This window comes from Necator americanus, chromosome V (genome assembly GCF_031761385.1).
Source record: "Necator americanus strain Aroian chromosome V, whole genome shotgun sequence".
NCBI classification, from domain to species: domain Eukaryota; kingdom Metazoa; phylum Nematoda; class Chromadorea; order Rhabditida; family Ancylostomatidae; genus Necator; species Necator americanus.
Genome location: NC_087375.1, coordinates 10,963,405 through 11,035,493, shown reverse-complemented (window position 1 = coordinate 11,035,493; position 72,089 = coordinate 10,963,405). Strand labels below are relative to the sequence as shown.

At 38.7% G+C, this 72,089-nt stretch overlaps 4 protein-coding genes across 6 annotated transcripts; 2 read left to right on the top strand and 2 right to left on the bottom strand.

Moving 5' to 3' along the window:
* Positions 1-746: 746 nt before the first annotated feature.
* Positions 747-10,403, bottom strand: RB195_013525 (uncharacterized protein; the record flags this gene model as incomplete). Of its 3 annotated transcripts, XM_064203384.1 has the most annotated exons (4): positions 747-997; positions 4,044-4,155; positions 4,384-4,490; positions 9,190-9,322. In XM_064203384.1, the coding sequence occupies 4 exons, from the start codon at positions 9,320-9,322 to the stop codon at positions 747-749; spliced, it is 603 nt and encodes a 200-aa protein (XP_064059265.1). The 3 variants fall into 3 exon arrangements, with proteins under 3 accessions (XP_064059265.1, XP_013305174.2, XP_013305173.2); XM_013449720.2 differs by lacking the exons at positions 4,384-4,490; positions 9,190-9,322 and having other exon boundaries at positions 4,044-4,131; XM_013449719.2 differs by lacking the exons at positions 747-997; positions 4,044-4,155; positions 4,384-4,490 and adding an exon at positions 10,257-10,403 and having other exon boundaries at positions 9,140-9,307.
* A 7,537-nt stretch (positions 10,404-17,940) lies between these two features.
* RB195_013524 (uncharacterized protein) lies at positions 17,941-19,277 on the top strand (the record flags this gene model as incomplete). Its single annotated transcript, XM_064203383.1, has 4 exons — positions 17,941-18,066; positions 18,764-18,803; positions 19,090-19,162; positions 19,217-19,277. 4 exons carry the CDS (start codon positions 17,941-17,943, stop codon positions 19,275-19,277), a joined length of 300 nt encoding a protein of 99 aa, XP_064059264.1.
* An 8,934-nt stretch (positions 19,278-28,211) lies between these two features.
* Positions 28,212-71,670, bottom strand: RB195_013522 (uncharacterized protein; the record flags this gene model as incomplete). Its single annotated transcript, XM_064203381.1, has 34 exons — positions 28,212-28,374; positions 28,475-28,573; positions 29,098-29,192; positions 29,328-29,438; positions 29,506-29,612; positions 29,716-29,792; positions 31,065-31,165; positions 31,277-31,413; positions 31,542-31,646; positions 32,607-32,761; positions 32,840-32,988; positions 33,305-33,404; positions 33,488-33,674; positions 33,757-33,888; positions 33,960-34,089; positions 36,257-36,455; positions 47,205-47,461; positions 47,517-47,703; positions 47,767-47,847; positions 49,719-49,956; positions 50,125-50,234; positions 51,103-51,268; positions 51,768-51,836; positions 52,007-52,157; positions 52,255-52,333; positions 52,405-52,486; positions 61,715-61,806; positions 62,559-62,629; positions 62,706-62,825; positions 63,098-63,158; positions 64,450-64,580; positions 65,357-65,499; positions 68,819-68,913; positions 71,300-71,670. 34 exons carry the CDS (start codon positions 71,668-71,670, stop codon positions 28,212-28,214), a joined length of 4,551 nt encoding a protein of 1,516 aa, XP_064059262.1.
* RB195_013523 (uncharacterized protein) lies at positions 52,970-53,242 on the top strand (the record flags this gene model as incomplete). The annotated part of the gene is made up of 1 exon (XM_064203382.1): positions 52,970-53,242. One exon carries the CDS (start codon positions 52,970-52,972, stop codon positions 53,240-53,242), a length of 273 nt encoding a protein of 90 aa, XP_064059263.1.
* Positions 71,671-72,089: the final 419 nt, after the last annotated feature.

Genomic DNA, 72,089 nt, shown 5'->3' with positions numbered 1-72,089 from the left:
GACGACGTCAAGCACACACGTATGGCTTTTCTCATCTGGAATCGGTTGACCACCCGCAGCGCTGAACGCAATGTTGATTTCATCGCCAATTTAGTTTTTTTGTGCTCGCCTTCGTCTCCACACTCGAAACGTTCTCTTGTTGCTCAGCACACTGAAATATAGTCGTTTTTGTCGTCCATCTGTCGATATCTGGTCCCTCCCGTTTCGGGATGTTATTTCCCGTCCAACATCGCCTTTGTTTCCACGATTACTGTGTGTGTAACGAATGTGCACACTCGTTTGCAGTTATTTATTCGAATGGAATGGCTCATGGGAGATCATGAGTATCTGGGATGAAGTATCCGGGATTAGTGGCTCTTTTAGCGTATCTTTGAGATACAGTACTCAATGTCAGAGAGAACTCAAATGAAATGATGCGTATGAAAGGAAGAAAAACAAAGGAGACAAGAAGAAGAAGAAGGAAAAAAACGACGCATTAAATCAACACGATGACTTTCTAGCACCGGAAATAAAGGTAACAATCAATAAGCACAATTTCAATGTGTGTGCTTGCGTGAGAACATTAACACTCACACTGTCACTTTGGAATTGGACTAAAAATTCAGATGAAACATGAAGAAAAAAGAAAAGAAATGATAATATGAAAACAAAAAGCTCATAATGGCAACCAGCAATTGTAGTGACTCACACAAATATTACAAGGTATGTAAAATAGTTTAAATCCGTATCGATCGATCGCATACGTATCAATCCGGCTCCTGTCTAACCTCACCGAGTATCGGTGGCGGCGGTTGTTGACCAATGATAAATGGTGAGAGCGGATTCGGAAGCAATGTGTTCGGTGAATCTATGAGATTTTGTGAAATTGCCTTGTGTGGGCAGGCTTGTAGGACAGCAGACAAATTCACGAAAGTGTCGGAAACGTTTTGCGGATCTAGAATCGACATCAAATGTTGGTATCCGATCGCTTGTTGTGTGCATTTCAAGCAAATTTCTGCTGAAAAACGAATATAATCGCGGTTGATATGACTAGTTTCTCGAAATTTCCGAAAAAAAGAAGTATTTTCAGTATCTCGTCCACTTAACAATTATTTCGAAAAATTTCTTGAAGTCGCATAAAGAATCCATTCTGCAGGGAATCGATGAAACGACGAGAAAAGAAGAATGCGGCTAGTTCATTCTAATTTGTAAGGAAAAAATAAGAAAAAAAAAAGAAAGCAATAAAATACGCATGAGAAAAAATATTATAGAAAGAAGTTCACTTAGGAACTCCAAAAAATGCTGGACTATCAAAGAATAAAGATAAATAAAAAAAACCGAAAAGTAACTAGTTATTGGGATAAAAACCCTTGGCAACTAGTAGCGTCTTGATTTTTGATGTGGGAGCTCAGTGCGTGGGATCACTAGGACCAGAATCGTTTGTTAAGGGTATGGTAAGGATCCCGTGCAGCAAATGCTCAAGCAAAATGAGTAACGCTTTATGTCATTTGAGGGAATATAAATAATATAGAAAAGTCAAAGATTTTAAGTTTTTGAAAGTAGGATCACAGCTGGACAGATCCAACTTTAAATTACGAAACGCTATGATTTTTAGATGGTCGCCTTGATTGTCTCAGATGACACATGTCAGATGTTTCGAAGCTTTGAAACGTGCTATCGCCATTTTTTTGTGTAGATAAGACCAATTTCTGGTATACGGTACTATTGCTGACATATGGTTCTTTTTAGAAATTATCGTTTTTCCTCCTCGGTTCTTCTCCGGATAATTTTCTCCACGAAAAAAGAAGGCTTCGCATATTCCGTCTACATAACTTGTTAGAAATATTGTTAACATTAATAATATAGAAGAAATATTCTGGTATCACTACTCTTAAGGAAAAATGCATGACCTAGAGAAAGACGTGAACAGCTTTTTACATAAATTGCTAAGTGATCATGTCAGAGTCACCACAGACAACTATGGAGTAAATATAAAAAGTAAGCTTACGAAAAAAAAAATAGAACGAGAAAATTTTTACTTCATGTACTATGTAGTGCAGAACGTCACTGCTTAATTGTTACTCAAAACGGATACGGTAATTTGCACAACATGTAGGGCTAGCAACAACGCGATGCATGCTATCGTTCACGCGTTGCCCAGGTCTTCTCCTTTCCGAATCGTTGCAAATACGTACAATGACTCAAAATTGCTTTAAAATTTCGTTCAGAATAGATATATTCGTTGTGGGACTCTTCGGGCAAGAGTTACATGAGTGATTGACTAGTGATTCGGTCTGAAATATTATCCTTATTTCCATATATTCACGAAAATCTGCTCATATTTCTTTCTTTTTGTTTCTTGATTGGAATTCTTTCAAGAACAGATACTGTCAGTATATTGGACTCAATCCAAACTGTTCCTTTTTCTCGGATGAATTTCCATAAATCCCAAAAATTTGCGCTTTCACACTTTGGAAACAAAATGACTGCGTCTACACTAATCCTGTACCATGAGAGTTTTCTCATGAAACGGGTGACCATTTATGGAAAGTGGCAAAAATTAGAAAAAAAAATTCTCGGTCGAAAACACTACAAAATCGTCGTTGTTAGTAATGGTTTTGGGTACGTTAGCGACGTTGTGTGGTCCATGAAATAATCTTCTGGAAAATTTGATCATTATTGATGCAAAAAAAAATTTCTTCTGAAAATACATAGCACGACCAAATTCTTTTCTTTAAGGCTCTTTTTAAAAATAAAAACTCTGAAAACTCTGTAATCGTCACTGGTGCTGTGAAGATCATCAATCTCTGATCGATCTACAATACGTTCAAAAAATCAGTAGATGTGGTGGGCACGTATTCCAAGTTGGTGTTTGTTCAGTTGCTCGTTCAGTTACTTTCTTCCTTGGTTGTTTACTCATAAGTGTAATTAGATGTTTGTTTATTTAATCACTCACTTGCTTACTTCCTTATCTAGTATCTAAATGCTTACTTACTAACTTGTTTACTTACTTACTCATTTATTCACACATTTATCTAAACAATAACTTTGCTCTCTTTACTTAACTCTTTACTTGATCACTTGCTCTCTAAATACATGTATTACAGCAAGTAATTGTCTAACAAATAGAAATAAACAGAGCACACTGCTACCGAACTGACAGTCATGCCATCTCTTAGCGGATCGTTAAGATCAGACCTGGATCCGTCTGTGACATCAGTGATGTTTGTCATCGAGCTGGATATCCGCACAAAATCCACGCAGGTGTCTTATTATTACCATTATTACTATCACTGATTTTTATTGATTTTTTTGTGTGGATTACTATTACTATTAGTTAGATTTCGATTATTATTAGATTATTGCTATTAATATGGGGATAATAGTGGCTTAAAAACTGCTCGACTACCATTTGCCTTCATGAAAACTCAAAATTCATTTCACTTTCTTTTCGCTTTTTGGAGGTCCTCGTAAGCTCCTCCGCAAAAAGAGAAAAAAACCAATTTTTTTGTATTGAATTTCATTTTATTATTGTATTTTTATAATGAATTTTGTATTTTTGTATTACCTATTAAATGCTGGCTTTTCATGCATTGAAAAAAAAAAACAATTTTTCAATCTTTCAGGAGGGTTTCTTCTCTTCATATAAGCCTTATTCCTTTGTTCTGGTAATCAGTTTTCACAAAATGTTTTCAAATCTACAAATAACGCTGAACTTTCTTGGAAACATGAATAGCTGATAGATGAATAATGAATTATTCTTTAATTTCCTAATCGGTTTTACACATACCACAAGGATTACAAAAAAAATCCGGAGGATTCTGGCACTGGCGCTCTCTCAAAAATTTTTCAATAAGTTTAGTAGTGTTTTGTATAAGTGTTTTTTTTGCTTGAATGGATAGATCCTAGATAATTTCTTCGAAATTTCCACTTTCTTTCTGCATCTACTATGAAAACTTGTTAGAAAGTTTCTTCTAGTAAATCGGTAATTTTGAAAAAAATTGCGCTAAGCCTCCACATTGTCATACATTAGTCCGAATTTAATTATGCTTCCAGAAACGTACGTGTGTTGCCGACCGGTGTTCGTGTTCGTTCTACGGAGATATTTTTCTCACGTTTCTGTCTTCGTCGTAACTTGATCTGATCAGCCATCAATTTTTGACGTTCCACGACCACCTGCGATGAAAAACGACTACGGTAAGGACGTCTACATTTGTCGCATGTCAATGACAAATGATTTTGACGATCATAAATTATGCGTGCGTGAAAAAAAAGCGGCGACGGAACGCGGACCATGTGTATGTTCGTGCGTCAGCGACACCGCTGCGGTTTTAAATTAGGAGATTTGAGTGGTACAGTAGGATCCGATAAATACAGTAATTGGTTGAGGCTTGGTTACCGTACCTGACATTTTGGGCAGAAACATTCCTTGAAGGGACAGGCTCGTTTGTGACCTTTAAGCCGATTCACTACGTTGTGCTGAGCGCATCGTTGACAGTTTGGGCGCCGTTCTGGAATATTCTTTTAGCTGCTAACGTCAGACGCTCAAAATCAAAGAACATTCACCTGTAACTCATAGAAATATTTGATATTCATGCAAAAAACTGTTTTCTTCTGGTGCTTTTAAGTTCGGAACCTTTAAAAATTCAGCTAAAATTGGATCAATATGATTTTTTGTTTAGAGTTTGAGACATCCTGGAAATCTTTCTCATCTGTGATTTTGAAATATAGATCTATTAGAAAGTCCTGGAAGAAAATCTTGAAAAAAAAACATCCATATATCAATCTCTCAATGAGGGACGTTAAGTGTATCTCTTTGTGCACAGCTGAGCAGTTGGTCTACCCTGAGCTGTTACCGTAATAGCAATAAATTTGATAGGTTTTTAAAATTTTTTTTGAAGGAAAAATTTTACAATTGATAGTGCTATTAAGTCGCGGACCACAGACCACGTATATATCGCTTGCCAAGACGATAAGGATATTTTTATGCAAAGATTCATGAGAGATTGGGTTTTGAAAAGACAGATAGAAATTTCTAAAAAAATAAAAATTGCTCTGAAACCATTCTTAGTCTCGTTTTTTTTTTCGAATATCAGTTCAAATGTTTTAAGATTTTGAATTATTTTTACTTTGAAAAGGAAATCTATTTACGATCTAGTATTTATCTATATTTAAGTAGAATAAAAGTTCTTCTTTCCTTTTATTTCAACTGTATTACTGACACATTTTACGGATTTTTTCCCGGAGATCTTTTCCGACGCTGCTATTCAGATCAGTGCTGAGGCAAGAGAGCAGAAAACGATCAGTAGATTTTTTCAAAATAGTTATGTTGCGCACACTATAGCCTACCAAAATTTCCATAAAACAGGATTTTTCAAAGTTATCCTTCAGCTGCGTGGAAGGTGAAAAACGTCGTGGTCACTTCAACAGTTGTTTTTTGACAAAATCATTTTCTCGTTTCTCTTGAAAAGACTATATAATATAATATGGATATTTTTATGTAATGTTCCATTTGAAACAGAAGAATAAACCACTTCTCCTTCTTGAAAGCTAAGCCGGTGTAGACACATGTCGCATTTCTTAAGTGATACATAATTGGTTGCAGAAAAACCTATCCTTACATCAATTACTAATTATGTATTCGGTTTAGAAATCTTACAAAGCGTAAACTTATTGCAAACTTATAGCAAACAGCGGCAAACTCATAGCATTTTACCATCATCTTCTACCTCTATGTACATATTCAAGGTTGGAAAAAGAGGCAACTAGTCACTCCTCAGTTCAGTACATTGACCAAATCAATAGAAATGTTGTACGATGGAATCGAAATGATTATTGTTGGAGAGAAATTTGTAACTCTTCTATCTAGAAGCCGAAATAGGGAAAAATTTGCTAGAAAAGATTACATTAAAGTAGTGAAAATTGGCGCAAAAGACCATAGAAAAGGGAAATATTGCTATATCTCAATATTTAGTTCAACCGAATAGCTGTCTTGAACAGAACAGCTAGAAGCGGTCATTTCTACATGGGAATTGTTTTATAGGATTCATTTTTCTCTTCTTTCATTTTTTAAATCGTACTTTTCAAAATTTATTTTGGCTATTAGAAGCTGTTTTTAGCAAAAAGTACCTCGTATTTCACTTCCTACAGAATCGCAGCATCAACAAAAACGAAAATTTTAAAGGCATCACTCCACGAATCTGAATTGGTATGGGTTTCAGGTGGAGTATTCTTATAAGGGATAGTAGATTATGGAGAGGAGGGTGATTCCGTCCATTTCTCCCTAACTGCCGTAAAAATCTGCCCGGGAGATACGGCTTCAGGCGTTTTGGCGCACTATTTTCTACAGGGAGTTCGAGTGGAGCCCGCCAGCCTTGTGCGGCGCCGCATTTCCGGTCCGTTTTTACGGCAATAAGAAAAAAATGGAGGGAATAACCCACCTCTCCTTAATCCACGATCTCGTATGCGAATACTTCGCCTAAAATCCGTACCACCTCAGATTCCTGGGGTGATGCCTTTAACTAACGGCACAAGTACGCTACCGGAAAGGTAACCGAGAAACATTAATTGTTGGGGACGGGTGTAGCGCACTCAATAAGAGATTCCGCTATGTTTGTATGATTGATCAGAGGATCGGGTCCGCACTGGTGCCAACCATTCGCTTCATCCCTTCGAGGTCGACAAATTGGTACCAGATTTGTCGGAGAGGATAAAAACACTCGCTGAATGCATCAGCTGATCCCCGCAAGGCATCGTATAGGCCTGTCAGAGTTCGTGAACCTCAAACGATTTTGAATTGAAGTGAACGTGGTGGCGGATCCCGACTGCATTGATTAACGCTTGATACCTTATTCTTTCATCAGCTGGAGAACGGTTCAGATCCCCAGAAAATTCAGCTGATGAATTCCTCTGAATAAACGTCACCGTTGAAAATCGCATAATAGCTGTGAAATTAAAGCAGTGACAACGACGTCGAACCTCGACCGACTAGCGGCTGATGTGATGTCGAACGACGGCCGACACCTGTCAAACGCTTTTCGCGGTTCATTTTACAATGACAAGTGTTCGTATTAATCGTGTACGAAAGAAACTCGTAGGATCGTTTGTCGAAATGGACACAGCTGTTCCCGGTGCCAATTCACTTCTAACAGTTTTTTCCCACCTTCGGAGGTCCGCATGAATTTCTTTATCAAAGCGTTTGCCGGCACGACAAACAGCTGACACCGGCGAGCAACGACCAAATTGTCGCAGATAGATATGAGACTGAACAGTAGGATGCTGTTTCTTTCCTACGACATCCCAGTGTCCCAGAAACAATTATCCTAGATTTTTTTTGAATTTTCTAGAAGATTTTCTAGTCTCAACAGATTCAACCGACTGTTACTTCGAAATCAGTCTTTTCACCACTTAACCAACAGAGAATAGCTTTTCCTTCGCCAATAGACGGCGGAGTCGAAAAAAAACGGGATCGATAAAGCACCCCTAGATGGATTGACACAAGGAAAGAGAGAAATTCATAAGAATTTTGTTACTTATTCATCTCTAATCTTGCAAAGCTTTTCAAACCACATTTTTTCTTGAAAAAGAATTCTGATTCGAAAAAAAAAAATAAAATTCCAAAAAATGTGACTGGAATCCAGTAGTGGTTCTTTAAAAGACTCTTGTTTATGTATTCTAATTGGCTTAATGTTTGAAAAATGCTAAAAATGCTAAGGATAGAAGCATCCGGATATTTTTCTCTGTGGATTTGGGAAGACGCTGGATCTCTTGGTTTCAATTTGTTCTCTATTTATAAGAGGAATTTATTTTTGGTTTGTATATTAGAATGGAACTGTTGCATGATGAAATACATAAGTGGAAATTTCCGGAAAATTCCAATGGAAGGAAATTTTGGAGTCACCGTAACATCAGATGGTTGAAATACCTTGAAAAATTTCCTCTGAGACGAGTATCTGATTTACAAATGTCAGAAATATTTTTTTGATATTTTTATGTTATTTATTTATTTTTGCACTAAAATCCTGGGAGATTCTCAGGGAGTTTAAAAAACTTTTATGTAGTAATCTATCGTTCTACTATTTTAATACGGTGAACATTGCAGGAAAAAATGTATTTTCCCTCTCTGCAGGACTACTGTTCAAACAGTTCCTAAGCTTAGAAATATTTTTGGATGATTTTATTTGTATTAATAAATTAAATGCGCTTTAAATAGGGACATAAGAAGTATTAAGAAGTTAACTTTGAATTTTTTTTTTGTTGGCTCGAAAAATACCTACATCATAGTCATCTATTTTATGTCATTAGAAAAGCAGTGGGCTCAAAATAAGCGACGGACGGGGCTGTCACACTTATTTCCAATACAGCTGTAGTTCGGGAAGTGACTTCTAGGATTACAGTAAGAAAAAGCTAATGATAATCTCAAACAATTACTAAAAAGTTCCAGAGAAATCGAAATTTATCTCACTTTTCTTCCACAATGTGCTTTTCATTAAAAGTAAGAAATTTCCCAGCTTTATCTCTATGGATCCTTAATCTTTTTACCAGGAACTTTCATTTTTAATCGTGACTCCACAGAAGGTGTGACACATTTCTGGATGAAGAAAAAATAACTGAGAATTTCGAAATAGGAGAACAGCATCGGAAAATTTTCAGAATTTTCAGTAATGTGGCAATAGCCATGATTAAGTGCAGTATATCCTAATTTTCCATCAATTTTTGTTCATTGGAAAGTTCAGAGCGAGTGCCGACGAGGACAAGAAAGCAAACAGCTCTTGCTGGTAACATCTGCTTTTTCAGAGGTGATTAATATTTTATAGATTGCTTCTAATTTTTTCTTTGGAAATAGAATGAAAATATCCTATTTTCGCATTTTAGATTCGCGAAAACATCTGAAATATGGACTGAAGTCTCATCTTTATCGTACTTTTCTGCATTGATTGCACAGATTGAGCAATCAACCGTAATTCTTTTTTTTTCGATTTCGATTTCGATCAATTTTCCAATGAGCAAATGTTTAATTAGAAAAAAAGGAGCTTTTTGAAATTGTCAAATATGTATGTATAAAATAGAGATATAAAATGTAAAAAAAAATTCCATTCCCAACGTTGAATTAATTTGTTCCGAATTATTTCACATTCATGATGATGAAAGAAGCAAAATGTCAAGATTTTCCGAGAATTTCTCGGAGGGAAAATGTGATAGGAATGATACCTTTTGCCTTGCCTCCATTTTCCTCTGCGCTACATGTCGATTCGCCTGAATTCTGATTTCCCGGCTCGCCTTCAATTTGCACGAGGCGGCTGTTCAGCTCACGCCTTCGCTCCACCATCTTAATAGATGTCATACGGTAGATTGGAGAGGGCAAATGATACATACATTAAGCGTTACATGCCATGACAGAAATGAAATGTTCACTAAGAAATTTTTCCGCCTACATCAACTATATTTTTATATCAACTATATTCTTCCTAAATTTTCTTCTCTGGTCTTCAAAAGTAACTTTTTTTTTGAAAGCAACGGACATTTTTTCGAGTATTTCTAATAGCAACTTTCTAGTTCTTCTGTTAGTATAGAACATCTCAGAAATGCTCCACCAGGTATATTTTCTGGATCACTGCTCGGAAAATAGAATCGATTATAAGACACTTTGAAAAAAATAGTTAAGTGGGTCCTTTTGAAAAAAAACATCCCTTACTGTCTGGTGGATTATTTCTCTTTCTCTCTTCGTGGTCACTCTACATTTGTTTGAGAAATTCTCTCGGAACATTTCTGCTCAACAGTTCAAATAACTCAATTTTTTTTCCCTGTAGATGCCTAAATGAATAATTCGAACTATTCGATCCGAAAATCCGAACGCACGCACCCATTTGCCTCAGTCCATCCAAGAAATCAGCCATTTCTATTAAATCCCCCCTCTCACCTTCCAAATAATTAACGAAAAACCAAGCGCCCGAACTACTTGATTCTGATATGATTTGTAAATGTGCCAAGGTATATCGAAACTGGGAAATCCCACACCGTAACACATCGGAAAAAGAAGGCACATCGGAAATCGGAACTGCGAAACTGCACACCATGACATACCGGAAGAATCGGATCGAGACACCCTTTGTTCAATATACCTATAGGGAGAATGAAACTACAAATTTTTCATAATTCTCTGAAAATTCGCAAATTTTTAAGAGCAATATTTTTTGGCACTAGAAGGCAATAGAAGAAAGGTATAATATTATGTAACATGTATTCTCAACTATATTCAAAAATTTCCATTCACTTACTATGCAATCCGAGCATTGACAAGTGCTAAACGCACAGTTTTGTTTGTGATTTTTTCGTTTTTCACGAAGTCCATGATTTAGGCATCGCTGACAATAATACACCCGTTTTTCGCCGAATAATTCCGGCACAATATCTTCGATATTCATCTGAAATGTGCATTGGGAAGTGTGTTAGCGATGGAAAAAATCGAAGAGGAAACTTGCTGCGAGAATAAGAGTCGAGGAAAAACAAAAAAAAAAATGCCAGTGGAGATTGTTTCAGTCTAGAAAATTCTCAAGGCGAATAAAATTTTTTAATTACTTTTATCCTATACTATCGGATGTAAGAAAAGAAAGATATGTGGAGCTAAGGGTCTTTGTACGTAATCTTTGTATAGTTTCTTTTGTGAAATTTACTGGCGTGGTGCCGAAATGTAGCATCTACAATAACTGCGCTTGCAAATTGTGGAAGAAGTATTCTGGAAGTGAAAATTCAATGAGAAGCTGAGAAATCCGACGTTTGTTGCCAACAACAATAAGCGGCAAGAAATAACAATCGGTCCGAACAATTCTTGTCCGGCTATGAAACTACGGTAGCCCCGCCCCTTTCTGACTGCCTATTGGACAACGCGAGCGAAGAGTATAGAAATCGAAATATATTGGCCGAGCGCCGTGCCTCGAAAGCACCACAGCCTTCGAGTGAGGAGAAAAAAACGACTTGAGCGAGGCTTGCAAGCATTAGCGGTCAGTTGGGGAGCGCTGTATGATTTTTCCATGGATTTTTAGCGAAATTTTCAAGGGGAAAATATTGGTAAAATTTTCGAAAAATGCTACAGCAGACCTTTTTAATAGCATTTTTATTCTTTCTTCAATTCGACTCTCTGCAAAATTTTACTAAATATTCTGCTAAAAACAGCGATTTTATCCTGTTTATGAATCCTTAAAATGTTCTAAACTAAGTGTCGAAGGAAAAAAAACTCCGTTGTTTCCGAAAAAAACCCTAATTCTGAGGTCGAGAAAACCCTTACGTGTAGCAAAAATATTTAGGCTTATAAGTGGACTTTTTAAATTATGAATTTCTATGTTTTGAACGATTATTGATGCTTTGCATTTGATAAAATATGAAGCGAATAGTGTTATGGAAATTTTTAAAGGTTTCCTGTGAGCCTTTATTTAAGACTATTGTTTCCAGTTACATCTATGATCATATTTTTTTCGAAAAAAAAACATCAAAATAACCTTTAGCATTACATCATTTAATGTTTTTAAATATATGACATATGTTAGATGGAGTTCAACTAAATAGAAGGCTTTTAAAGAGCAAACTTCAAGATTCAAAAGTGGCTCTGTGAGCATATTGTTATTTTCAGGCTCATATTTGTATAGTTTTTATTTATTTATTTATTTTCTACGTAACAGAAATTCTTATAATTGCGTACAACGAATGGAATATAAAAAGATACATTGGTAGCTCACTTTAGTTGAATTTTCCGGTGATCATTTGACACACTAAATTTGCAAAATGCGTATATGTACATATGGCGGGGAATCGCAGGAAAGTAAAATTTTTATGCGTTCAACAGCATCTTTCATGAATTCTCTGATGTTATTCACTGAAATCTCTACATTAAAATGTTTTTTTAATGTTTCATTCTGGTATTTTTTTTCGATTCACCATTGATCAAGATTAAAAAACAATCCTGGAACATTTATGAAAACGAAGAAATTTAAAACATTGCACGATGACTATTTTCAAGCTATGCTCTATGTAGATTTTTAGTTCTTAACACCAAAACCCAATATTCTCTGACGGCAAATGTTTTGGCTTTTCCTTTTTGCTTCTCACTAACAGGAAAAAATGATTTGCTGAAAGTTTTGAGAAGCAGCGAGATGTTTCTGAACACAGCACTAATTTTTCTGAATAGTCTATATCCAAATTTAACTTCGAGAGAAATTGAAAAATTAGGGGTGTGGTGATTAAGATTAAAACTAAATTATAGAAGAATAAATGTGTCAGTTAAAGAATTAAATTTCCTTCATTTTCAAACTTCTTCAGAAATTTTTAAGTGCTTGAATAATGTCATTCAAAACGGTTTCTACGAACATTAAAAAAAGTGAAAAAAAAAAGAAAAACAAGCTCCACATAGAAATTAGTCCAATCCAAAAAAGTGCTGAACTTCGGAGATCATTGAATTAGGGATGTTGCTTGCACGAAATGTTGCAATCGTATGTGCACACCACACATACACTTCGTGGTAATTTGTTTCTCTGGTGCACTCCTAGAGCACCATACTATTTCGGTCGCTTTCGATTGTCTGAGGTTGTTTCAGACGTGGATTTGCGATGCGATCATTCGACGCAATATTTGTGTTGCAGTTACTATGTAGTATCAAGCGATAGACCAACAAAAGTGAAGTATAAACAGCGCGGACTAGTATAAACGTCCCTTTCTCACCGTAAGAACAAATTTCCAAATGTGTCAGTTTTTTCATGGAGGTTAATTAGTAGACGTTAAGTCATTGGAAATTATTTGTTGAAAGCGATAATTATTTATTAATTTTTTTTTAAAACTATGACACCATTTTTATTTGGTCGATATTCCACCGCTGTCAGAAATAGATATAATCTCATAAATAAGTAAATAATTGGATAACTAACGATACCAGGTAACAGGTACCAGGTACAGGTAACAGGTAACCTTGCGTAGTATATGGTGGCGATTTAGACAAGAATTAGCAAAGAACGACATTCCTTGTTCTCCTCAGTACTTGACGGGAGTTACGTCAATTGCGTGTCTGTTCCAGAAAACAGTAGGATTTTCCTGGTTCAGATTTCTGGGCGCATACATTTCTGGTTCAAAACAGTTTGGTCAGTCGCTTTAATAAGATATTCAGCTTCTTGTAGCATGCAACATTTGGAAAAATACTACATCTAACCGCTTCCGTATCGATCTGCAGCTAATGATGGAAAATTTCTGTTACATAAATAATGTTAGCTTCGTGAGAAGTTTGTTGTGATCGAAAATCTCTGATCTGAATGTAAATGTAATATAAATACTATAAATATAATAACTGAATATAATATAATCTGTAAATAAATAAATAACAGATGCAAATAAGTAAATAAAATCTGTAAATAAATATATAAACTGAGTATAATATAATCTGATCTCTCCTGTGAGCGGGCATTCCTCCAAATTTCTAAGAAGATCAAAAATGCTAGTGTCTTCTCCTCTCTAATTTCTCCGAATCCTAAAGAATGCAATAGTCCAGGGAGGATTTTCTTTTCCGGAAAATCCTCTTAACACCTGGATTTTTACTTCCTGCACTTGACCTGAATTTGTTTCCGTCAGTTAAGGGTCTGTACACAACTGGTGTGATTAGAGATTTGCTAAGAATTGAAACTGCCTCATCACTGTGACTAATTGAAGGATGGGAAACGTGGATCTTGGAAATTTTTCTAAAAGATCCTTCTATTGTTTATTGATAAAAAAATATTCGAAGATTGTTTGTATATAAATAATCGAACACCTTTACTGCAAAGCGACTTGTAAATTTTGAAACTTTCCAATGTGGCAAACCACCACCAAAGCACTGTAATTTTCGCAATCTCCACAGAAATTATTTGAGCAGGTCACAAACATCCTCATAGAATTTGAAATACGCGGATAAAATTTACTTCTTCTTTGTTCCTCAGCAACTTTTTAAATGGAAATCTAGCAAATCTCGAATTACAGTCTCGAAACGAATTAAAGAGAACTCCTGAAAAGAAACTGTCTCAATCTGTTTGCTAACTCATTTTTTGACCCCAGAAGATGAGTCTTCACCGTAAACGTGGAATCAACATCTGGCACTGTTAGGAATAAAATTACTCTTCACATACAGTTGCAGTAATGACAAAAAGTCAACACAACGTTTTTTTCCTACGTTTTTTTTACTTGTATTCGATTTCTACGCAGCGTTTATGTTTGATACGCAGTGTACGTTGTTGACAAAGGAAAAAGTTCCATAAACGATTTTTTTTTTGCAAAACACTGTAAACTCGTAAATCTTCGATTACGGTCAATGGATAGAAGTAGCTTTAGAATGGAACAAAAATGGGTAAGTAAAGTTAATTGGAAAAATTGGGGAAATTTTTCCAAAAATTTGAGTGATTCTCCTGTTTAACTTTTTCAAAACGAGACAGGAACTTCATATCCTCTCTAGCAATTTCTCTTTGTCCTATGGCTTTATTGGCGGAAAATTTCATCTGATGAACCAAATTTCAAAAAAAAAAAAAACAATGGGCGTTTTCTGTCAAGGAGATCAGACAGACAATTGATTTTTTTGCCAAAATTCAGGCTCCACTCTAGAAATTCACAAAGTATTTAGCATTAGCATAAAATCAATGCGTAAAAATCGTGAGAGGCTGAACCCTAAGGCATAAATTAAAAGTTTGCCGGAGTTATTCGCATTACTTAAGAAAAATAGAGGTGGTGGGTGGAAGTTCTTTTTTTTTGGTATTAAACCTTCAAACTGTTCCTATTTTAAAATGTAACTAGTACGTGTCAGAGTTTTTTTTCCTGGGAAATTGAGAGGAGATAAATGTAAGAACGGGCATCGTTCTGTTTTCTGGATCGATGCGTATGAAACTTTCCTGGAACGGGGAAAAAAAGAAAAGAAGAAAAGTTTCAATAATAGAGGAAAGACCACCCAGTCGCTATGACCTTGATGGTGGTGGTGCCGAGTAAAAGCATGTGTGTGTGTGTGCGTCTGTGTGAGGGGTGTCTTTGGGCGAACGCCTGTGCAATGCGCAATAAATGAATCGCGGAGAGTGCAAAAAACAAACGCAGAACGACCTCCCGGAGCCCCTGGACAGCCCTCAACATTTGCATACGATTAGCGAACCAAGTACACCGGCTCACGTTTGTCACGGACTCCTCGATCAACCTTAATTGAAACCACCGCGCTGCAGCGCAATGGTCGCGATGGTCGCGTCAAATCATGCATGGAGGGCGCCCTATTCTTAAAAATTTAAATGATTCCTCCGAATTATCCTGCCAGAGGTCCCCATCAACCTTAAAAGAATTGAAAGAAAAATTGCTTTGATACGGGGGAAAAATCCTATTAATGATGTTACAGATGATATACATTAAATGATTATCAGGAATTGATCCAGGAGAGTCTGGATAAACAAATACAAGTTTAAGTTTTCAAGTAAATTTAACTGTTTTGCCCGAAAACAATGATAGTATGATTTTTTAGAGAAATTACTTTTTATTTTCTATTTTTTTAAATTTTTTTCAATGATTTTGAATTTTTTAATGTTTTTGTTATCGTGAAGAATTCAGAAAAATGGCTGAGAATGATGTGATTTGGTGGGAAAAAATTAAGATTTCTCGAAGTTTGCTTTGATTCATTAGGGCTACAATCTACTTTATTTGATTCTTGTTATTCTTACTGAGGTGCTGATAATGATAGAAAACAAAAATTCTGTGGATCGCAACATTTGAAAGAGTTAAAAAGCGAGTTTTTAAGACTAAAAATCATATTCATAGATATTCTATATTTTATAAAGATATGTTTACTATTGTAGTGAGATGCAGATGATGAATTTAATCATTTTGTAATTTAGAATTCCATCTATTCCAACATATACTGCTTCTCCTTACTACGAACGCGTTAGTGTTTAGGAGTCTGAGGGATAGAGGTTCGAAAAAGACCAAAAAAAAAGGCGCGCACCTCCTCGCGAACGCGAACCATACGATTTCTTGAAGCCTCACTTTGGCTAATTTTATAGGGTTCATATTACTGCTAGCGAAAAAAAGCTTAAAAATAGATTACGAATAGAAAATGTTTTTTGAAGTAATGGGATATTTGAAAATTTGTCGTATACTCGTGAACTTCTATCCACACATGTATTTTCACCTGCATTTTTGTAAAATTTGTAATCTTGACTATTCCATAAAATTTTTGGCTCCCATAATAGAATTCACAAGGAGGTGGGCCAATTTTTGTCGTCAACTTCTTCACTGAGATTTTTTTGAGATATTCCTACAAACACCGATTTTATCTCCGGAGATAATGAGGTTTTCAGCTAACTTCGATTCTTAGCTGTATTCTTTACCAATTTGTAGATCACGTCTTCTACACCGAGCGTACCAACGTGAAAAAAGGAGATGAGACGAGGATTGTTTGGTGAGAAGCACTGAGAGCCAATTATTTCCCTCGAACACCTTCTAAATCATACGAACAATTGTTTCCTCGAGCAACGGGGAATGATAGATAAGCCATTGTCTAACGTAACTTCAAAAAATCGCTTTGAACCCGCATAAAAAGCAGTGCAATCACTTTCAAATATAAACGCACATGAGATAAAATCCATGCGATTCCGAACTCTAGCCTAATTTCTTCTTCTTCGCTTCATTCTTTTGGCATTCTTCTAGAACACACCCAGAGGAGCGGAAAAAACAAGCGCCATAAAAAGATAGGGAAGAAGATGTTGCAAAAAAAAACTTATGGCTTGAACCATACAGAAAATTTGAATTAGAAAATCAGATCAAATCAGGTCGCGCAATTTTGTAACCATAAATTTTGCCAGGAATATGAACATGATCCTGGAGGATACCATTTGATCTAGTCTACGTTCAAAACAGTATTTTGAAATGGGAAATCCGACGAGTGATTTATACTCCGTCTTCTTATTGTTGGTGAGCCAATCGATAGTTAGGAATGATCAGTGGGACTAAAACTCTACTTATTCTACATCTACTCCGAGTGGTTTTCGCTTCACTGTGCGTAGACGAGCGAATAACATACTGTAAAAAAAGTGCAGGTCCGCAAATTCAGGGAATTTCTCCCGGTTCTTGCATCACAGTTTTGTATTTTCCAAAAAAAAAGTGCTGTTAAAAAATACTTCTTCCCTAATTTTTGTGCAGTTTTCTTCTGAATAGGATCTAAATGCTTGTGAAAGCTCTCGTTCTCAAATGTTAGTAAACTAGTGAAGCGCTGAGGATCCATGGAACGGCTATTTGAAACGGTTATTATTTCAAAAAGAAATTCTTGAAATAAAACTTTTTGAAAAGTGATTCAAGGAGAACGGCAGAGAAACTTAGTTAGTAGGGGTTAGTGACTATTAACTCTTCTCAAAATCCAGCAAATTTTAGAGGTTCCTCTTCTTTTTTTTCCAGGATAATATCTGTTACTTTAACTAGTAATTTGCAATGCACGCGAATGTCCTTGATTGTAAGTCCCGCACAGGTGTGCAGCGCGCAGACCTTTTTCTATATGGTTTTTTCATCGGTTCAGATTACGAAAGGTGATAAAAGTGTCCGAATATGTTTGTGAAACATGAATTTGGCAAGGCCGATACATACATTTACGTCGACCTCAGCGACGTACTCGTAAACATCGTCCGTCCTTTCGCTCCGTTCGTACCGCGTCGCTTACAAAGTGCTGGGAAATGGCGAAATCTCGATGATGATTGCCATCGTTTAGGTGAATTACCTAATTAGGTGAAAAACTTGGAACGGATCAATGGCACACTTGGTCTCCGCCACTGCTTGAAGTCCACTTCGCCTTCCACGGAAAGAAATGGAACAAATCTACCGGCAGTGTTGTTTTCATATGGCACTCACTCTCACTATTTTACATTTATGCACTATTTTTACACTTGTACACGATTTATTTGTACACTTACAACCTCAATATTCCTAAGAGAAAAAAAGATGTACATCGAGGATTATTTCAAGGAGGGCAGGTGTAGCGCAGACGGTAACAGGTTCAGCTGTCTCTGCCCGATCGATCGATGGTTCGAAACCGCTCCAGTTCCAACTAACCCTCTGGCGCTGCAAGTAATTGTATAGTTACGTCTTCGTAAAGCCGAAATAATTCTAAATCGAAGTGAACGAGTTGGCGTATCCCAATCGTCGGATTGACTAACGCCAGACACTTTATCCTTTCACTTTATGTCCAGGAGCAAAGCGACACAAAAAAGTTACATCAGTAATTTCGGAGTAAAAATAAATCTCTTTCCTGTTTGTATTCAGCTGCTTAGAGAGCGTTCCGATGCGTTTAAAGAGGAAAAATAACCGAGATCTAATAACGTCTAATAATTAAAATGAGTAGATTTTTTCCAACGTTTTATCAGAAGACGGAGAAATTCTGCATTCCTGTACTTAAGAATACCTCGTTAACAAATCCATAGTGTATAGTTGCTTTTTCCTTGTAACTAAGAAACGAGTGAAGCAATTGATCCATTTATATTTTTTTAATCAAAATATATCGGAACGGACCGCAACGAAATAATTCAGAGAACTTTTCCATTTATACGAAGATTTTTTCTTTTTTTAATTTAAAAATTCTCGAAGGAGATTACTTGTAAACTTCCCTTTTTTGATCTAAGATTCCTTATTGAAGTTATTTGATTAAGAGCGTCGTTTTTTTAAATCATTCTTGCGCAATAAGATTTATTTTCCAGTAGAAAGATTTTTCCAAATGAGATGAGTTGTATGTTTTTTCACACATGAAACAGGAATGAAAAGTATTCAGGAAGCGCTGGAAAATTTGAATGGACACATTTGGAACCGAGGTTTGAATTCGCAGATCGGGGAAAGGATCCGTCGACTCGTGACATTCGTTCTTCGATTTCTGAAGAAAAAACAAGCAAGGGATAATTAAGGTTTCTTTAAAATTCGAAAATTTTGATTTCTTCTTGTACGTCATCACTCAGCAATCTTCTTAATCCCTTCTCCCACCCCATTGCATTGCAGGGAACCTTTTAGTTTTTAATTGGTTTCCTTGAGCTGTAGCCAAGGTTGGTGCTGATCGTCTTTATTAAACAACGGCTAACGTTTCGGCGTTATCGCCTTCGTCAGAGCCTGGAAAGTTCAAAGCCATTAGTGATTTATCCCCTCAAGCGCCTCATCACCCTAAGAAAGCACTCAAACGGTAAGCAAACTCAAACAGCAACACACTGGCTAGTACTTACCTCGAATCTTTCAGTATTTTTTCTTGCAAATTTCTGCGTAAATTTAACTTGCGAACGCATGTCGTATGGCAATGACCTGGGCATCCACGACGACAATACGACGACACAACGCCATATTTGTCCTTTGTAAACACGTACGGAAATGAATGGTTGGTTTCCTTGTTTTGGCTCGAGTATTTGTTTGTGGAGTGCCTAAAGGTATGTTTGAGAAGAAAAAAATAAGCTCCATGTTTATTTTTCAACGAACTTCGACTTGATGATGATTCAGTGTTTGTTTTTCTGAGTTAAACTGGACATCATCGCCATCTTCGGAGACTGAAAAGTTGAAACGTCTTATCTGACCAACAAAGAAAATCCTAAGTCTACTTTTGTATCTCATTGCTACAAGTGGAACTGTAGATCATATCTCAGGATCACGAAAAATAGATCTGACAAAAATGTTGGAATATTTTTCGATCCATTGCGATGAAAGTGGCGTCATCCTGAAGAAACAGTTTGCCTATAAACGCAGTAATCCGCAACCGATGGCCACTAATCATACCACTTGAAAGCTCAAACAACGAATATGTCGATTTGTCAACCTATACACCTGTCTGATTTATCCGCAGCCATTTGAAGAGAAAAGTCGAATCGGAAATGAGGCCCAGGGGAAAGAGGCCCGTTTCCTCCTTCTTCCCATTCAATTATAATCCAATCGTGAAATCTTAATGTCAGTGCTACGACGACGGATGTGAAATGCTGTGTATGTGTATCGCAAACATGACTGATGTTCACTGCATGCCCATAGAAAATTTATGGAACAAAAACATAGCATTCGGATTGGTGGGCAGGGAGAGGGATGGATGGAGGGAGTGAGCAGTCGGCGTTCACCCACTGTAACGTTGTAGATGGAGTGTGTAGGGCTCGTTGGTCTTTCCTAACATAAAGCAACAAATTCTGTTTTCTATCAAAATTATATAAGGACAACAGAGGCAATTTGAAAAAACGGAGTTCTACACTTTTTTTACAGCTACGACCGAAACGCTTGAAATGGTAGTGATTTATTCAAAATCTTCTGTGGAGCCGACTTAAACCTGCAAAGCAAATGACATTTAAACGTATCACTCCACGAATCTGAGTGGTACGGGTTTCAGGTGGAGTATTCGTATACGGGATCGTAGATTATGGAGAGAGGGGTGATTCCGTCCATTTCTTCCTAATTGCCGTAAAAAAAACGGCCCGGAAGATACGGCTTCGGGCGTTCTGGCGCACTATTTTCTACAAGGAGTTCGACTGGAGCGCGCCAGCCTTGTGGCGAGGTTTTCCCTCCTTTTCTGTTTCTGCCTGTTCACTATATGTTTACTAATTGTAGCCCGGGCTGTTTTTTTTAAGGCAATAGAAAACGGAAACCCCAAACCACCCGACCACCGAAACCGTACCTCACCTCTTCTCTCCTTTTCTGTTTCTGTCTGTTCACTATGTATGTACTGAACTAGTTTTATGTTGCCCTTTGTTTTGGTAGGCCATCAAGCGTACTGAATTAATAGATAATCAAGTAAAGAAGCTGCGGAAGTAGCCTACTGATATTGTGACCGATTCTCGCTTGAATGCCATTTGGCTCGGTTCCTTTGGGCGTTGTTTCTTTGCATTTGTTTTTAAGGCCTTTCTGGAAGTAGAGAATGGGGGGATTGTTATGCCCTAACATTGAGAGACGAACAGTACACTTGTTTATCATAACAAGTTTACTCTTTACAACGACATTTTGAGACGTAATTGTTCTTTTTTCTTTCTGAGACATTCTTGAATACGATACATTATTAAAACCTAGACAAAAAGTTGTCACAAAAGCTATTGGTTAGGGAAAAATCTTAAATCACAGTTTTTTTTAAGTTTTTTTTTTCCTTGCGTATTGCAAGAAGGAGGTACTTCACCTCTTTCTTGCAGTACGCAAGGGAAAAAACAATGTTGTTTTTTTCCAATATTTTTCCAAGTATTCCTTCTTTTTCAGAAGAAATATTTGGAAAGAAATTGTATTGTTTTGAAAGAAAACACTAAACAAATACCTTTCGTTTACGTTGATACAGGGAGAGATGAACGGAGTCACCCTCCTCCCCGCAACCTACGACCCCGTATAGGCATTGCCCACCTGAAACCCGTACCGCTCCAGATTTGTGAGGTGATGACTTTAAAATTAGCATACCACGAATCTGACGTGGTGAGAGAATCCACGACAAAAGCTAGAGATGGGATTTTAGATTGCGGGATCAGGCGTGGTTGCGCTCATCCCTCCCTAACTGTCCAAAGTGTCAACCTAATCATTAATTTCACTTGAATAGGCAGTCGAGGAGAACTCACTGCGCTGCGCAGTTGGATGCTGCGCGTGTACAAGTGAGCGGTGCAGCTGAAGTCGTCGTGAAAAACGGAGTCTTTCACGCCGTTTTTTTTTTACTACGATTGAGGAGAGATGAGCGGAACCGCCCCTAATCCTGGAATCTACGACCCCGTATAAAGTTTGTTCATCGGAAATCCATACCATGTCAGATTCATGGGGAGTAGGCTTTATGTTTCACCTGATGAGAACTTTTTCCATTGTTGAACTCAGAGCGGAAAGAAAGCAAAGATATTGAAATCTATATAAGGGGTGAGTGTGGCGGCCCTACAGAAATTGGCCCTGGCCCTACACAAATTTTGTTTCGATAACTGAAAGAAAGTATAAAAGTAGGCGTGAAACACAAGCGTGTTCATGAAGTATGGACGTATCCTATCGAGAGTGTAGCTACATCCATTAAGTCTCATAACATACAACATAAGCCACTAATTCTTTTTGTTGAACGCTGTCATGGCTTAGTGGTAGTGGGTCACGTTTGGGTCAAAACGACATGAAGCTTGATGCAGTTGCGTAAATGGCTGCGCTCGAGACGGAGAATTGAAGCTAGCGGTTGGGACCGAGGTGGGACCCTCGCTAGCATTGATCATCACTGCAGTTCGCGATGGATCTACCTGGACCCCAATCACTAGCACCGTCATGCTGCTCGAAGCGCAGCCGCTTACGCAACAACACCGAACTTCTGGTTTTGACTCGAAAACAGCAGAGTGGTAAGGCTGCCCGCAGAATTTGCAGCTGTGAGGACGTTTTTCTGGACTTCGTTCATGAAACCCATTATAGTTTGTAGTGTATATCTCTTATTTTGTTACCAACTCTTATTATAAATAATTTTATATTTTATTTTATTTTTATTGTGTTGGCGCAGTTATTTTATTATACTTTACTAGCATTTGCAGATACCCACTTGTGTTTCTTCGAATACAAATACGTTTCATGAAGTACAAGTGACTAATCCGCATTCTTTCAATTCCAGAAATTTTAGTAGGAGGAACTAGCGACTGCAAACTCTGCTTCCTGAGAAATGGAGTGTAGCTCATAGAGCTGAAAGCGTAATATGTCTGCGTCACAACCAGCTGATGATTATTGATCGAGCACTTCAGAATGGCAGCTTCTGACGCCGCATGCAGCAGAAAGACGAATTAGCTCTTGGTTAGTGATACGGTAACGAAGGACGGTGCGGCAGAAAGTTACGAGTAGAATGAAGTTCTTCTTATATCGTTGTTTTCTTAACTCTGCAGGCACCATAGGATTTGCACAGTTGGTGTCTGGAAACCAACCGAGGACCAAGCCTCTCATCTTTCACCGGTTGACAAACTATGGCTTGTTTGCTTGTCTCCACAAGTTATTGTATAGGTCGCACACGCTTTCATAGGTTATTCTGAATTGAACTCGAAGACGTTGGTGGGTCCCGAAAATATTGATTGGCACTGAGCACATAATCGTTCATTTCAACTGAACAATCCATACTGCTGATATTTATTTAAAGGCATCACCCACGAATCTGGAGTGGTGCGGATTTCAGGTGGATGATGCCTATATTGGATCGTAGATTATGGGGAGGATGGTGACTCCGTCCATTTTTTCCAAATTGCCGAAAAAAACGGCCCGGGAGATGTGGCGTGGGTGGCCGCAAGGCTGGCGTGCTCCAACACAACTCTTCGTAGAAAATAGCGCCGCGGAACGCTCGAAGCCGCATCTTTCGGGCCGTTTTTTACGACAATTAGGAAGAAGTGGACGAAATCACCCTAATCCCCATAATCTACGACCCCGTATAGGCATAACCCACCTGAAACCAGCACCACATCAGATTCGTGGCGTAATGCCTTTAAAGGCAGCATACCCAGTAATCTGCAACTGAATTCATGGTCGCATCGTCTTCCGCGCCGTTTTTTTTTTTCTCAACGACGATTTTAGTTGCAACGTGCCACCCCCGTGCACATCCAAGTGTGATGTCTTCTCACCAGCCTACTCAAGTGAAACCAATGAATAGGCTGCTTAGGGGACCCTAACGTGGTACACAGAGGAGCGTTGTAACGTACCTCGTAGGAACTAAAGCAAATTCCCACGCTATTTTTTCTACGGCGATCAGCGAGAGATGAGCGGAATCATCTCGGATCTCGCAATCTACAACCCCATCTCTAGTGTTTCCCGTGGATGCCCTCACCACATGAGATTTGTGATGTAGTGCTTTAAAGGATTCAAATCTTCAAATCTAATTTTCAGAGAACAAGATTTCTGGTTACAATAATGTGATGCTAAAAGAACACACCTACTGTTATATACTCGTCGGTGTCTCTTACAGCACAACAACAGATAAAACTCTGAAAAACAAAGTAGTCAGACATATGTAGTTAGTGCTTCACTGTGGAGAGAGACTGAGATGTGAAATTTATCTTCTCTTCTATTAAAGGAGTTCTCCATTATTTTCCTTTTTTCTATCCTTTTACTTCCTTTTTTCACTCTTTTAGCACTTCCACTCATCTCCACTACGTTCTTTCTTCCTTCTATTCATTTTTTTCTCACGAACCTACTGCTTCCCTAGAATCTCATGCTGCATATAAGTTACTTTCTTCATCATCTCTTAACGTGTTGTCTATTCTTAGAGGTTTTGTTTTTCTCTTTTTGTTCCTATCACCAGATTGGAGAAGGATCTTTAGAAGTGTGCAAATAATATGACATATTTAATTCTTTTATAACTTATCAGTCATCATCATTTTTAGCACGAAAAGCCGACGTTCTTCCACTTGATCCGGCTCAGGGAAGCTTATTAGCTTACCGTTTGAGGTACGCTGAGTTTCACAACGTTACTCAATCCACCTCACCAAGGCAATAATGTGCGAGGACTTGAACTATAGATTTTTCAGCGGTTCTAATCACAAATATCCATAACACGCGGAGGATTCCCTCCGAAAATGAGTGTGGTTAGGACAAAACGACGAAGCTAGGTCTGGTTGCGTACGTGGCTGAGCTAGAAGCGGCACGGCGTAACAACTGTGATCGAGGGCGGACCCTTGCTAAGGGCACTCATCGCTGCAGTCCGAGTGAAGCTAGCGATGCTCCCACCTCGATCCAGACCGTTACCTCAACCGCGCCGCATCCAACGCAGCCGCTTACGTGCATGCACCGAGCTTCAGGACATTTTGTTTTGAATAAACCTCAGAAAACGTCAGCTGTTTTTGAGTTCGATTTGCTCTTTACCTGTTTCTGGATTTAGCATCAGAACAGAATTAGGTCCTGGGGGAACTGAATGATACTGATCGAAGACAACCGTAGCCTATTGACGATGGACTTGGGCGACGGCTGACTTTATTGATTTTTTCGTAGCATTTTGCAGATCTACCACTCAGTTCGAAGAGTGCGACGGAATTTTGTCTTTTGCAGTAGTTTGAAGACATCACCCTCCTCCCCATAATCTACGCACCCCAGTCCCCCATGCCCCGGGACGCTCGAAGCCGTATCTTCCGGGCTGTTTTTACGGCAATTAACAGGAAATGGACGGAATCACTCTCCTCCCACAATCTATGAACCCGTATAGGCATAACTCATCTGAAACCCGCACCACCCCAGATTCGTGGGGTGATGCCTTTACGGCGCTGTGTGCGCTATGGACGATGCCCTTATAAACAGTTTTTATATACTATCATTTTTTAGTATTATTATTTAGTATTTTTAACCTAAAGCCTAAGTAGCAGAATGTTGCTGAAGCATCATCATTGTACAGGGTTCCATATGTTGCTGATCATTAGTAGCTCGCATGACGCTTTCGCCTCATCACTTCCCGAACTCTTCGACTCTGCTCAGCATTAGCTACCTCCGTTTCTGATCTGCTCGTTGCTGTTCCACCTCTTCGGTGATGTTCAGTCCATGATGAAGAAGATCTCGAAGATCACAATCAAGATCTTGTCTGATTAGATACTGTATCCATGATTTTGTCAGACAATTGTGGAACGGTAGTTAAAGGCAGCATACCACGAATCTGACCTGGTGATGGAATCCGCGAGAAAAGATAGAGGCGGAATGGTAGACTGCGGGATCAGGAGTAGCTCTGTTCATATCTTCCTGATCACCGTAAAAAGGGTGGGAACCACCGTTTTTTGGTTATTACGAGGTACGATAGAACGCTCCTCTATGCATACGTCACCGTCCCCTTAGCAGGTTATTCATTAGTTTTACTTGAATACGCTCGTGAGAAGACATAACTGATTTTCGATCGATCGCAACTTGGATGCGGTGCGTGCGCAAGGGTGGCTCGCTGAAACTGAAATCGTCTTAAAAACGTCGTCTTAACGCCGTTTCTTATGACGATCTGGGAGAGGTGAGCAGAAACACCCGGCAATCTACAATGCTAACTCTAGATTTTCCCCCGGATTCCTTCACCACGTGAAATTCATGGTATGCTTGCCTTTAAGGATCGAGCAACGTCCTACCACGAAACAAGCGAGCATGGTAGCGTGTGCCATTAACTCTTCCGTGTTAAAGGATAAGAAGGATAAAGTCCCCGGCGTTGATCAATCCGCTTGGGATGCGCCCCCACGTCCACTTCAATTCAGGTTCGTTTGAGGTTTACGAACGTGTAACTGGCCTATACAATGACTTGCGGTGGCTAGCCGATGCGTCAGGTCAGTGCTCTTATCCTTCCAGACAAGTCTGGTACACCAATCTATCGATACCGGATGGATGAAAGGCTTGGTGAGCACTAGGGCGGACTCGAACCTCCTATCGATCGTGCAGGAAGCGGAACCTCTATTTCCTACACTACACCGGCCCTTGTCCGTGTTAAAGTCCACTAATAACATTTTCTAGACGGATTAGTGGATAGGAATGAATGGATTTCGGATACAATTCCAGGGAATTTTTGATCTTTTCGATTAACTTGTGGAAGTGCTTTGTGAATCAATGGCTTAACCGACATCGTACATTGACCGTAGCGTACAAGTAATGTGGAGGATATCGATCGATTTTGATGACAGTAGTAGTTTCGTGTATTTTTGGACGTCTTCTTATGGAGCACATCTTCTCCTAGTTCCTGCACAGGTTTAATTGTCCGAGAGTAGAGTGCAGCTGTGGATTTAGATGAGATTTCAGATTAGGTGTCGAACAGATTAATAAATTGCTGCTCTACGTGCTAATATAACGTTCGAACAACCGATAACGGTTTATTATAAATATAATAAAAATCTACATTACTTCTTAAGTAACTCATAGGTTTCCATGAACTCAGATCAATAACGCAATTCACAGACATTTTAGAAACAATAATAAACCAGAAATAATGAATGCAATACGAAGGTCAATGAACAATTCAAATAGCAGATGCGTTGTCATTTGGACATCATGAAATAGTGAAAAACACGAGTTATTCAATGCGTAAATGTCTCAACATTGAGAAATGACACCCATATTTTCGCTGCGCAAATCAGAGAGCAATACTAGGTTACTTATTGCTTATATGTACACAACAAATACTTGTTTGCAAATAAATCTCCGTTAAAGAGGAAAGAACCAAGGAAAGCGAAGGTGGTAGAGGTTCTAAACATCTGATTCTTTTAATGCAAAAAAATGTTATTTCCTAGAGAACGCAGAGGAGTGGAGGAGATGCGTGCAGGAAGCGAAGCTGCCAGGACCTTAGATTTCTTGGAAGAACTATATGTACCTCCAATACGGATTCAAATTCGAGCACTTCGAATAGATGCAAAACTAAACTATTTTGGGAATGGATGAAGCCTATGCTTTACACAAAAACTGAACACAAAGATACTGTGATTATTTTTGTAACATGGATACCAAAGCACTTGAAGGTGCGTGAAAAGCACGGAAGCAAACACTCTGGTTGAGGGCGAGAACTGGTCCCCAGACTGTCTAACATTTCAGGTGTTCCAGAGCAAGGTTGCGCGAAAAATAAGTGGAAAGATCAAGACGCTACGTTCAAATAGAACTTCAGTGATCATTTTAGTGATGGAACTTCTTAAAAATAGAAATTTCAAGCATCTGCAGCATTTTCAACGAAGAAGTAGACCTAAAAAAAGATGCACGAAAAATTTAGTGAAATTATCATACTTAATGTTGACAGTAACTGTCGTTCATATGCAAAACTGTTTTCTCGTTTTAGATCGCAAATTTTGAGAATAGAATCTCTGCAGAAATTTTGAAAATAGATTCTTTGCAGCTCACCAGATTTCATCGGTTTTAACCAGTAAAAAAAAGTGAAAGCTTACAGTTGCTGGGACTAGTTCTCTGCTAGAAAATTCAGTAATTAGTCACAATATGCAGTAAATTGCCCCCTTTTTGGGAAGAAACATCGCTTGAATGGCTTGGTCCGCAACGTCATCTCCTACAAATAGAAAAGGAAGAAAATTAGTGATTCTGGAAAATTTGCCACTCATCATGGGTAGCATAGGAAAAAATGCTTTTTTTTTTCTTAAATTCATCAAACGGAAGCTCTCATGACTAATACTTGCGCTGGGCTCAACAATGTAATAATTTTGCACCGCAGCAATGAACAATATGATCTCAACAACAATATGCATGATTCATGACACTAAACACCTAAGTGAATATGTACATCAGATGTGACCCGTGAACGATGACTAACTACGACTAATATGCGGAGCTATGAGCGGAGTCGGCGTCCGTTCGACTCTCTGCTAACCCGGCGTCGACATCACCTGACGCGGCCAACCGATCTTTGCGTCATGGCGTTTGTAGGCGAACAGATGCGGTTTTCCGGTACTTCGAAGGTTATCACGGATTGCGTCCGGGCACTCATGTGGCAGCAAGCACGACTCGAAACCGTTCACAATCAAATACCTGAGCAAAAAATCATACAGAATCAGAATTAGATTGAAAAATATCAAACTGAACGAAAAATTCTTCCTGGAAAATGAAATGAAATACGTCAAGAACTTACAAGCCATGATCTTCAGGATTTGTGATGCCTTGCTGATGAGCAATTACTCGGCATAATTTTCCCGTAGTCATCTGTGGCACACCGGGGAACGTTGCGTATCTGGAAAAATCAGGTTCAAACTCGATCTTTTTGTTACTCTTTTCAAGGAAGACTGTAGATGAAGGTTCTATGTATAGCGAATATATACGAAAATAGTACGCAGCATTTTTCTTCACCGCAATCGCATTTCCATAGATTTACAGTGCATGCATATATTTAGATGAATAAACGTTCGCATATATCAAAATTCTCCGCCCACTTTTTCCGATTTTTTTCAAATTGAAGTTCTTAGTTGAATCGCGAAAAGTAAATTCATTACATATCCTCTTTTGATGCCGAGAACAATACTAACAAAAATCAAAGAAAACAGAGTTTTGAAGTCATTTTCGAAAGGAAAAACGATACATTCGGTAACGTCATGAAAAGAAGGTATTTCCATACACTAAGCTCCTTGCGAAAATATTAGGAGGATTTTTAAGTTTGACGTAACTTCCGAGATTGCAGAAGTACTTTAGCACCGAAATCCTTATACAATCGACATTACTGTAACAACAACAAATTCATCCTATTAAAAATAATATTACCTTATACAGCCAGCAATCTCATCTGGTATAGCCACCCTCACAAATGCATCCGATGCAGAGGAAGATGTTGGAGAACACATTTGCCGGGAGAGGTCCTAAAACATCGCAGTAAACGCTTGCGAAAATCAGAAACCATGAACTTTACGTAACTATAAAATTCAACCAGTTTTCGGTAGGTTTCCAAAAGTTACAGGGCGACCACTGCAGGAAAAAAGAGAAAAAAAGCCTACCACGCTATTCATCATATCTTCGTCCTTCTCGGCGAGTTTCTTGATTGCATCAATGCTCTTCAGAATATGTATAGCTGAGAACAACGCTGTCAGGTAATATGCTGCATCACCCTAAAGCAGATTGTTGAAGAGAAAAAGGATCAAACTAAATCCGCGAGGATACGGTAGCACCGCTCACCTTCGTAATCATCTGTTGTGGTAGCAGTTCCCACATGTACCAAGCCTCTACTTCACAGCCGACAGTCGATGTTCGAGCCAAAATGTACACAAGCCATCGAACTAGATCTAAATCAACCAGGTCTAACTCTATGAATGTTAAGGTTTTCTTTTCCAGATAACAGGACGAAAAAACAAAAAGAAAATTAAAAGTCATAATATAAAGACCAACCATCAGCTGCCATTGTTTTCTGGGATGACGGTTTATCATCGCCATTCGATTGCGCTGACATCACAATGTTGATGGCTCTGAAAACCATTTACATTGAATACATAACCTGCTATTTTATATATAGCTTCAATCAGAACATCTTCTTCACAATCCGTAACCTAGGTTGATATACCGAAAGTTTGGAGTACATCAAAAAAGGAAAATTCACGCATTTATTATTATTTTCTTATATCCATGTTCAACAATCAGCTTCATCTTTGCATAATTTTTTAGTAGCCGCTGAGTTTTTTTTTCCCACTGTCTACGCATTTTGTTCTGACTGTTTTCTTTGATATTCTCAAGAACCACTACGATTTTGCTATCCACACTGAAATTTTCATTATTCTCAGATTCTCTTGGCCTTTAACGGTTTTTCGTTTTCTTTCTACAATTTTTGTGACGTTCACTTCGAATTTGCGGTGTTTTTGTTTTCAACGACATTTATTTTGTAGGTCTATTTTTGCATAGGTTACTTATTCTGAGAAACTCCGACGTGCCTCTGTAGTTGTAGGCGTCATGTTCCTGTATAAACAAGCCTGACAGTTGCAACAGGAACCCTCCCTTAAAGGCGACTTATCACGAAATTGACGTGGCGCAAAAATCTGATGGAAAGCACAGAGCTTGTGGTGTACGTTACGAATATGGACGCGCAATTTCGTTCTATTTTCTTTCAATTCCCTTCTTTCCTATGACCGTCCTAAAAAAACGGCGTGCAGAAAGTCCTTTGTTCCCGCGAGGTACGTTGGAACGCTCCACCCTTCTACACGCTCCGGTTCCTTCAGAAGCCTATACATTGCTTTTACACGGATAGGGTGCTAAGAAAACTTCATTGATCTTCGACTGCTAGCTCGCGGATGCGGCGCGTGCAGAAAGGTGGCGCATTCCAACTTACCTCGCAGGAAGGAGCGCTGTTTACCAGGACGCCTTCCATAACGATTAAGGGAAATTGAGCGGAGCCACATTTATATTCGTAATCTAAACCCAAACCCTATGTTTTTCATCACGCTCCCACACTACGTCAATTTCGTGATACGTTGCCTTCAAGGAAATTTAAAGAGACTATTTTAAAGAGTTTTGCAAGGAGGGCTTTCTAAGAGTCACTAGTTAGAATTACACAATATAATTAAAAATCACTGATGTTTTCTTAGTAGAAAAGACAAATGTGAAAAATTTCGAGTGTGACTTCCAAACACAAAATTGTTAGTTCCCCAATAATCATAAAAGTTGTAAAACAAATTCTTTGGAAAAATGTAATTGCCAGATTGTTACACGTTTGCTCTAGTTCGTTAAGTAGGAAAAGATCATGATACCTGAGTAGATTTTCAAGTTTCTTCAAAGGAGAATAGTGATGTTGCATCTTCCGAAGGCAGATCTTGATTTGTTCCATTATGGAAGGAGATGGGTTGACCATCTGGATTTATTTTAAGTTAAAACTACATCAAAAACTATTAATACTAAAAAAATCAAACTTTTAAAGTGCATTAAAAAAAAAAAACAATAAGAATGTCTCGATGACACCAACCTGGTCAGCATTTGAGAAGCCCAAATCACTCAGAGACAATGTTCTAACATAGCTAATATTGGCTGACAAAGCTTGTAAGCCACCGACTCTCGAATTCTCCTTTACCATCACATGGTAAAGATGAGGTTTAACTCGCTCTGAATACAAACACAATAATAGGCGAGTAATCCATTTCATTATAATAGTGAAAAGGTCAAATCAACAAATATTTTAGAAATCATAACCACTGAAAAAAATCACACATTACAAGTAATCTCAAACTCACTTAAGAGCAACTTATGTAGCACAGCTTCCAGAATAGCATCAATGTTGAGGATCTGATTCGCGTTCAGGTGTGCACTCTCCTGATCGATCAGCGCGTGCAGATCACCTTAATTACATGTTTTTTTTTTCTTCAAAAATAGGACGAGCACCCATCACAAATTCTAAAAACTGCATTCTGGAATCAACTGAGACCATTGAAAAAGAATCCAAAATACTCTCGAAATCTGTGCTCGTGCTTCTCTAACAAGAATTGAGGTCATAATATTGAAACGTGAAAATTTTCCAGAACAAAAGAAGATGTACACGTTCCCACGTAAAAATGATGAAATCTACAAAATATTTCAAAACAGTACGAATTCGAGCAAACATTAGCAAGAAACCCGTTTAATTTCTCAGAATTTCTCCTTTTTTATTTGTTTTTTTTTAGAAAATTTTCAAAATAAGAAAGACTTCGTAAGTTTTCTTGCTCTATGATAACATGCTCGCTAAACAAATAATTCCTTCAAACCTTCTCTAAAGTCAAGCTGCTAGTAAACGGAACTACCAGCGGATCACCATCAATTCTAATAAATTGCATCAAATTTACTTAAATTATGAAATAGCAGTACTTCCTAAATTGTAATTAGGAGATACCAGTAATGTTCGTGGATGTTTGTTCGAGTTAAATAATTTTAGATTAGGATTTAACACTCTTAGGCTATATATATAGACTATAATAAGGATGGTACGGTAATGAAAAAGTAGCGCTATTTAATAACCAGTTGCGATAGCAGCAAATAATAGTACGAAAAAGACTTTTCCCCAGAAAATCATTACTGTAAAAAGCTTCTTTCTTCACTATGTTGCTCATCTTCCCTAACTACTTCCAGTTAGGGACAATTTTCATGTCAAAAGTGACATAGAATGCGATGAGAAGAAAACATGCGCACAGAAATGCGTACAAAAAGATACAAGAACTAAATCATTACACAAGAACTAAATCATTACGTAGAAAACAAAAAGAAAGCAGCAAAAGAGAAAAAAAACGAAACGGAACCAGTTCAAAGAAATGTTCACACACACAAACCTTCTCCATGTTTCACTAGGTAATTCTTGATGCCGTTGATGAATTGTCTCACATTTCGTACAACCACACTAGGATCTGCCTCCTCACTTTGTACGGTACATTCAATAAATCGTTTCAAGGTCGCACCAAATACGGTGCTTTCATCTTCGGCAAGTCTAAATGAGTTTCACTTTCCAAGAATTCTGGCAATCTCGTTAGGAACGAAATACAAAGAGGGAAAAAACAGGAGCAACCTTTCCACGTAGGATTGCAACGCTGTGCTGGATTCTGCTTGGCTCGACTTCCGCTCAGCGTTCAGATTTGGTGAAAGAGCAGGTAGAGAGAGTGGAAGATCATCCAAAGAACCAACTTGTTGCGAAAATCGTGAGATTGCTCGTGGAAGCTGTAAATAAGTCCCTTAGCACCTTGACGAAAATGTTCGAGGATGAGAGACAGAGAACATAAAAATACATTAAGAGCTATAGAATATTTAATGATATAATATCCCTTTTTCGGGGGACATTGTTCGAGAAAAGTGTAGTCCCACGCATACTTTTTTATGTGTACGAGGCAGACGTGTTAAAAACCCTTCATTTTTTTTTAAATAATAATTTGGATCAAGAGAACAATACGAATGACCGATGGATATAAAATAGTGAGATAAAAAAGTGAACAAACGAATAAATTTCTCCTAAAAGAACTTCTTTAAAAATTCTTACCGAATGCATTGAATGAGGTGGAGTTTGCGCTCGACGTTCCGTCTTTCGTAGAGTTCCAGAAAAAGAGTGATCGACAAGGCTGTCAAGAGTACCGTAGTTGCTGAAACATCAAAGGAAAATTGTTGCTGCATTTTCAATAATTTCTCAGACCTTCACCGACTCAGTCGAGTGAAAAGACCGTACCTGACAGTATCGTCATTCTCCCACGCTTTGCACGTAACTCTATCTGACGGCAAAGTTCTCCGCGCTGATGCTGTCATTGATGCCCACATCTCTTCGTCCAGTTCATCATCAGATTCATGCATTTGTGTTGATCCACCAGGAGTACGATCCGAATCAGAATCTTCCTCATGAATTGTTTCTGCGAGTTCTAAAAAAGAAAAGTAAGCGAAGAATATTCGATTTGTACTTAAAAAAGAAGTTTATACACTAAATACTTCAGTAGAACTCACGACGAGCGCTTGGTGATAAGCCTTCATCACCATGACTAGCCAAATCGAGCAGATTCTCCCAAACATTCGAATCCCACGGTTCGTTGAAAATCGTTCCAGCGACACTCACATTATCCTCGTCTCGTTTGAAATCTGACAAGAAAACAAATTAGTCGGTTTGCTTTGAAAATGTTTAGTATAATAGAATGATATGAATCCCGCACCTGGCTTCGGCACTTCCAGACTGCTAAAATCGCTCAATTGAGCATATTCGGAGTTTTTTGAGATTCCTCCATTAACTACATCGGCTGTCATTTTAGACGTGGCCACTCGAGTTTGGAGTGTTGGACGGACCTATAGAAGAAAATTAGAATTGAAACAAAAGTAAAAACAAAAGTAAAAGTAGAAAAAATAATAGATAAATCAAATAAGAGAAAATCAAATATTAGGACGGAATTCTTGTTGCAGCGCTTGCTAGACATCCCAAATTCACTTCTAGACAAAATGATAACGTATCATGTATGTACACATGTGCAGCATAAATTCATTAGGCACTAAAGCGGTAGGGCGATGGTTCGAAACCGCCCTAGAGCAAACTAAGCTTTTCGTTCCTCGTGGGTCGATAATAATAAGCACTATAGCACTTTGGAATATGCCAGAATGTACTGTTGTCATTGTCCATGACTGACAAAATAAAATACGAGCCATAAAAGATCCTAAAAAAGTTTCGCCGATTCAGTGATTGAACGGGAACGTCGAAATAACCAGATGGATAATTGAAATTCGTCCGAAAAGAAAACAAACGGTAAACCTTTTGTGCACTGCAAACTACGCGTACACAGAGAAGACTGTTCACATTTCATAGGTTGTATTCGGCTTTTCGGAACTGGAGCTAAGGCTTAACCTACAATTAGGAAACAGGTTAATTGCTTCGTTCAAACAGCGCTGTTAGCCACATGCTGATTCTGCATGAATTGACGAATGAATGAATGAATTGAATTCCATTATTTGCATTATATGGCGATGAGCTAACAACTGCTTGCTCAGAGCAGTGGAAAATTTTCTGCAGAGAGTGATAGTACATAGTCCAGTTCAAGTTTGAAAATAAATGTCATTCACATAAAAACAGTCGCAAAAACATATTTCAAAAGTATTTTCATTCTTTTGAAAATGTCCATTTCTTTGAGAATTCCTTTCTTAAAAACGAGAACAAAACTCCACGATTTGTGAAAGAAACAATAGTAAAAATAGGCTTTGTCGTCAATAACAGAATTCATTAATCATAAAAACAGAGGGAAAGGGACCATCAGAAGGGTCCTGGAGGAAACAAATCCAAAACAAGAATACAATAATTGTTTCTGCTGTAAATAAGGGAAAACTGTAGAAAGTGCAAGAATCGTTGAGAGGTGAAACATCCGAAAACCTCACTTTTTCGAACAGAAGAAAGTATTCAGAAGAATTCAAGCCAAAATTTCCATAACATTTTCTTTTTTACCTGAAATGGAAAGAAATACCAATCGAAGTTTTGAAAAAGAGGTTTGCGAACAATGCACTTTCTAGACTGAAAATTAATATTTTCAATTTTCAGTTTGGGTTCCAAGAATATTATTTCATGATTCCGATGACTTCTACCTTTATTCTTACTTGTTCAACAGCTCGAGAATATAGGAAATGCCATCCTAACGCTCGTGAGTGCCTGTTTTTTTTTGCGTGGAGAAGGAACAGTTCTATTTTTTTTTGCAATCTACATTGCATTATGCAAGCTTTTTGCCGCTTTTCTGTAGGTATTACCAAGCGTGAAAACAAAAACATTACACAGATTTTCTGTCATAACAACATTCCGCTGAGTACAAAAGCACAATCGAAAAGACCTGTTCCTATCAGCGAGAAACAGCATAACATTACCAGTTCTTTCATTCCGTAATGAAAAAGTATAATAATAGTATGGACACGAGGGAAGATGTTGTTATGAATGATTCAAGCACGGCAATAGAACTAGAATAATGCTGCTTGTTTGCTCCTATATTATGAGAATTACACCACTAGTAATGGCGGAATCTCTTCCACTGACTAATGAGACCCATTCTAATAAGTGCCGCAACCATACAATAGACGGAAGAAGTTAAATAAGAAAGTATTTGTGGATGGAACATCAAAAATTGAAGAAAAAATCCAGAAAAGTTGGAGTAATTGTCTAGGACATTATGGACTCGCCTAGCTTCTATTTTTCAAAAAAAGCAAATATTGTGCCAAAAATAGCAGCCGTTGTCTATACAACGTAGCGACCGTTGAAAGAAAAAAACAGTACACAATTAACAATTCAGGACCCCAAAAATGGGAACAAAAACGCTAAGCGCGAGATCTACATGGACAGAAAATATGGAAAAAGGAAACAGGAAATTTAGAATTTCAAGTAGGTAAAATGAAGAAATAATTTCTCGGTAAAAATAGCGACAGTTTCCCGCAAAAATTTAGGAAAAGAGACGAAAAAAAATGCGAGCCAGAGTGAACAGGAACTCACCTTGGCAATTTTTTGCTTATTCTTGAGCTCCGAATTGATAGCCGACCAGCTTGAGCTCGGCTGATTCGAGAAGAAGCACGAACCACGCTTCGACGCTGCTTCCGCCACAACTCCAGGTTTCTTCTCCGGGCTGTTATGATTTGCACGTCGCCAAGCAAGTTCGCTTTCACGTCCACTACGTACACGTTCACTGTTGAACCTAGAATATGTTTTGATGAGCTAATAAGATGTAGTTAACTGAGAAAATATGAGCTGCGTTTTCAACAAACTGTACTTTGAGGAATGTTTGAGGAAGTAAGACTGAAATAGTGACAAGATTCCTACTAACTTGAGGCCACGAACTTAGGATTGTATCGGATTGAAGGAGAGCTTTTAAAACATCCTTCAAGTCGATAAAGATATGAATTTGAAACTACCCAGTTAAGTTTGAAAATCATTGAAATAACAGCAAGATTCAAGACGAAAGGTAACAAATAAGCTGAAACGAAGCGTAACAAAAAACACTCATTTGGAAAATATTCTTTAACAAAAAATCTTAAGGAAGAGACGCAGATGTATAAAAAATAAAATTAATAGTGAATACTAGGGAAAATTTTGCGAAGAACTTCCGTTTTAAGATCTCGTCATAAATCAACTACAATATCCTAGATGAGACCTAGATGATGATCGTAACGCGACTGTAAAGAAAAGGTATACGTTTCGTGCATCTACTTTGAACGTCATAGTCATATCTAAAAATATGACTTTAAAAAACAGGGAGGAGAAAAATAGGAAATATTTGCCAAACAAACAACAATACTTTAAGCAACATTCAAGCATCCAGCCAGCGAAATCTGCCATTCATTTCTGCTTGAAAACAGATGTTGATTTGAAAGGAGAATCAATTCCGGGTGAAAACAGTTCCCGATTTCCGTCCGAATCTTACTGTAGGAACAGAAACAAACAACGACCCAAATGATATGCCCGGAACAGCCGGGAGCGGTGCCAGTGTAAGGTAGTCTCGTACGCGCATCGAATAACTGCCACAACACTGAACGACTCTTGCCGCACGGCCACACTCGATTCGCAAATAGGCGGCGTAGTGTACGAAGCGAAGAAAATCGCTGACCACCATCGGGTATGTGGTTTTGCGGTGGTCGCAGCGAATATTAGAAATACCACCTGTAATTACTTCAGCTCCTCATGACCAGATAATTGCACCATTTGTACTCAATAAATGCTGGAAAATTCCTGGAAAGACCCATAAGACGTATTATGGTGACACGTTCTAGGAGACACAACAGAACAGCACTTTCTCACGAGAAGAACACTGAGCACTTAATCGCCTCACTAATAATGTCGACGCGAGGACGTTCGTCTTTGCAAACAACCATCCATCCTTTGATTCGCACGAGGACGAAGGTCGATATGTATTATTCACGAAGACGCACGCAGAAAGTAAAAACGTGATATGACGAAGCATGCGCTAATCAAAACATCACCATCCGATCGATGTGGAACCGGGATCGACCACAGCTCGCAGAAGAGGCGAATAACGCCGGAACAGGGTCAATGGGAATGAAGACAAATTGCTGCAAGTGTCCCGTGTACGCTGACGAGGGTCGTGAGGGGCATTAGCGGAAGAAAGCACAATTTCTGCCCAGAAATCACCTAACATCCAAAAAAGAGGTAGTATTCTGCACTTCGCATAAAACATTAATAGTCGCTCGTAATTCTCTAATATTCTGTGAGAAAATCTTCAGCTGATGTTCGTAGCGCTTGAAAGAAGACAGATAAGAGTACCAGGGATCGTAAAAGATAAGAATATCCAGAATCGTAAACAATTCAACGACAGATGTCTGCAGGAGACTCACTAAAGAAGCTGTAACACAATACGACGATATTGGGCCTTGAGGGAGGTGGATAGATGGGTTGGCTAAGGCGTCGTGTTACCTCCAACGTCTCGACAAGAGTGTGAATAGCAAATAAACGTCTATTCCGTATGAATGACGACGTACACAACCACCATGGAGGTAGAGGACAAGTAAAGAGGTCGGATAACGTAATAAAAACAAGCGCAGTAGAGAGCCTGAATTCGCGAAAGCTACACGTCCGGCATCAGTGCACAATCCATAGTAATGCGTGATCTGTCAGCTTCCCCACCACTAAACGCATGGGTCGTAAACTTATAAGCGGCCGCTGCTACTCGTTAGCTAGCCGTCGACGGACGATAACCACGGATGAGCTGGAGAGCTCATTCGTAATGCGACACCAACGCGGCTGCGGACAATGCGCTTGGCGACGCATGAACGCTTCATTTGACGAAGCACCGAGGCACTAAGGGACATATGTTTCCACAACGATTATTTCGAATAATATGGCCACAAATGGTAATTGGAAGTCCAATATGCTGACCTATACAGTTCCAAGGAAAACATCCAAAAACTCGCGGCAAAACCAACGTGGAGTAGAAGAGCACGAAACAATTAATGGCCCGTAACTCATGTAGATGTGACAAGAATGAATGTGGTTTTACTCAGAATTTGATCGAAAATTTGGTATCTAGGGAGTGAATAGGAGCATTTAAGTGAGTAATTATAAGAAAAGCACGCAATTAACTAAATAAGTAAGCAAATAATAAATACGTCAAAGTCTAGAACTGGAAGCACGGACATGCCAGATTTTCTGGCTGATGAAGTCCTTACGTCTTAGAACTCCTGAGTAAGCGAGAAAGAGTGTCGACTTCTTAGGCTGACATAACAAGGAATTCTCAAGAGAACAACTGATATACGGAAACATTTAAGAGAATCTAGGAAGGAATCAGCAAATGTAAGAACTCTCATTTTCAATAAAATGAAATCATACAACTCAAAACTTTTGAATTCCCGAAAAGAGGAATAGATGTGGAAAGTCAGGAAATGAAAAGAAATAAGGAACTAAAAAAACTTCTAAGGATATTCATTCCATGGAGAACTCCAAGCTAGTCAGAAAACGGAAGCACAGCTACGAACAAGATGTAATTATAAATGTTTGCATTGCGGTTCGTAATATGCGGATGCGGCCCCGACTAAAGGACGACCTTGCGATAAATTACGGAAAGTGTGAGAGAGGCGTAAGAAGAAGGACGAACAGAGGGAAATTGCCAGTACGACCATGAAAGGCCAAGTTTCTCTCTATTCAAAAGAATGAAGCGTGAAATTAGATATGTCAGACCTCATTGTTTTCACGACACAATTAGTCGTAGAGTTCCAAGAACGAATATGAGGGAGAGGAGATTAATCCTGAGAAGAAATAAGGGAAGCTTAAAATAAACTTAAGTTAGAAGCCACAGATGACCGCTTCAGTCTTCAGAATTTTGAACCAATGCAACGGATTCATCGAGTCACTAACTTCAAGGAGATTATCGACTAGAATCGCAAACACAACGTTCTAATTAATGTCATATAATGAGGGTTGAAGGGTAGGCACCAGTGTTAATAGGTTTAGAAGCACTACCAACAATTAATGCACGCAATCAACCGTGAAATGCATGCAAAGCAGGCGCATGCCCCCTTCAAAATTCTTGTTTAAATCGGTTCCTAACCACTTCAAACATAATTGTTGCATCGCGTGTAAAATGAAGGCCGTGAATAATGTTCGCAGTTTCTCACATAAAGTTCAAGTGAACAATTCAACCTTAACAAGGTGAAATTTGCTGATCGTGAACACAAATGAACATTTTGGACCAGCATACGTATTGAAGATAGTACTGCAAATATAAAAGGGAGATAGACGTACAAATATGCATAAAAATCATCTCCCAGATAATCTTATCCGGTTTAACTTGCACTGTTGATATTTAAAATGTATTAGTAGTGTTATATCGACCTTACAACACTTGCTATCATTATTCATATCATTATTAATATTTATTTTATTGTTGATTCTTTCATTTTCCCTCTTACTATAATTAGAAAGTAAAAAGTACAAAAATTAATTAGGAAGAACAAAAAAGAAAGCTGATAACACCCTCAAGATCTGCCTACCTCAAAATGTCTGCTCATATTTCTCTTCTGCTTCTTATTCTTTTTCTTCCTCTTCTTGAAAACAAAATAAATCTGACACTGAGAAGTACTAATAGATAAGACAAAAAAGTTCGAGAATGAGAAAATATTGCTATGCAGCAGAACATGGAACGGATATTTTTGGGGCTCACAAAAAGAAAAATATCCACATTTTCTCATTCTTTGCAATATGTATAACAACACATGAGCAGGTTTTGTTGTTCCAGTACGATGAATGTCTGGGCAACAGGGAGGGAGGTGTGGAATATTTATAAACGATCTTCCATCTGTTCTTCGTACTTTTTCACAACACGAAGAAGGACAAAAAAGAAAAAAAAACACACTCGCAGATGGATAGCGTAGGCAGACATCGATCACTAAGATTTTTTGCTTAAACTAAGTTCCTAAACCGGAAGGGGCGACATTGGGTACCGTGTTCCCAATGTTCAACATCAGAAACGACCTGATTGGCTTTCTAATCGTATCGAAGCTCGATTACGAGAACAAGTTCCAATTGATTCAACCTTGATTGCGTATAGATTCATTTGAATATAAGCATACATCTACATATATACACATAAATTCATTTACATTGAAAAATATTTCAATTACCTATACGCAGGTTGTGCTGCTCACAGCGGTTAATGCGTTAGAGAGGGAAGGTGAGCAGAAAAGGTTACGCTGCACCAACCAGGTGGCACCAAAACAGATGTTTCTACGACAGATTGTCACAATTTGCAATGCAAAATGCCGTGAACAAATATAAGAACGAGCATGACGGGGTTATGCGAACAAACAACAGGTCCTCAGTCTCAAAACACTTCCAAGGAAAGAAAATTGTAGCACTGGTAAGGGCCACATACATTACATGCACATTTACTAAGCACTTAGGGCTGTAAATACATATAATAATTTAAAGGACTCGGAACGAAGGAAGTAACCTTGAGAGAATGTTAACATTTTCGCAAGGGTACTGAACCGTTAAACAAAAAATATTCAGGAAACTTTGACGGAATAGTGAAGTAAGGCAAAATACTCATAGAAGAGTTAGTAGACATTTTTTGGAAATTAATTTCTAACCTAGTACTTTGTTTTTAATTTCCTTCGAACTTTTTTTCGAGCGTTGTTTTTGTTGTTGCTATTGCTCATAATGTTGTTTATTGAATGCTTACATAGAGAAAAATCCCTTTTCTTCGTCGAGATCAACCTTTTTCTTGTATGAATTTTTTTGTCCTTTTTTAGAGGGACACTGTTTAAAAAATCAAGCAATTTGTGACAAACATGTAATAGAAAAGCTTTTTTGAGACACGTGACGTGTTGCTTGTGTTCATAATCCCTTCAAGCCTAAACTGTCTCAGGAAGAATTAGCACCACAACCAAAAAAGCCACAAGCATAGTTGTTCCGCTTTGTTTCGACTGTTTAATGAAAACTCCTTTCCTCGAAGAAAAAGAAGATCATATCAATCATGATATGACGGCGGTCATAACTGTAGTTAAGCTATAAAGGTGACGTCAATAATGACGCTTGTTGACGCTAAAAAATCTACAAAAAATATTTCCAACCTACCGTGGCAAAAAAAGAAAAAATCAACAAAAACAAGTAGTTCTGTTCTCTGAATTTTTGAGAGGCAAGTCTTTTCTTCGGTAAGTTTGAGATTAAACAAATAAACATCAATAAAGCAGTAGTAATAGTATAAGAAACAAGATGTGGTAAGATATGACACATCTTGTTTCTTATACTATGATACTTCGATATGACATCGAAGATATATAAATGAATAAAAAAAATCACATCCAAAAAAAAAGAAAAGAGAAAATATATAGTAAATATAAACATATAAATGTAAAAATAGGAAAACAAACGAATAAAACGTATACATTCGTAATCGTATACACAGTAGGCTATTGAGAAGAATTATGCACTATATGCGAGCATTATGCACTATTACATACTCGTTCCCGTACAACCCGTCAATCACGGATGCGGGAAACACCTGGCGCGTCACACCTGCCACAACGTACCAAGCTGTAATTAGCTAAGGTGGCAGCAACAAAACCCTATTATAAACCACAGCCAACCAGGAGACAATATAGGAAAAGTAGTACATTCCATGATTTAGAGGCACTATCATATCCACTGTTGAGGTGGAATGCAGATCAGTTAAAATGTGAACGGTTGTGAGCGATTGAAATTCCGATAACCGGCAAATAGCAACCGTGTCATTTACGTAACTCAGTGAGGTGACCGCATTTCCACTAGTATTAAACCGACTGGATCATATGTAATTGTGTTTTGAGGTCAGGAAATGAGGTAAGAATATATGAAAAAAATGAGGTTCGGTGGTAAGAAGAAAATCCTCAACTGATTTATGACTGGGCATCTATATCCGGGTAAAAAAAAAGATAAAGGAACCACAGGTTTCGAACATAAGCACGAGAAAAGACCCGACTCTTCAAAGCGTAAAACTCACAGCAATAAGAGTGAGGAGGCCTACATTTTGTAGATGGGCGGTAAACCCGCCGAAAATAATTCAGAGAAGAAAAAAAAACGCATGGAACACCAATTTTCCTTAGAATAGCGTGCAAATCACTTTTTGAGTCTCGTAAAAATATAGAGTCAAGAAAAAAATTCATTATAAGGAGGAGTCTACACTGACTCAATAGGAAATAGTGAGAAAATCGCAGCTACCTATACCACTATCACCTCTGGTCATCTACAGTTCGTGGTCGTAAACAGCGTACGCAGCAATATGACAAAGGGGAAGCCCCTTCGACGTCTATCGAATCCTATCCATCAAAATGTCGCACGCATAAGGATCGTAGCGTTTAAAATTCAAAAATCCCTTGTAAGAGCCGCTCAACAACTTATGCTTCACTCAAATTCAACGCATGACATGATGCATGCGATGACATGTGACAGGCGTGTGCATTTCAAATGTCAGAGCATCAAAGTTGATATCAATTCGCTGATAACGCCGCAGCAATTGACTCAATATTAAGACATGTCCGGGTTTTTCTCGCCTCTCAATGTAAACTCTAGAAAATAAGAAAAAGGAAAAATGGGAAAAGTCGACTGGAGATGAAACAAAGTAGTGAACTAGGATTACGTCCGGGCTTTCTTCAAGGCAATTTTTATTTTGTCTTACTCCAACCTTATAATTATGAGCAATTCTGCATATGCAAATGACTGTTTTTTACAGACAAAACAATGATTTCAATAACCTTTCACTAATCTTTCAATGATAAAAAAGTGGAAACACCAACATACCCATTGAATGTGTGTTAGCATTGAATGGATTTAAAAATTGAATTCATAGTAACAGCGAGACGGCAGGAAATTAATAAATGTTGCTAAAACCCTTCTATATACAGCGACTATGACTAAGAGCAATTCTAATTCGAAAAAGTTTTTTTCCCATGAAATAGAATAATTCCAAGCAATTTTAACTTCAGAAAACGTATATTTGCAACTAAAATTTTGCAAAGTTGTTGAAACGCTCAAAAGGAACTTTTAGCAGAGGTATAGTGGAGGAATGTCTAGTGCCCATATAGGAGCATATGTATGTACGATAAGGCACTACATATGGTCTAGTATATATCGTCCTATATCGTCTAGTAAACGAGTATTAAAAGTGTAAGTTCATGCAGGAAATGGAATTGAACGTAGGACAGAGGGATCACAAGGAGATGCAAGGATTTGGTTCAGTCATCAGTTACCTTTTTCTTCTCCTCTGATTTACACTAAAGACGTTTGAAAAAAATTGAAGGTTAATGTCAAGCTAACGCCGCAGCAATACTGCTAAATAACACACTGACCAGAAACTGTTCTTAGACATAGTTCCTGATGAAGATAAAAGCCTGCGTAGTGGTGACTCGTTAAAAACTGCAAGCAAACAAAGCGCACCAACGTTAGAAAACTAAACAAAAGTGAGTAGTACATGTGGAATGTTCGGTTGGCAACACTCTATTACACAACGTTTGTGGAGCGGAGGGTCCGAGGACAATTTCAGGACACAAGCAGTATAAGGTGTAAAATTCCATTTCTTCCATTCTACCTGCGAGAAAGAGCTGCTTTTATGATGAGATTGGACAAACATCGCAAGACATGCACAAATCGTCGCCGCACCTATAGGAGACGACAGTGGTGTGACTAACACACACTCAAACGTTCCATAAAGAAGTTTCGTGATAACCAACACCGCTTAGAAAAATATTTGGCTTTGGAGAGCACTTTGCAAGGTATTTGTAGTGAAAAAAAAACTGATAATACACAGTAAAACATGAAATCTCCGTAAACGACGAATTTATACACTACTTCACGCTTAAGCGTAGATCAAATGACGCATTACGTAGAATGTGGCGGAAGAACGGCTCGATTTCAGAGAGCGCGGGAACTGGATCACCGGAAGAGAACCGGATACACTCAATCCGGAAATTTTGATATGTTTGATATTACAAAACAAAGATGAAAGAAGGGAGCGGAGAAGAAAAAATATTGAGAAGAAACTATAAACTTGAAACTGGATGGCAAAACAGATTTACGATAAAAGTGAACAACAGTTTTGGAAAAATACCAACAAGGTGGGGTGTAAAAACGTGTGAGAAAAGCCGAAGAAGTCGGAGAATTGAGGGAACACGAACGTTTGAGATGTTAAGAGCAATATGGAGAAGATTATCAGAATTGTACCGAGTTGTATAGCCTTGGCGAAGAACTCAATCATATTGGCGGGTGATGAGTTTTTCGGCAAAAACTGCAACGCTTTGTGTGCGGTCAAATTCATCAAAAACATCAGAACTTGTGCGCACCTACAACCGCGGGGCGAGCAGCTGACACAAGTGCTCTTCTGCAAGTGGTCAACAGGCTAGTCACCACAAAAAAACATTGGACAGGACAACAGCTAGACTAGCAATGACGGGCGCCGTGATGGTCGTATGTGAAGAATCGTTTCGTACGAGATCCGGAACACTTGAGCATCAAACGCAGAAGAGCACTCGGCCATCGCATAGCCAACAGCATAACAGGCGCGATCAACAAACACTTTGTTCTAATTCTTATTGTTTGAAAGGCATTAACAACAACTTAACGCTTTCATTTCGTGGCGGCATTTCCCAGTTTTTCTCGGTATTGTACTATGGACGAATAGCAGATTTCGCTTTTTTCGGTAGAGTTTTATCAGGAATTGTGTTAGCTGAGCGATTTATGCATCCGGATGAGAAAGAAAATTACTATTCGAACCATCCATCCACTTGACAATGGGGAAAAAGTTGAATACTCGAGTGAAAAGGAAATACTCACAGATCGAGGAAATAATATCGTGGACAGTCAAAGTCATCACAAAGAGCAGCAAAAAGTGACAGTGAAAAAATGGGCTTTTTTGAGGCTGTAGTGATCAAGAAACAGTTGGTACATTGTCCGCTATATACAGTGACAATGCCCGATGACTGCAACAGTAATAGAACAACGAAATTGATCGAAGGCTAAGAGAATTTGAACACTAATTCCGAACAGGATAAAATGCTCCAAAATTTTACAGATGTTCTAGTTATTCTAAATTCCTCCTTTTTCTTCACTGGGCCAGATATCGGACAACTGTTCGAACAAAAAATTTTGTTGATTGCGCAAATAAATGAGTTGGTTGGGAACGACATCTACTGAAGAAAGCAAATAGACAAATTTTTAGAACTTCTCTATCTTTTGAAAAACCAAACTCAGGAACAATCAAGAGGATTTCACTCCGCTCGCAGCGTATAGTGCTTTACTTGAACTAGAACTTTCTGGACTTCTTTCATAGCCATCAAGCTCCTCGTAGCGCAAATTGTTTCTAGCTGAGTCTTGGTGAGATTTCACAAAATTATACTGAAATGACGGATGGATTACAGTTGTTTAACTGTGACTGTTATAAAAATCAGAATGTTAGAAATAGTTGAGGCGGTAAAATATCGAACCTATGAAAATTAGAATGAAGCTTTGATCCGTAAATAATAAACATCCAAAGAGGCTAGCAACATCTATCAGATGAAAAAGGAACGGCACAAATCAGATTTGATGCAATTTTCTAACGAACGCAGACGTAAATCAATTAGGAGCAATTGCTAAACAGCAGCGTTCAGGAAGCTTCGTAGCCAATATGTACTAACTCAACTGCCCTAATAAACCCACTAACCTTAATCACCACCTAAATGTGGATTAAATAGACGCGAATTAGGCTTATTGGAATGGGAACTAGGATAAGTCTTTACATCTACATAGGAAAATCGTTCGCTGCTAAACGGACACCTTAGAACTTTACAATACGGTAACAAAACTGAAAAACTTCTACCACTCGAATCACTTCGAAAGAAAAAGATCGTGCGAAAGCCAAAAATGTCTGAGAACTCTATTCAAAGTATCGAAACCTTTAGAAAAGTGCCTAGTACAGGTTGGCACAATCACTCTCGCTAGAAAAAGAAAACAGAAAAAAAAAACTCGAAGAAGAGTATCAACGGTTGCTCCACAAATCATAATGCTCTTGGTAAGAAGTATTCAACATTCTGCGTACAACCGAAGAGAACCGGTGAAGCCGAGAAGACGATACTCCCGCTGTTCATGTTCAAGAACTTAAAACGATCATAAGAAGGAAATGTAAAGAAAGACAATAGCTAAACAAGTTATATTAAAATCGCCAAAAAATAGAAAGTGATGGTAAACAACAACAAATGAGAAGAACAAAACTGCACATCGCAGTGACCCCCAGATAATTTTGCAGGAAGAATACATAGGTTTTTTTTCTGATCAGAGGAATTTGTAAACAAAGAATCCTATTTCCTATTTTCCTATTGGAGTCCTATTTTCCTCAATCATCTCCTCATAGTTCACTGTGGAATTTGCAGCCGAACTTTTATTAACCTGCGAATAAACTGCAAGAGGTAAAGGAATGTTGACTAACCGTCTTCCAAGCCCTCCGTTGCTCAGCTCTGAACTTTTCTGTTGCTGTTGAACAAATAACGCCTCTAGTGCTTCTCGTCCACGCGTAACTAATGAAGTTGGGCCATTTCTTGTGTTTCCGTTGTTGACATTTTTCAAGTGACCAGAATTCTGGCTGTTTCTTTCTGATGGAGCGCCGTTGACGTTGCATGTCATTGCTGTCTGTTGATTGAATTGTTTTCGACGTATAACCGGAGTTATCAAACCTTCGTTTATTGTCTGCAGAGAAAAAAATGAGAAAACTTGGCTAGAGCTTTGCAGAAGCGATGCTCACCGAAAGTTCGCCGTCTCCATTCCGACCCAATTTTTCTCTAAGAGCTTTCGCTGACTGCACGACCGCACTTGACGGTTCTGGTGACAAGTTCGGGACAGACATTCGATGGTCACGCCGTGGAACATGAATTTTGGCACTAACCGAATCTAGCACTTCTCGTCCATTCCCCCCAAAATTATTGCGTTGTCTGAAGACAACAATATCACAGCATAAATGTTAAAAAAGGAAATAATAAGGTTAGTAAGCAGACCTCATCGACACCTGTGGGCTGGCAGATGGGCTTCTTGGTTTCTCCGCTCCAGGATTCAACATATCTGTAGTTGACTGCAGTCTGAAATGTGGTGTAATCTCAGAAGCCTTGTCGTGTGTTTATCCTGATGATTGGATTGTAACCAAACTACTTTCCAACAATAGGAAAATTTTACAGTAATTTAATTTTTTAATAATAGCACAGCGCCTCTTCAGTTTTTTTTTCCTCGACTTAAGAATAAAGACCCATTTCAACAACTATAGATAACAGATACAACATCCTAGGAGATGTCAGAAGAAAATCACCCTCTGATTTACATCAACATGATTAATTTCTTTTTTCCCTCTTTTTTTCGAGAGTTTGCTAGCACCACAGCTGCAAAAGAAAGCGTTTGTAATACACAAAAAGTCAGCTTCAGCTCATATTTCACCGACTTCACCTCCTGTAAGCGACAGGATGTGACTGCAAAAAAATCAAAGAAGACCAGTAAAATGAGCAAAGTAATTAGAACTCTAACTGAAAAGCTGAGTTAATGAAAAGTGAATTCTTGCCGCTAGCAGTAAATAAGTGCTGTAATTTATACTTCTGAAAACAGCTAACTTATATACCTATTAAGAGCTCAGATTGTCAGTGAACAATAAGTTGTTCTACTTCCGCTAGAGAATGAATAACTAGGTTTAAAATTGAAGACAGAAACAAGAGAAGTTTTCTTTTCTTAAAAATAGAGCGCATTTCCCATTTTTGGCCTTGGTCTCAGATTTAGGTCCAGCGGTTTCGCTGAAGACCGCTAGTCAATGTCTGAATTTGGAGGTTTAACTGTTTTCAAGAGGCGACACTCCATAAAAACATCCTATCCCCAAAGAAGTGTTTAGATGAACAAAAGGATAAACGAGGTATGGAACTCACTCAAACCCCCATCACCACTTGTGCACTTCCTTCACGATTTTAGCAGTCAAATAGATAGAAAAACGAGTGTAAATACGTTCAACTTTGACGGTAGAAGTCCGAACATTGCAAAACAGAGGGAAAAGAATGCCAGTCGAAAAATGTAAATCAAGTTTTCAACTAGGAGCAGATTCTCGAGATCTCTGGTCTAACAATCGGCATGCCTCTAGTATTTTAGAGCATTCATTCAAAGACACCAAAAATTCTTAAAGCTTCTGTTTCTTGTTTTTTCCCACTCATTCTCCGTGCTCAAAAATGAGGTAAGAATACGTAAAGGTTGGGTGTAATTACGACATGCTACATGCGTACCGCAAAAATTTCGCTTACAGTGAAAGAAAAGCAGGAGTCCTATGAATTCGCAGTACACAAAGGAGAGCTTACTCCATCATTCCCGAATACACTTTCTTTTCTACGGAATATTGATTAGAAGATTAGATATGTAGTATAAACTTTTGAGAAGGACAGTGAGCCTTTAAAAGAAATTTAACAACTTTTTCAAAAGAAAAAACGAACTTTGCTCTTTGACAGAAAAAACGTCCCAGTTTTGAATGAAAAAAATTCGAACCAGCTGCAACAAACACCACATCAATTCAGAACTTCTGCAGAATTTTATTAGCCCATCAAATACATCAATGGGCAGCGTAGCAGATCGTTAAATCGAAGAGTTTGAAGCATTTCGGATCAAACTTTGGAAATGCCAACGAATCTGTGGTATATCAAGCACATTTTGCTCCAAAAGTGAGCTTTTTGCTCGCAGAAGGTCGAAAAAAAACGAAAGGAAATAGCATGTATATGTGACGCTAGTATCGTACTTTTTGCCCTGAAACTTAGGTGGAAAAATTCAAAATCAGAAACCACGAAACTTCTGGTCGCTCTTCTGTGCGATTCTATGTATAAGAACCAACCTATGTCAAATATCCATGTTTCATTAAAATGCGATAAAATGAAGATGTGAAACTCAGTGATCATAAGAACTTCTATGTATAAAGCACATTTTGAGTGCTCACCTTCTTCTTCTTAGTTCATCAATACAGTTACTGATTACTGTTGGATCTCGAGCCGTATCTGGCGGTCTTAATGGCTGACGTTTTGTCGGCTCATGATTGGATCTCAGACCAATGCTCATTGCACAGGTGGGTCCTGGACTACGTTCTGTATGTTTTGCCAATCGCATAACTGACGATGGACAAAGGTCACTGCGTTCCCTCCGCATTGGCAGCGGGCAAACTCGGGCTGATAGCACCACTAAAATGAGAAGAGGGATAAAAACCAACGTCTTTTGCTTTGGGACTAAGAATAATAATTTCGTTTAAACAAGAAAACAACAAAACATAAAACTGTGGAAAGACTCTCCAAGTCTGTCACTATTGTAAGGAAGCCAACTGTCGCTAAAAACCAAAGACAATTACGAACCTTCTTCATAGGATGGCTTGAATGTACTCATCGCATTGTCGTGTTTCTTCAGCCAGTCGTTGGGTCGCGATTTATTTAAAGGCGAACCAATCTCGAACGCGGACTTTGAACTAAAAAAATTTGGATAGGAAATTAGGACGTTCCAGATATTAAATAGCTTTCGAATATTAAAAAAAAAACACTACTACAAGGACTGAAAACAAACCATAAGCAAAGTGACATTCTTGACGTAAAATCTAAAGTTCCAGTCCCAATGCGACCAAGCTTTCGAAGAGCCGAAGAAGGACAGATGGGTGTGCAAAAGGGAAGAACGCCAAAAATGGGACAAAACGTCGTCCTGGTGACTAGTCCGAAAAGTTTATGCGGAGGGAAACATTCAAAACTATGCGATGCTATTCCGCTCCTCCTCAACACGGATCAGTTCCTGAGTGGAAGATAAATGAGCACAAGCCGTCAGTACGCAGCTGCTTTGAGGATCCTCCAATGAAGGTTGCGAAACCGTTTGATGCTCTCGTGGTAGATTAGAGCGGATAAAGATCTTCCTTAAAAAAATCAGCGCAGAGCCCCATATTCAAGAAACTAAAACGGAAATTTTCTCTTGAGAACCCTTAAAAGTCAAATCTCGGAGAAAAATTTCACATGTACGGCAGCTCTTAGAAGCTCCATCCCTTGAAAACTTTGCTTTAAACTCATAAACTTCGCGCAGCACTAAACCGCAGGTATAATTTTTTATTCAGGATTCATAGAATTTTATAGGAAACGTCGAAAACACCTCTTTTCATCAATCTTGTTGCTGTTAAGGAAGGAAAACAGCTTCCAGCATTAGACGTCTACGAGATATAAACGGAAAAGTGGTCAACAACCTCGTAAAGTTGTGTAAGCAAAGTTTAGACGGGAACGTGGTCGAGTCGTTTAGTCGATGAAAACACTGGGAAAGGGCAAAACAAACAAAAAACAGACAACATGAAAAATTCTCACCTGCGTATTGCCTCTTTCTCAAGTGGGACAAAATATTGACACTGTGCCAGTTGGTTGATCGGTGCACGACGATTTTGGGACGAATTCGATCCGCCACCGAAGAACAACGACTTCAGGAATGATTTCCGTCCAGTTGACGATGCACCACCAGTAGACGGAGGGTTTACTTGAAAGAAAACAAGATAAATCAACAGAAAAACACAAGCATAAGCAGGAAATGCGCTTATGCGCCGCTTAAAAAAACGAGTCTACGGCCACATGGTAGTGCGAATAAACTGAGTACAAATCTGATTTATTCAAATGCGCGTCCTTTGAAATTATTTGGATTGTATTAGGTATTCATAGAAATATAGGTGACACTCGCAGCCCTCATAAGTGACACCGATGGTTGAACTCGCGGCCATGATCCACAATAAGAAACTGGGTCGGACACAGTCCGGCTTAGCGAGCGCGGAACGAGTAGGGGAATAACCATCCGCCAAGTCCAAGCTATCCGGATTTAGGCAAGCAAAACGTCGTAGGAGAAAGGCATAAACAGCTATATATTTTGGATTTAGGGCAAACAATCAATCTCCAATGGATAAATTAGTAAATGAATCAATCAACAATTGAATAAAAGTTGGAACAAGTGAAAAATATGGATACAGCGAGAAACAGAGACCTACCGCTTTTAGTTCTAACAGATTGACTTCTTCGTTCTGAGCGTGAAATATGATCAGAAACAACAGGTGTCGCTGCAAAGATGTCAGACTTCCTCAAAACTCTTGAATAAAGTCAGATTACTGCTTCTAGACACTGCCAGTCAAAAGTACAAATGCCGCGAACAGATTCTCATCCTATACTCTCGCGCAGATCCTATCAAACAACCACTCATCGCGTAGATTTTTGCTACAACGCTTCTTACCGTCCGTCCGATCGTGTTTCATCGGCGGCGAATTGGTGCTAACATCACTTTGCGTGTCAGTGGTTTCTGTGTGAACATCGGTATTTCCAAGTGTTGTTGAAAAACCGGAAAAATCCACCGCTCTACCGGATGACGGTCGTTTCTTGGATTGCTGAAATAACAGCTTGCTGAACAAAAATCTGTATAGAACGGATGTTTCAACTCTTCTGTCACCACGTCTAGTTCAAGCTGAAAAAAAAATCACTCACCGAGGATTTGGTGATAGTCGTAGCGTACGATGGAGGTGACTGCATTGATGGTCTAGTTTTCGGTAGACAGTCGTCCAGACTAAAATTCGAGAATTGTGAATCAGAAATGTAAATCAACGACACTGTAAAATAAGCGGTTCTGCAAATCACTTCATAAACGACGTAGACTGGCTGTTCATTTGTGGAGCACGTGAGGTCGGCCTCACAAAAGCTGTTTCGCTGGTCCAGAAATCTGAAATAGAAAAAGTAGAACAGGTAATTATTAATTATCGTCTAGTATTGATAAGGGAATGAAAAGAAAACAAGTCTTTGTTTTCTGCTCATCTCACGTGGTGGGGACAAGATACTATAAAAAGCGGGCTTCTCATAGAATTTTCAGTGATATACGCTCCGATTTTCCACAAATCACAAAAAAAAAAAGTTCAAAATAAAGCAGCTACTTGAAGATTCAGCATAGGAACTTTTTCTAGATAAAAAAGACTAACTACATGTCGTTAATAAGATAAACACCATCTAAGCAAGAAAATCCATAGGTTCACGTTATGTAATCATCAATCAAGCCGGATTTTCAGGTAAGAAAATATTTCCTGAAGAAAAAAAAAACCGAAAATGAGCACTAGACGAGTACTAAAGGATTACCACACGAAGCTAAGTGTAGGATGCACACATTTTATTTTGGTGGAAGCGGACCCAAAGAAAAAAAACAGAGCAATCAATGAGATTAGCTCCTAAACTCAAGACGATGGCCGCGCAACCATTACGCGTAATTCGCATAATGGCCACATACTTAGTCCGTCCGCCACGCACTGAGCGACCACATAAGTCGCACAACAAACGGCACGCACTCCGGAATAACAACTGCAGAACACCTCAACTGGAACCTTACAGTGGAGCTACACAGGAGAAGAAGACTTTACTTTCGAAGGAAGATTTCACAGTACATTCAAAGCAGCCAGAAGACCTACTCATCGAATTCCTCCTGCGATGAAACAAAAATAATGTTATTCAGCAAATTATTATAACTATTATTCATTGTGGGCGGGTGTAGTTTAGCGGTTAGAAGTTCCGCTTCCTGCACAATTGATCAGAAGTTCGAATCCGCCGTAGTGCTCACCAAGCATTTCATCCCTCCGGGGTCGATAAATTGGTGCCAGACTTGTCTCTGGGAGGATAAAAACACTGACTTTCACGTCGGCCAGCCACCGCAACTCATTGTATAGGCCAGTTACACGTTCGTAAACCTCAAACGATTCTGGATTGAAGTGAACGTGGGGGCGCATCTCAAGCGGATTGATTAACGCCAGAAACTTTATCCTTATATTGTTCATTATTATTATTCACAATTATCACTACTGTTCATTACTGTTATTCAAAATTATCATTATTCAAAGTAAAAGGAAAAGCTCTGCAAAAACAGTATTCTGATCCATTGCTACTCGAAGATTGTGGTGACAGCATAGCTCATACCCTCATACCGTCTTAGTAACCTTAGTATGCCACACAAACATACCAGATCTAGTCAGTCCATAGATCGAGTCCTGAGTGGAGTACCACCGTCGACTGCCACAATAGTGATTTGAATGTTTCATTTGTGAAAGCTTTAGACTAATCTCAGATGAACAGATGAATAAGTGTAGTAAAGAGGAGACGAGCTACGAGATAATGAAATTATATATCCTCTCACAACGACAGAACAGCCGCGCCTAGGACACCCCTTTACTTGCTGAATGACACTTGGCACTGAATAATTACAATGTTGGATGTCATAGCGACTACGAGAAAAACAAGAAAAATCCAGTAGTTGTGAAGTGATCCATTTTTCGTCAAGCGACGTGAACAGCATTGTAATTCATTGCATTTCGTTGGTGTGTGCATGTTTTGAATTCTCTTGAGAAAAAGAAGATGAAGGAACGATAACACATATCCTAGAATTTTCTCCTGTCGATTTTGTGCAGGAGGAATCAAGAACCGTTTTACATCTTTGAGAAAATTCCCTTTTTTACCCAACGAGGCAGCTGACAAACGGACAAATAAGACCGAGTTCAGGTGCACTCTGTATCGTGACCTAGATGTAGACTTGAAAATAGCTGTCTTGCGATACGCATACGTCAAAAACACAGCTAAGAGTGTGCGGGAATTAATTGTTCGGAAAAGTCTCTGAAAAAAAGAAAAAAAAGGAAAAGAATTTAAAAAAATATTGTTTACGATTGATATCTGAGGTACTTAGTTGGGGCTATTATTATTTATTGGTTAAATGTACCTAATGTTACTCGGTTAATCACTATGAAACAAATACTTGTCTTTACGAAATTATCAAAAGTCGATGAAAGCCCAAAAATTTCCCCACCAGCTTAAGAAGACTCTTTCCCCTTCTTTAGTTTTTTGCTTTACTAAAATCAAAAATGAGCAAAAGGTGAGCACCAAAATACATTTTCAAGCCATACCTCAAAAAGAGAGGGTTATCCCACTGGGGAACATCGCCATCAGTAACAGCGTACTTAACTAACTAATTAGTTAAGTAAGTTAAATACAGTACAGGTAATTAAATAATTGTTACGTGCGCACTTACCGGTTTTCACTCGTCTTTGCCTAAATGTTACTACAGGAAATAACTGCATCTTTTTTTGAATAACCAAGTTATTTTACTAGGAAATTGCTTGAATTCTCGTATTCCTCTCAGTTCCAAGTTCTAAAAGATGTTTTCCTACTCTCAACATAAGAAGATGCGCAAATGGCTGCGGAATTTCTTAACTACAAGCGAATTACAAAGAATAAATTGTGGATGGTGTCATATTACGTACTACAGACAGCAAGATACCAGGTTTAAAAAGAATGTGCAGCTGTTTACCTGAGCTTAACTGAACCAGCTGATTTAGTGTAAAATTTTGGCACCTCCTGTTTCTGAAGAAATGGAAAAAAACTACACCGAAAACCGAAACAAAGTGAATGGACTGATGAGATTTGAATTTGAAAAAAAACAGTACCGAGGGAGAGCTGACATAGATTAGAAAACAAATCCAAAAACGGTCTCTAGATACATAGCTTTCCAGACTCGTCTAACTATTATTAGAGCTTAATAAAAATGTATGGCTCCGTTTAATCTATTAAATAATTTCTAGCGAATACATCGGTTCTCAATCTGTTTCTTAGTTGGACACATACTGCCTGGAAATTTGTCTCACAGCTTCTTTTTTGTGCACATGCAAGCTGTGAAATTTCGGGTAGCAACCTAAAAAATTATCTTTTTAAATTTGTCTTTTTTCAGAGTTCACGGAGAACCTTAGATGTCCGCTTAAATTCACCGCGAAAAATACAATTCCAACTATAGCAGTGAAAAAAAATCTCGAAAATTTGACTCGATGAAATTTCAAAGTCACTTCAAGGGAAGCTTTCTGTTAGAAAAAGTTTGTACTCTACCCTGACTTTCATGGTTCGTGTCCAAACAGTGCGTAAATTTTGGATGACGTTGGCTGGTATATTTTGAAAAAAGACGATACTACTACATTCAAACCTATAGTACTAGGTCACTAAATGAGCTAAATGAGCTAATCTCACCCAGATATGATCTAGATATAACGCTAGATGGCATGTAGTACGCCCTACATCCATCTAACAGCTTTTTAGAAAATCTGTCTCACAGCTTCCACGAGACATTTCTTTGTTGTCCACCTCTAATCTTACACTTCTTATCTCCGATTGATCTCTGCTGTTCCAATGGGATTTTCCAGAAGGCCATGAAGAATGGAACGCTATGCGATCTTCATCAAATCTATTGTGCTATTGTGAAACAGCCGCAAAGACACATTCGTAACCCAGAGATATTTGCACTTACAGCTGAATAATACCTCGGATTGAACATTTCTACTCTGATTCGTCGTGTGGGGACGTAAAAGGTCATATCTGATAAGACATTAGTTAAAGGGGGTGCGTGTAAAGAGGGTCCCGGCAGATTCTCGAGCATGCCCTGATCGTGCCTCGCCAGAGCAATTACCAGTGGTGCGAGAAAGAGATTTCCCTTCGTTACTACCTAAATTCTTGACTGCGCGGTTACCGCTAAACATCATACTCTGCTCGGTTATGATTCACAAGCTACAAAATTGTTGTGGAGAATTAGAAACATCCTCTGGAATTTTGTGATATGAGGTGACTTCAATGCTGTAACCATACCAAAAGCAAGAGAAATCCTCACGTAAAATAAGAGAGGAAGGTGCATCTAATAGTTCCAAATGAAGTATGAAAAATTTCGTTAAAAACGGAACATTCCAATTTCAAAAGTAGTGGGAATGAGGACTTTCTTTATTCTGCAAGTCCCACGTTTTTTGTACCGTAATTTACTCCCGGACAGATGGACCCTCTGTATCTCCGACCTCTTATATGAGAAAGAGTTAATGTGATAGGATTTCTAGACTTCCTGAAGGTAAAATCTAGACAAAACCCATTCCCGTCCTCTTATTTCAAAACCATACAAAATGATATGTACTTTTAACTACATTTTTTAGATTTATTCTGTAATTTCGACAACTCACATCGCTATTCTTTACATGTTTCCTTATAACTGTGTAGTCCTTTGCACCTCTGTGGCCAGAAGAGCATCTAAGACGGTTGTCTGGGTCTCTACGAACAACTGGAGCGCGATTTCATCGAGGTATGGTCGCGTATCCAGCGGCATATCCAGTGGATACGTAATGTCTCGGAGGTATTCGCGGAGAATCCGCCGGGACCCTCTTTACCGTTCCCCAGTTAAAGGCATCACCCCACGAATCTGAGGTGGTGCAGATTTCAGGTGGAATATTCCTATACGGGATGGGAAACTACGGAGAGGGGGGTGATTCCGTCCATCTCTTCCTAATTGCCGTAAAAAACGACCCGGAAGATACGGCTTCAAGCGTTTTAGCGCACTATTTTCTACAGGGAGTTCGACTGGAGCGCGCCAGTCTTGTGCGGCGCCGCATCTTCCGGGCCGTTTTTTTACGGCAATTAGGAAGAAATGGACGGAATCACCCCCCTCTCCGTAGTCTCCCATCCCGTATATGAATACTCCACCTGAAATCTGCATCACCTCAGATTCGTGGGGTGATGCATTTAACAGTCGTAAAAAGTCTCCATTGCGAATTCGGCTCCAATTCGGACGATTGTCGAATCTCAAAAACTTTGAAAATTCCCATCTAATTCTTCCGTTTTCTAAGGTGTTGACAGAGGTGTTGCGGCAAATGCCTGCAGTTTTTCCCACAAATTTTAAAAAGAATCACGTGCAGTTTCACTGCTTCCGCTTACACCACATAAAAAAAAAATCCACTTAACATCTCATTACTGTCCAATCAGAAGAACAGCTACAATATTTCAAAGCAACGACTCTCTAAATTTTTGTCGTACATGTACTAGAGAAGGAAAGATTCAGGAAATTTCGAACTAGAGACTACAAATAAAAAGTGCGAAAAACCTCCTACAGCTTTTTGATCTTACTTCGCAGAAAACATGTTATTCGCTATCAGAAGGTTCGAACCACGTAATTAACGGGGCAAACCAAAACATACAGCACGATATATTATGCAGTGCTTGAGCGATGTAACTGCTAATAAAAAGATAAAGGATAAAGTCACTGGCGTATCAACCCACTTGGGATGCGTCAACGCATTTTACTGAAATTCGTAATCATTGAGGTTTCGGAGTGCGTCTTGGTCTATACAATAACTTGCGGGGGCCAGCCAACGATTAAATCAGTGTTTTTATCCTCCCAGACAAGTCTGGTACCAATTTATCGACCCCGGAGGGATGAAGGGCTTGGTGAGCACTAGGTTTCGAACCCTCGACCGCATGGCTACAACGGACTTCTAACCGACTGCGCTACACCTGTTCCGTAAGTGCTAATAAAAGATGTAAATGATAACTAATCACTTAAACAATCTGAATAAGTACCGATACACAACTGGAATTCTATTGGAAAGCAACCTCTCGTTGAGTGATAGAGTTGCTATAGAAATCTGTTTTCGCTGCATACTTTTTTCATCGAAGATGTTTAAGCAATACAGAGCAACAGTCGCTAAGCAATAGATCATGGGGACAAGATGAGCAGCGCTACTCAGCTCGGCAAACCTCTCGGCTAGGATTCACAAAACACTAAGCAGAAGAATAACTGAACATGACGGGTAGTCGCTAAAGAAGACAGGTGAATATTAAGAGGCGCAGAGCGTAAAATTGGTTCATATCTTTGTATTCATACATTAATATAATACATATTAATTCATACTAATTTAATCAATATATTCATACGTTGACGAATATCAGATGAGCAGCGTTTACAAACGACGTTCTGCGTTTACAGACGTTCTGTGTCACTTATTGCTCCAATGTTTTGCTCCCATTCTATTCGCAAAAAATTAACCACAAAAACAACCTTCACTATCAGAGCCGACTACTGTGGCGTTTCATGAATCTCCTCATATTCCGTAATGATGGCGCAGCCCTACCCTTATTTTCGCGAAGAATAGCGGATAAAAAATTTTCTAAAGCACATGCGAGAGATAAGCGAGGCAACGGAAACCTTTGTATAGGCCAGGTTTACTATCCGGAATAATCACTATGAAAAGCTTACGAGATAGGGAAAATCAATGAAATTTCATTGAAAATCCACTATCCACGGGGAATTAGAGATCATAGGGGAGTTATCAATACTTCATTCTCAGTTGATACGAGTGCCCGATTCGAACGATTTGTGCCCAGTCGAAATGCAAACACTGATAAGGTGATTTGCAGATAAACGACTACGTCCGGGTTGAAATGCGATCAACATGCGCATGTATATTTGTCATGTTCCTCCTACATCGGGCCAATTATAATGCGGTCATCAACAACGATGCACACTCAAGTGAAGGTCGACGATATGATGATTCGACTGGATCGAATACGTGTAATTATACTGAAGTATTGTAGTCAGGTTAAGGACGATCTGCTAGGTAGAAAAAAAAACGTCAGAAGAACTACGGAATCGAGCCCGACAAGAGCTGGTATCACAAAGCAAACATTGGACTCCACTTTAAAATCTCAAATCTACAGTAGGCTGTAGAAGCTCGACAAAGTGTAATGTTGTCAAAATACAAAAGAAGTTTTGCAAAAATGTAGTCCAACCAAAGGGCGTTGAGGTTGAAGAAGTGTCCTTAATCTATGACTGAGACGAATCTCGTGAGATAGGAAGCATCTTTCCAATCAAAGGAGGCTTCATTCAATCGGTCAGGCCGAAAAAAAAAAATCACGAAAGAGTTCCACACGAAAACAAATAATGTTTGCTAAGCTCGAGAACAGTGAGGAAGTTTTTTTTAGTGAAAAAGTGGGTTGCTGTGCTGTGAAAACAAGATGTTTAATGGAGCGCGTACATTTGAGCGTGATAAACTTGTTGCGTTTTTTTTTTAAAGAATTCTTTTTTCAACAGACAGGTAATTTTCCGCTGCGCTTGCTCCCTCTGAAGCCCCACGGGTATTTAATAATTGGTGAGACTGTTTAAAATTGTTGGCATCTAACATATTTAAAGTTTCCTCAAATTCTAGTAATGAGCTCAGAGTAACAACTGAGGAAAATAACTACTAGAAATCGAACGCCAGAATTAAAGATTCCTAGGACCACACTTCGATTCCGCTATGTATTTTGACAATATCAAGAAGGATCCAAAAATCAAGAAGAATACAAAATAACTGCGACTACAATATCTTTTTTTAAACAAAAGCCAGAAACCGAGGAGTAAACTATTAAGGAGTGGTATCAAGAAAAATATGAACCACTGTCCAAACGTCCACGTCCTACGCACAATCAGAGAGAGAACTCATTATCAATGGAAAAGAGGCGTTAATAGGACGATTGACGGCATTTTTCCTGGTTTCAAAGGCATTTTCCGCCTTAGAGATCTGGTCCCAGTCTAATACTTTTATAAAAACAAAACAAGAAGCATTGGTCAGTGCTTAAACAAAGCATTAGGAGATAATCCATGGGAATCTAAGAGATGTCGCAAAGAGCGAAGAAAAAGCAGCTCTACAAGTGCGGATTTGCTAGAAAAGATGGGAATAAAAGAAAGCAAGCGTCTTTTGCAAACCTAGAGATTTGTAGAGGATTTGGGAATTCGAGTCGAACGATGAAGGGGGAAGAGTTCTTTTAAGAAAAGCATTAAATAATAGATGACAACCAATGTGATTGGAGAAAGTGTAGGTGCGCAAGTAATAGAACGGATGTGAGCGACAACGACGAAAGGGTCGGAATAGTTATAATCCCGAAGATATCAAGATGAAAGGATGCAACGAGATTCTGCATGTCTCGTGAGATGAGACATACCACGAACACTTCGGTGAACGGAGATCGAGAATAAAGGAAGTGATAAAAGTCCAACTGGACCTCCCATCTCTAATCGGTTGGATTTAGTCCCTCTGATATATGTACAAAAAAAGCCGATCGCATGGACAAAGTCACAAAAATGGATATCGCACAGATCTTTTTGCGCAATGATGTTGCAGCGAAGGTTATATGCAGTATAAACATCGAGGAAAATAAAGGTGCCGCTACATTAATGATGATACTTTGAAGCAATTCCAAATGAAAAGAACTCCATGGCAGGGAGGATCAAATCGCCATTTTCGACCCAAATCCTTTTACTCGATGGACTGGACTCAAATCCGTTCACTAAAAGATACACAAGCGCTTAAATCTCGTGATACTACCCAACTACCTACAGCAACCAAAGCCAGATGCAAGACTCACTCAATTCCAGATGGATCTTTCAACTCCACACCAATCTAATCAGCTATGCGGTGCTTCAAAATCTACCTACAGATCAAATTCTTTTATTCCAAATTTATTCCAAATTGGATTTCCATACAAAATTCCTACTAAGATCTGAGAACTCGTCAAAAATGTCCGAATCTATCCCTCTGACCACCGTGGCTCTCGTAACCTTTAACGCAAATCGATCGCCCAAGATGATGACGGGAAAATTGCACGAGCGATCATAACGCTAACATTAAAATGTCAGACTCTGCAATGAATCAACACTTCTTTACAAAACAGCGAACAATTTGTCGTTGAAAAAAAAGAAGCCAAGGGCACAAGTACATCCATCGTCACCCACAAGTGTCTTGCGCATAAAACCAACAACGAAGAACACGACTACAAGTGAAATGTTATGTTTGCAGAAGGAACTAAAGCAAAACCGCAATAACCGCACATTCCCAACCAACCTAGAGTGATATCTGTAAACAACACATGACATCTGGATATAACACTATATAACAGTGGACAATGGATATAACAGTGGTATGCTTTTCGTTTATTTTGCTACATGTCGCTTTCTGCAGCTTCTCAAGACAAATGTGCTACACGAACCAGTTCTGTTTCATCGTCGATATACGATTTACACTACACTAATCCTTCAGACATGATGATCTTTCGTATCAGTGCAAACTCAAATGGAACCCAAACTTACCTTGTCCCATTAAAGCCACTGACTGCAGCTCTTTGGTAGTTTTACAAGCCAATACTGCACGAGGGAGTCGTAGACGAACTTGCAACTCTTCTCTGTAATGAGGAGTATGAAATTAAGTTAAGCTCGGCTTTCTTACATTAACGATGTTCTAGGATAATGTGAAATGAAGAACAATAACATATCACAACTACAAGTTTGATTCGTCTACTGTAATTTGCTACATGTGTCAATCAATCTTTGACGATTCAACGTGAGAATCCTCACTCTCGGGCACTGGCGAATGAGAAACCGACAAATCGGTGAAAAACTCTGAGGGATTTTTTCTAGTTTTCTCAATTCCCCACTTCACTGGCGTCCAGCTGCAACTAATTAATTTCAAAAATATTTCAGCTTGCGAATCTCCTTATTAGGAAGCCTTCTTTGGTTCACAAGCTTGAGTAGAATCCCACAGAAAACAAGCAAAAACGAGCTACATCGGAGCGCCATTATTTTCTAGAGCATTACTTACCACTTAACAGCCGAATTTAACATTGTTATAATGCAAACTTTTATGGAACAGTAACTGATAATGGGTAGTTGCTGATGCTAATGTTTACAAGCGAGCGAAAATGGCAAACATAGAACATTCTGATGAATTTCCCTTCTTTTAAAGACCGGAAGCAATGATGGCTATGAAGAAATTTCTCATAACACGAGTTTATGAGAAAGGAGTACAAAACTTCACAATGTTCAAAAAGAGTAGTACTAGTCGTAACGAAATACATAAAGACAGAAACTGAGCGCACTACAAAGGACGAATAAGCAGAATACATCTTGAAGAGAATGAATAAGAAAAGAAACTTACGAATGCAAGCAGTAATGTTCAATAAGCAAAGGTAACGATCGGAACCAGAATGGGCTGCTTTCTAGTCGAATCTAAATGACAGCCATAATTTTCTTCTACTATTACTACCATGCGAGGAGAACAAAAAGCATCGGAAAGAAAACTCACAACGCTTCCTCTTGTCCCATACTCGATTATATAGTGATCCGTGTGCATTTCATGATCATCTGACAATCGGACCGATATTGCCATACAGCCAGCTTTTGATGATGCGCGGACGATGAAATTCTTGAAAGTGAAATAAATAATTCAAAAGCAAACATTGCATAAAAATCTATTCTTTATCTGCATGCACTCTTAACGTGCAATAGTTGCATTATATGCCTAACAGGATTTCTATTTCAGATTTTCTTTTTCAGGTCCGAGTGAATTCGAATATATAAATAAAGCAACAAGAAGAATCCTTTGCGTAGACCAAGTTTACCCGATTCACTGGAAAAATCTTTCGAAAAAATTGAAAGACAAAAGACGTAGGCCGAACAAACAAGTTGAGCGCTCACCCCTGGTTCCATTTGCCTCAAAAGATGTGTGGCGGTTGGTCTCCCGATATGCTGCAGATACCTGAAAAAAGATATGCGGTTCTCACGTTTGTGACAACATGCTACACCCTCGTAGCATACAGCGTGCATATATTAATCTGCATAGTTGCCCTTAGAATTATCTATCGGAAATTCTTACAAGAGATCGTTACCCCTAGTGGCCCTGGAGAGGCCGTGTTCTTCTCGCTACTCATAAACCCAAGGTCAAAACTGCATCATAAAGTCACAAAAAAACACGCGCTATCCTCAAAATGTTGGAAAGTGCGCAGTATCAATTCCACGATACTGCACGCGGACCTCGTAAAAACCTCCTATTTTTCAAGTCACTTGTTTTTACTTTAGGTGCAGGTGCACTCTAAGGATTCAATTAGGGCTGACTGCGCATGTAAATGAGTTTTTCATTACACACTAACTACCGTTTCATGGAAATGAGTTTTTATGTGAAGCACATTTTCGTAAATAGCTCAATAAGTGCCAGCTAATAGTGTGTTCCCTTTCTCAAAAAGTCATCATTTAATTATTCCAGGAAATGCGACGATGACACCAACGGGCATACCGTAGTTTGTAAGAATTTACGAATTTCGCGCGCAGTGGTCGATCACTGGATAAAATTAAATAATTGCAAGAGTGACAGATCGAATATTGCCTTTCTTGAGTTGCTTCTTTTTTTCTCAGTGCTACACCTTATACGTGGAGTACAACAAAGCTCTTTGTTTTATGGGACAAGTTGGCTGGTGATTCGTAAATCTAGGGCGGCACTTCTGTGGGTCGGGACGCGCGCCATTACGCCTAAGCGAGCTCCCTGGAAGGAGGAAGTAAGCGCTAGCTAGAGGAAGCGAAGTTCCAAAAGATTTGTAGCACTCGACTGAATACTTCTAGAAAGAGTTTGGAAAGTGCAAAAGTTTCAAAACGATCTATATAACACACAGAAATGGAAAAGAAAAATGGAGGCGGCTGCCAAGAGTATCAGTTCAATTTTCCTCATTTCTTTCACTGTGCAGCTTGAAATTATTCTCAAAATGGGGCTGTTGAAAAATCATCCGCACAATTTCTCCTTTTATCATGGGTCACAAAAAAAAGATGAATGAACAGATGTTGGAATAGAGCGGATAGCGATTCTGGTACCATCAACCGACAACTATATTACATTCTGTAACACACCATGGATAAAAGTGTAAGAAAAAAAAACGACACAAAGAAATTTATCAGTGTTCCCTAAAGCCTCCATTATGCACCCAGAATTTCCCAAATACCAGCATTTAAATTAAAACGGAATTTTACAGAACCAGTACTCAAAGTAGTTCAGAAGTTACCATATTGGATGGCTGCGTACTATCTGCTCAAGGAGAGAGGCTTTTTTCTCCTGCCGAGGTGTCGACCTTACCGTTGGCGAAGGCATTTTGAGAGTTCCGGCATAATTGGATAGTGATGGAGGACGAGGACGCTGAAATTTGCATTGGAGATAACTCAGAACTTTATAAAAACAAATGTGGATGCGTCACTGATTTGCGCTGTCTCTCTACAGCAAAATGGTAATAAAATCGAAGCGATGTTTGGTATCTGTTTAGTGGAGAGTTTTGTTGATAGTTTCTTGAAAACTAAATAATGATCTGATTATTCTTTCGCTAATTCTAACCATTAAATATAACAACTAGATGCAACAAAGATCATCACTATAAAAAGGCGATTATTCTTAGCTGACCTTATTTAGAAGTATCCCACAATAACCATGATTTTTGTCCGAAAGTGCAAACATTGGTGCTTCTTGTAAACACGTTTTTAGAGCGGACCCTTTTGGAACGGAAATCCACACAGCGACGAGGAGCTGTTTACGTAAGTCCCCAAAGAACACTCGAAATACAATGTAATTAAAAAGAGGGCGATTGTGGGCTGGAAGTGCAAGAACCAAAAACATTACTTTGAAGGCTATTCTAAAGCTTGCGTAAATAAAAGGGATATTTAAAACTGAGAAACGAACAATATCTCTTCCAAGAGGAGGCATTCTCCACGAACGAGCTCCTTTCGCTCAGATCTGATCCTAAGATCGACATTAGCGATGGAAACTTTACGGATCTGGTTGTGTAGCGCGCATTTTCACTATTAGTGCAACATAAATCACAGTTGGAAACGATCACACTCAGGAAAAAGAGTGGGTCGTCACAGAAAAGTTGAAGTGCACTTTAGTCAAATTGAAAATATCAAGTAAACTGTGTTACATACCTCCTCGCAAGATTCAGCCAATTCTTTTACGATTGGGCTGCTGGAGTACTCTTGCGGGACAACCCATTCCGGGCCTTTTATCATCATATTCTCGCCAAGGTTAGAGGCTGTTTCGTCGGATTCGTAGCTCTTCGAAGCGTATGCTAAAAAGGAAATATGAAGAATGGGAAGAAATTATTCTACATGTGCAACAAACTTGAATTTCACACAACAACGACAAGGGAAATTGTTAGATATCACCTGACAAGAGCAAAAACACTCACAGTAAAAGGGTTCAACGAAGCTTTTTAAAATTAAACTTAATGTCATTATTTGCCATAAGGATAATTTATTTGAGGTAATGAGATTGATAATTCCTTATGCATACCATAGGTGACAAAAACAACAATAAATGGTACATCAAATAGATATTATAAAGGAGGAAATTTCAACGCTAAATATGGGTGGTAGGACATAAGAATATACATACTAACTTTACTTACAACTACAAACAATCATCACCCTCTTAGTCTTGAAGCTCTAATTACCGAATATTTGAGAAGATACTTTCAAATACATTTAAATTGACAAGACTTATATTACTAAAGTAAAGCATCGAAATTCATTCTAAAAAAGCCAACAAAACAAGAAAAACCTGAATATTTAAGGAAGTCAGCACTTGAAAACTCAAAAAGTTGTAACTCTCATGCCCTTACGGTGAATTTCTAGATATGTTCGATAGGGAAAGCCGTGGTCAAAAAAGCGCCCAATCTTGACATAATTCTTCGCAGTCGAAGCTTTTTCTCAGGAAAGCAGTCGTTACATAGCACCCTATTCAGAGCGTACAGGACGGACCGCGAGTATTTGCATGGGAAAGTGACATGGTACGCTAAAGGATGTGATCGATAGCGAACCTGCACAACCTACTCGAAACAAAGGGTTCTGGGAGGAGGTACACAGTAAGTAAGAGTAAAAAAACATATTCTGGATATGCAACGACATGTATGTAGCTGTCATTTGGATAACGTTTTCTCCGTTCTTGGAGGAAGTCAAGAAAAAGAATAAAAGATCAAAAGGGTCTTCATTGAGGTTACTATAACGGAAAAGTGAATCCACTAGATGGTGTCTTCGAGAAGTTGGTCAAGAATAGTGCAGATATCCATTATAGCGATGTCTGCAGGGACCGTAGAAAAAAATGCAGCAGTTGCATTTCTTGCAGCATGGAAAGCAGAAGAAATGAAATTTATCGCCCAAAATAGCACATAATTTTGCAGCAGAAAAGAAATTTGCAGCATCGCAAACTTCGTTTGGTTGGATGACGCTGACAATGCCACAATGCTGGCTCAACGTCAATCATCTTGTACGGGAACTATGCCGCTAAGAGCACTTCAGTGCCTGCCAACAAATTCGTACAGTGCTGACACAACACAAACTTGTCCACTGTGACGAACCAGTCCTTTCTGTTCATACTCAGACCGTTAGTCGAGAAAGTCTACTTACATTTCACAACATTTGTAAACCAAAAACTTTGTATTGCAAAAAACAAGAGGATTCCACCAGAGTATTGACGTCCCGACCTTTTTCATCGCAAAAATCTCGAGTTTCTAACAACAGAGGACATGAAAATTATGAGAATTACTGTTTTATTAGAGTTATGACTGTCAGAGTACACGAGTCAACAAGTCAGGCAATGTTTGTTTCGATAATTACGACCAACCTGACCCGAAGTTTTTTTTTCTCATATGTCTTTAAATTGAAATGTGCAGAAGACGCAAGAAGAGAATTCATGAATTATTATTTTCGATATTTTAAAATAACAAATAAATAGAGAAAATTGAAAAGAAGCTGAGATAGTCTCTAATACATAAACCACACAATCCCATAACTCATTTTCGACAACACAAACGTTTCTAACCTGTAATTTCTCGAACACAAACGTTCAAGAAATTACAGGTTAGTGAAATAAGTTTATATGCAAGATTAAAAGATAATTAGATGTCTGGGATAACAGATTCTTACCCGCTCTTTAGGTCCTTGGAAGAGCAGCGACAATACAAATACATATTTAATTCAGAGTAATCACTCAGACAACTGATAAATGAGACACAAATGTTGCAAGCAAAGTATTGGGCGGAAGGTGTCACCAATGTGGAACAAAGTTAGAATATTGCGGAGACGATACAGCTTTAAAACGTGATGTTGATCAGTGACTACAGAACAAGTAGAAGCGCAGAGAATTAAATGCTTCTTCTTAACGGTGTAATGGGAAAGCCTTTAGCGAGCGAGCGCAACCAAACATTTATAAGGTTCATGTTAACTAATTACTAAAAAGGAGACTCAGTCTTAACAAAAAAAAACACGGTCAAAATTACAAGATGAGTGTTATACCCAAAAAATCGAAACGTACCAAAACATTTCGGGGCATTGCCGCGCAATAAATCTCTCCGCAGCGTCGGTGTTCACGCCAGCCACACCGACCGACATATGCGACAGTTGTAGCATGCTTTAGGAGATGACACGCATAAAGTTCTTCTTCCGAAAAACATAGTCATTTGCCACTACTAGAAGTGGTCGCTGAAGTACCCTCATTTTGCTATGCTTGAGGAATTCGTTAGTGGCTGCACTTTTGCAGTTTCACGTCTCACTCTCATAACAATTAGCTTACCAAAAAATTTTGACGCAAACACTGATTATAACTGATAGATTGTGAGCCTTACTTCTGAAGAGAAAGGGATTCGGAATAAAGTTCACTGCCATCGCAAATATTTCCGGCAATTATTCGACCTTTTATAGAATGAAACTCATAAAAAAAGACCATATCACTGGGAACGGGAACAGGCGCATTCGTCGGCTCGAAAATGTCACTCTTGCTCAATAGAATGTCGGAATTCTCAAAGGGAATTTGTTCTGTTGAGATGACTACCACATGTCATTTTATGCATTCGCACGAAACCATCAAAGCCACAGCTTGAAAGGCTTTAAGAGTGCCGTCAATCAGCATAACTTTCATGTTCTCAAAGTTTGCTCATTCGGAGCAAAGTGATGACAGCTGACATGTCAGGGCAGATGCGTATGGTCAGTGCAGGCAGGAAATTGATTTCCAGAAATTCTAAATACACAAATTTTGACGTTGACATGAAAAGAACTGGAATTGAAGAGAACTGTGAAAAAAACTGGGTACCAGGCGACACAAATAAATTTTTTAACGAAGAAATAAATATGTCAGGATATGAATAATATGGAATCATAAAAACTCAGAAAGAGTGAGAAATAAGGACGGAATGTGTTAAAGATATAATGAAACTATCTATAAGATAATATATGATTCTTGATTAGAAAAACGATTATGATTAGAACACCTATGGTTGCACGTGAAAAAATCCAAGGAACACATGTTTCCAGTGTTGTTTCCAATTTTCTAATAAGATTGTGCATTAGAAACAAACGTGAAAACGTAAGAAATGGTAGGATCAGAAAGCATACCTTTATGTGGTTGTGTCGCCTCATCCGATGTTATATCCTCCATTTGAACACTAATTGAGTCGTTTTCACACTCATTCTCATATCCAGATTTCTTTCTGTAATGGGAGCTTCTAATTTAATGAAGTGACAGAGACATCGTTATCACAATCCCTTTCATTCGGGGCAGATTTGAATGAGAAATCTGAGTTCTTATAACAAAAACTGAAAAATTAAAGTCGCCTGGGAAAAGGATTAATAAGAACTTTGAAGTACACAAAATTTTGTAAAATATGACTTTGTAGGTGGCAATAACTCCGATCTTCCTAAAAGAAAATCCGAGTAGTAATTCACTGTGAAAACAGAAAATTTGACAAAGCTCTTACATATACAAATGGGTTAAAACGAAACACCTGTGAAGGGAGGTGATGACTGAAACCTATTACACTGCACTGAAATACACAGACAAAAGTTAGTTTGTTCGGAGAAAAGGTCTCATCTAGCAGTAGCGGGATTCCGCACCACGGAGCATTACATGGAACAGAATTGAGGAAAAAATACATCCGTCTCCTAGACTTCACTAAACGCTGATTGTTCTTAGTGAAAAAACTCACTTCAGAGAAAAGGAGGACAAAAAATGCTTTTTTTTTCGGTGAAAAGCAAATTTCTGAGTGTTCTCTGTTCGAATTTATCGGAAGTGTACAAGAATTAAAATATGTGAATAAGTGTATCTTGATTATGCAATTAACTACCGTAAGAAATGACATCAGTAGCGAAGCTCTATAAGACTAGAAATTTTACCTGACTGGTGTTAAAAGATCGCATACACAGTTCAAAATTTGAAGTTCATATTCAACGCTACATGTCGTATATCCAGAGCAAGAAGATATTGACATCAGTTTCGTGATAAACAAGTGAGAAAAAAATTTAAGTTGATATTTATTTCAGAAGAAATTACGTCGTACATATGTATAGCAAAGCTCCAACATGCTAGTTTACATCAGATGTCGCGTCAAAGAGCTCGACCTGATTTTCGCTCTAGTTAATCGCTTTTCACAAATAATGGCCCACTTCACGGTTACACCAACTGGCAATTCTCACCAGGCATTTAACAATTGTTATACACAAGGATAAGATGAGTCAACATGTTGGGACTCCAAAAAGTGAAAACAAGCTTGATTCAGCGAAGAGTTGTGACTATGTTGATATGATATTTACAAATATTGGGGATTCATAGTCTAGAACAAGTCTAGAGAAAGTGCTATTTCATCTATCTAAAATTACCATTTTGTTGTGATATACTAGTGAGGAGTACTATCAGGAACACCACCACCTCTTAGCATTTCAAAATCCATTGAGTCATCTGACTAAGAAAAAGAAGGCAAAGAAAGTGTTCCGCTTAATTGGCAGCACAATTGTAGATATGATGCAGGTGGGTATCAAGTACAATAATTTGGTTGTGTTTGAAATCAAATAGACGGAATGGGTTTCGACTTAAACTGAATCTCATTAAAAAATAAGAAATTATTAATTTCAACAACTACTTCAAAAGGAATAAGTCTCTATCGTTTGGTGAACTCACGATTTACACACTGATTAGCGGAAGCTTAAGTCTAAGATAAATTTCTGGGAAAGAACTTTGCACTAATCAGTAAACAAAATTTTCATAAATACCATTGAAGAAATGCCTAAACCGTGACAAATTTGAAGCAAGAATGTTCGTTTGAATCACGAACACTCTAGCAGAAAAAAAAAGCCAGCTGTCGCTCATTTCCCAAACGCTGAGCGTTGAACGGTCTTTCTCAATCAATATCAGCAATGTTTATCATGTACGGAAGCGCTTCTTGGTTCAAAAGCGTAAAATCTCCCTCGACCGCTCTTTTTTTTTGTGTTGTCTTCGTCGATAGCGTTGATGGGGCTAATTTTTACGCAAAACACCAGATGAAATGTCATTTATCTTTGCAGCTTAGCGCCCGGATTCTAATCACCACTGTTTTATAACCGGTAGCCGCTGTAATTTTTTTTGTAAGCATACAAACACTTTTTTCTGCCATCGTAAAGGTTATTTTCAACCTGTATGAGCAATGACATACAAATTTTGATGGGAGATGGCATTCAATCGAACGCCGTCGCGCGGTTTAGATTGAACGGCTGCGCAGACAACACCACGAGCGTCGATTAGTCATCAAAGTGAAGAATAAACCCAGCGAGAGAAAGAGAAACCCCAATCACAACATTTCTATTCACTGTATTAATTACAATGCAGAAAGAAGAACCTCTAGAAAGCTCCTACTTTCTTCTAAGATGACAAAAAATGCAAAAAAGAAAACTGAAGAATGAAAATTAGCAAATGTTTCCGTAGATGTTTTGGACGCAAAAATGTCTAATACCTCGAATTTAACACTTGAAGAACAGGACAAAATGAACTGAAGCTCAACAAATCATGCCAAGGAAAAAAATAGAACAAAACGAAAGAAAAAGACTGCAAATGATAAACAAACTCACTCTTTTTGCCGCTGCTTCTTCTCATCAGACACTGTTTTCTGAGCTGTTGAAGGATCGCCGTTGATCAATGCCACATCCATATCTTCAATTCGAACATTTCTCCAAAGACCGTTATTTACATCAACAATAACGTCGACAGGATCCCTATCGAGCGGAGCATTTCGAACATTCACAAACGATGAGGCGAGAGGTTTTCGTGTAGGTGGCACCGGCTTCAAAGACACTTTAGCTGACGATTTAATTGTCCTCGGTTTCGGGACGGGGACGGCAGTGATTGCAGGTACGTCTTCTAGTGTTGAAGACTGAGATGACGGATTGTCCACCATTTCAGGAGCAAGTAAAGGGCCAGCGGACTCGTGCACGATGCTCATAGAGTGTGATGCCCGTTACGCGTTCCGCAGCATGCTCTGCCTCCGGACGATGAGTAAAGTAGCCGAATGATTAGTCAGCAGCAGCGTGTTGAGTGTGATTGTGGTGCGGTGCGCGGCTATCGGACGAGAGTGCGCGTCTACAAGCACACAGCTGACCGACGATTTTATTAAAGGACGCTACTGTGGTGGTGGTGGTTTGTGGTGCGACGGGTGAGGAGCAGCAGCGATCGCGACCACCCCTGCTGCAATCCGAGAAAAAAAAAACCCAAACCACCGGCGCATCAAAAGTGATTCGGTCGCGCGATGGATGTAATGGTGCGACACGCGGCCACTGAGTTCAAGAGAAGCGAAATCGATGTTTTGACGGATGGAGCAGAGGTGAATGCAGGAAATCCCTGCGTACTTTGATATGACACTGG